Below are 72089 nucleotides of genomic sequence, written 5' to 3'. Positions count from 1 at the left end.
AATGTGTACTCCTCTATTCACTGGTCGTGCTGGAATTTACTTTCTTGTGAAGACAGGATTTGAGCAAATTGACACAAGTACAGTTTGTCACTACTCTGGACACTTGGTTAAATATCGAGTTCCCTAAATGGTGTGTGTTTTACTTTGATCTCTGCTCACACTTTGCTCATCCAGTTAGAAACACAGGGCTCCAGGCCATAGCGTTCCAGGCCTAAACAAGAAAATTTCCATTCCGTTTTGGGAGTTCATGCGTCTCTCATAATTACTTTTTCCACAAATGTGTGCTTCAGCAGAGGCCCTGTCCAAATGTGGAGAGGCCCATTTTCATTCACCCACTTTTAGACTTTCTAAGATTTTCAGTTACTAGAGGTTTGCCCAGACTTGCCATTGTCAAGGGACAGTGCACTTCACTTGAAATTGTGCAGTATTACTTCATGTGTCTCCGTGGAAATTCCACCAATGGGAAACTCTTGCTGTAGTCATCTCCAACTGTTTCTGTGTAAGAAAATATAACTACCAAAGGATGTGGTTTCAAGCAGAATGAGGAAAGGAGGGATTATCTTTATTTCAGTGCAGGTTGACCTTTCAAAGTAACAGTAATTCCTATCAAATAGGAGGAAAAATCTTTTGTAAAGAGACATGGACATGACACGCTCAACTTTATGTCACTTTTTTTAAAACGCCAAGGGCATTTGAGAAATTCTTGGCTGCTGAATTGTACCTTTTTGCAAATTTCTCTTAGGTAAGACACTCCAGCTTCTTTAAACCATGGTACAGTTCCTTCCATGCAAAAAACCAAAGCAAAAAACAAAATAAATTAAAACAAAACCCATCAAATTACATTTGAGAGCACACAATTGCTCAGCAGGCCCACTATTCAAGAAGCTAGAGGTAGAGAATCCTCAGCCTTCGGTCCATGGCCTGAAGTTTTGTCTCTATCATGGCCCCTCAATTCCCTGGCATGTCCACATTAACTCATGAATCTTTACTCATTTCCTCTTCAAATGCACAGGATCCAATATATTTGAACCATGTTCACCTGGGCTGTAATCAATCAAGGACACACCAGAGGAAGGGCAGCCACTCCCTTGCCTGGGGCCTTGGAGCTTATCACAATAGAAATGGACACCTGAACAAGGGGAGCCAAAACAAAGAGAGGCATATTCCTAAAGCCTGAAGCACAGAAGCTACCTATAGACCAGTAGTGGGATTTCACAAATTATGTAAGAATCTCTGTGCACATGGTTGTCATGGTCGCTCATGCCTATAATCCCAGCAATCTTGGGGCTGAGGTGGATGGATCCTTGTGAGTTCCAGTCCATCTTGGGCTACGAATTTATCTCAAGGCCTCTTTCAACAACTACATAAGATGCTGTTTCCAAAAAGAGGACAACATTAAACTAGACACACTTGGTCTAGGTCCCTGGGTTCACTACATGAGTTGTGGAGTCTAAATATTCCATGCCATGAGAAAATACCTGGGATTTTTAGTGAAAGGGGCATTTGCATCCCTTTTCTAAGGATTTCCCTTTCACCATGTTACATTTCAATTCTGGGAACAACTGCTGGTGATAAGGTATTGTGCTAATACCTCATGTTTAGTGTTCAGGGTTATGCTGGAATGGCTGCAGACCTCCTTGAACTAGCGATTGCAGACAAGTGCACCCCGAGGAAGCTGGATAGTTGAAGCAGGCACTCCAAATATTCATGCACTGCAAGGATTCACTTTCATTTTGGGTCTCATCTTCTGGTTGCTGGCTTTCAGTGCTAACTGATACTACCATGGTGGCAGTAATCCAGCAGATACTGCATGTATGGTTTGCAGGTTTGCTTCCCAAGCCACCAGAAACTTGGCAGAACCGAAATCATTGTGGCATTTTTTTCCTCTCTTGAAACATTTGGCTTTCTAAGTTTGATAATTGAAAAGACTGGGCTAGTCACTTTTGGACCCCATATACCACAAACAGAGCTAAAGACAGAGCCAATTACTTCCCTCCACTTGTCAAAATATGTCAAATTTGCTTGATCACCACAACTTCAAAGAAAATTCTGAGGCAACTTAGAGAGGTTAATCAAATACTGCATGATTGGAATGGCTGTGGTTGTATGAGGTGGAAAGCTGCAGAGTTGGGCTGAAACTGTTCACAGAAATCCACAGGCTTGTGGTTGCCAGGCAACCACACTGGGCTCAGATTGGCTGAACATCACTGTGAGGGGGATTTTCGGCTCTAGGTTTGAAAATTTAAAAGACTGGTGTAGTCAAGTTTGGAACCCTTAGACCTCAGACATACCAAAACGTTTTCCAATGACTTCCCTCCACTTCTCAAAATATGTCAAATATTCTTGATCACTACAACTGTAAAAAAAATTCTGAGGCAACATAGAGAGGCTAATCAAATACTGCATGATTGGAATGGCTGTGGTTGTATGAGGTGGAAAGCTGCAGAGTTGGGCTGAAACAGTTCACAGAAATCCACAAGCTTGTGGTTGCCAGGCAACCACAATGGGCTGTGATTGGCTGAGCACCATTGTGAGCTGGACTTTAGGCTCTAGGATACAAGTGTGCTGTAGCAGACCTGAGTCACAATGCTGGGTGTTGCCATGGAGACCTCAGTGGCACAGAGGACCTTGTAGGGCAAGATTTAAATAGAATGAATATTCTTGGTCTGGTATGCCTCAATATTCTCTCTGAAGGCTTCACTGCTCAGAATTTGTGGATGGAAATGCTAGCCAATCTACACATGGATGTACTTTCAATGGGATATGAAATATGCCAGGGCCTGGCAGATGATCTCTGCCATGTCCTATCCTTGAGCATACGCTTTTCCCTTGTCATGTCTGTCATTTGGCTGAGTCCTGTTCCCTAAGCTATTCAGTCCAGACTTGCTGGCATCATTCACCTGCAGTATAAGAGCTTTCTGTGAAATTTCTCAGCAGAAATCCTCTGCAAGTACATAGCTTTGGATATGAGAGACAGTGGTGGAAGTTGAATTTCAAGGGCAGATATTTGAAAACAATGAAACAAGCCCCGAATAAGATCTTTACATGTTTCCCAGATGAATATGTTTGGAAATACGGGGGAAGATGGAGATCAAGGCTGAGAAGAGTGCACACCCATTTCAAGGTACAAAAACCAGGGGAAAACATGGGAAAGCAAGAGAGCTGGTTAATCTGATGTAAAAATCTTTGATGATGAAAGGAAAATTATATTCTCATGATGATTTAATCAGGCTGTAGAAGTGAAGTTGTCATGTTGGTTGTCCTATGTGTGGCCTTCTGCATTGGGCAGTGGATGCAGGACAGGAGATCTTCAAATAAATCTGGTGGAACACAAAATACTGAAAAAAAACTTCAGCCTAAATCCTGTGTATTCCTTCCCTTTGAGAACATATATGGATAATGTACGAAGTTTCAAAAGAGAAAATGTCTATTGGGTCATGGTTTCAACAATGAAATGGTCACTTCACATAAATTTTGAATTTTGCTTTCACAGTTGCTCATGTACCGGGCCTGAGTAAAGCAGAATGCAGAGAAAGCCTCATCAATAGTTGTGCATTCCATAAGTGGTTTTAAAACCAGTGAAACCCTTTGGACTTACTGTTTGTTTTTAATGGGTTGATTGGTTTTTCAAATTGTTTGTTTTACTATTTTTAACTTTGTGAGTCAGGGAAGCCCTCACTCATAGTGATTTCGACCTCTCCAAAAGCTCTGAAGTTATTCATGTAACAGCTATTACATGCTATAAGTTTCTCCTATTAAAACTTGAAAGACTAACAGACTCTGCTACTTTTCATCTAAATTCAGTGTTGGGCTAACTTCAGGGTTGGACTTATTACAAGTCCTTTGAAATGTGTCCTCCTCTAGTCACTGGTCGTGCTGGAATTTACTTTCTTGTGAAGACAGGATTTGAGCAAATTGACACAAGTACAGTTTGCCACTACTCTGGACACCTGGTTAAATATCGAGTTCCCTAAATGGTGTGTTTTTTATTTGATCTCTGCTCACACTTTGCTCATCCAGTTAGAAACACAGACCTCCAGGCCATAGCGTTACAGGCCTAAACAACAAAATTTCCATTCCGTTTTGGGAGTTCATGCGTCTCTCATAATTACTTTTTCCACAAATGTGTGCTTCAGGAGAGGCCCTGTCCAAATGTGGAGAGGCCCATTTTCATTCACTCACTTTTATACTTTCTAAGACATTCAGTTACTAGAGGTTTGCCCAGACTTGCCAGTGTCAAGGGACACTGCACTTCACTTGAAGTTGTGCAGTATTACTTCATGTGTCTCCGTGGAAATTCCACCAATGGGAAACTCTTGCTGTAGTCATCTCCAAGTGTTTCTGTGTAAGAAAATATAACTAACAAAGGATGTGGTTTCAAGCAGAATGAGGAAAGGAGGGATTATCTTTATTTCAGTGCAGGTTGACCTTTCAAAGAAACAGTAATTCCTATCAAATAGGCGGTAAAATCTTTTGTAAAGAGACATGGAGATGACACGCTCAACTTTATCTCACTTTTTTTAAAACGCCAAGGGCATTTGAGAAATTCTTGGCTGCTGAATTGTACCTTTTTGCAAATTTCTCTTAGGTAAGACACTCCAGCTTCTTTAAACCATGGTACAGTTCCTTCCATGTAAAAAACCAAAGCAAAAAACAAAATAATTTAAAACAAAACCCATCAAATTACATTTGAGAGCACACAATTGCTCAGTAGGCCCACTATTCCAGAAGCTAGAGGTAGAGAATCCTCAGCCTTCGGCCCATGGCCTGAAGTTTTGTCTCTATCATGGCCCCTCAATTCCCTGGCATGTCCACATTAACTAATGAATCTTTACTCATTTCCTCTTCAAATGCACAGGATCCAATATATTTGAACCCTGTTCACCTGGGCTGTAATCATCCAAGGACACACCAGAGGAAGGCCAGCCACTCCCTTGCCGGGGGCCTTGGAGCTTATCACAATAGAAATGGACACCTGAACAAGGGGAGCCAAAACAAAGAGAGCCATATTCCTAAAGCCTGAAGCACAGAAGCTACCTATAGACCAGCAGTGGGATTTCACAAATTATGTAAGAATCTCTGTGCACATGCTTGAGATGGTCGCTCATGCCTATAATCCCAGCAATCTGGGGGCTGAGGTGGATGGATCCTTGGGAGTTCCAGTCCATCTTGGGCTACGAATTTATCTCAAGGCCTCTTTCAACAACTACATAAGATGCTGTTTCCAAAAAGAGGACAACAATAAACTAGACACACTTGGTCTAGGTCCCTGGGTTCACTACATGAGTTGTGGAGTCTAAATATTCCATGCCATGAGAAAATACCTGGGATTTTTAGTGAAAGGGGCATTTGCATCCCTTTTCTAAGGGTTTCGCTTTCACCATGTTACATTTCAATTCTGGGAAAACCTGCTGGTGATAAGGAATTGTGCTAATACCTCATGTTTAGTGTTCAGGGTTATGCTGGAATGGCTGCAGCCCTCCTTGAAATAGCGATTGCAGACAAGTGAACCCCGAGGAAGCTTGATAGTTGAAGCAGGCACTCCAAATATTCATGCACTGCAAGGATTCACTTTCATTTTGGGTCTCATCTTCTGGTTGCTGGCTTTCAGTGCTAACTGATACTACCATTGTGGCAGTAATCCAGCAGAGATTGCATGTATGGTTTGCAGGTTTGCTTCCCAAGCCACCAGAAACTTGGCAGAACCCAAATCATTGTGGCATTTTCTTTCCTCCCTTGAAACATTTGGCATTCTAAGTTTGATAATTCAATAGACTGGGCTAGTCACCTTTGGATCCCATATAGCACAAACAGAGCTAAAGACAGAGCCAATTACTTCCCTCCACTTGTCAAAATATGTCAAATTTGCTTGATCACCACAACTTCAAAGAAAATTCTGAGGCAACTTAGGGAGGTTAATCAAATACTGCATGATTGGAATGGCTGTGGTTGTATGAGGTGGAAAGCTGCAGAGTTGGGCTGAAACTGTTCACAGAAATCCACAGGCTTGTGGTTGCCAGGCAACCACACTGGGCTCAGATTGGCTGAACATCACAGTGAGGGGGATTTTTGGCTCTAGGTTTGAAAATTTAAAAGACTGGGGTAGTCAAGTTTGGAACCCATAGACCTCAGACATACCAAAAGGTTTTCCAATGACTTCCCTCCACTTCTCAAAATATGTCTAATTTTCTTGATCACTACAACTGTAAAAAAAAAATTCTGAGGCAACATAGAGAGGCTAATCAAATACTGCATGATTGGAATGGCTGTGGTTGTAAGAGGTGGAAAGCTGCAGAGTTGGGCTGAAACAGTTCACAGAAATCCACAAGCTTGTGGTTGCCAGGCAACCACAATGGGCTGTGATTGGCTGAGCACCACTGTGAGCTGGACTTTAGGCTCTAGGATACAAGTGTGCAGTAGGAGACCTGAGTCACAATGCTGGGCGTTGCCATGGAGACCTCAGTGGCACAGAGGACCTTGTAGGGCAAGATTTAAATAGGATGAATATTCTTGGCCTGGTATACCACAATATTCTCTCTGAAGGCTTCACTGCTCAGAATTTGTGGATGGAAATGCTAGCCAATCTACACATGGATGTACTTTCTATGGGATATGAAATATGCCAGGGCCTGGCAGATGATCTCTGCCATGTCCTATCCTTGAGCATACGCTTTTCCCTTGTCATGTCTGTCATTTGGCTGAGTCCTGTTCCCTAAGCTATTCAGTCAAGACTTGCTGGCATCATTCACCTGCAGTATAAGAGCTTTCTGTGAAATTTCTCAGCAGAAATCCTCTGCAAGTACATAGCTTTGGATATGAGAGACAGTGGTGGAAGTTAAATTTCAAGGGCAGATATTTGAAAACAATGAAACAAGCCCCGAATAAGATCTTTACATGTTTCCCAGATGAATATGTTTGGAAATATGGGGAAAGATGGAGATCAAGGCTGAGAAGAGTGCACACCCTTTTCAAGGTACAAAAACCAGGGAAAAACATGGGCAAGCAAGCGAGCTGGTTAATCTGATGTAAAAATCTTTGATGATGAAAGGAAAATTATATTCTCATGATGATTTAATCAGGCTGTAGAAGTGAAGTTCTCATGTGGGTTGTCCTATGTGTGGCCTTCTGCATTGGGCAGTGGATGCAGGACAGGAGATCTTCAAATAAATCTGGTGGAACACAAAATACTGAAAAAAAAATTCAGCCTAAATCCTGTGTATTCCTTCCCTTTGAGAACATATATGGATAATGTACGAAGTTTCAAAAGAGAAAATGTCTATTGGGTCATGGTTTCAACAATGAAATGGTCACTTCACATAACATTTTGAATTTTGCTTTCACAGTTGCTCATGTACCGGGCCTGAGTAAATCAGAATGCAGAGTAAGCCTCATCAATAGTTGTTCATTCCATAAGTGGTTTTAAAACCAGTGAAACCCTTTGGACTTAGTGTTTGTATTTAATTGGTTGATTGGTTTTTCAAATTGTTTGTTTTACTATTCTTAACTTTGTGAGTCAGGGAAGCCCTCACTCATAGTGATTTCGACCTCTCCAAAAGCTCTGAAGTTATTCATGTAACAGCTATTACATGCTATAAGTTTCTCCTATTAAAACTTGAAAGACTAACAGACTCTGCTACTTTTCATCTAAATTCAGTGTTGGGCTAACTTCAGGGTTGGACTTTTTACAAGTCCTTTGAAATGTGTCCTCCTCTAGTCACTGGTCATGCTGGAATTTACTTTCTTGTGAAGACAGGTTTTGAGCAAATAGAAACAAGTACAGTTTGCCACAACCCTGGACACCTGGTTAAATATCGAGTTCCCTAAATGCTGTGTGTTTTACTTTGATCTCTGCTCACACTTTGCTCATCCAGTTAGAAACACAGGCATCCAGGCCATAGAGTTCCAGGCCTAAACAAGAAAATTTCCATTGCGTTTTGGGAGTTCATGCATCTCTCATAATTTCTTTTTCCACAAATGTGTGCTTCAGGAGAGGCCCTGTCCAAATGTGGAGAGGCCCATTTTCATTCACTCACTTTTAGACTTTCTAAGATTTTCAGTTACTAGAGGTTTGCCCAGACTTGCCATTATCAAGGGACAGTGCACTTCACTTGAAGTTGTGCAGTATTACTTCATGTGTCTCCGTGGAAATTCCACCAGTGGGAAACTCTTGCTGTAGTCATCTCCAAGTGTTTCTGTGTAAGAAAATATAACTAACAAAGGATGTGGTTTCAAGCAGAATGAGGAAAGGAGGGATTATCTTTATTTCAGTGCAGGTTGACCTTTCAAAGAAACAGTAATTCCTATTAAATAGGAGGAAAAATCTTTTGTAAAGAGACATGGACATGACACGCTCAATTTTATGTCACATTTTTTAAAACGCCAAGGGCATTTGAGAAATTCTTGCCTGCTGAATTGTCCCTTTTTGCAAATTTCTCTTAGGTAAGACACTCCAGCTTCTTTAAACCATGGTACAGTTCCTTCCATGTAAAAAACCAAAGCAAAAAACAAAATAAATTAAAACAAAACCCATCAAATTACATTTGAGAGCACACAATTGCTCAGCAGGCCCACTATTCAAGGAGCTAGAGGTAGAGAATCCTCAGCCTTCGGCCCATGGCCTGATGTTTTATCTCTATCATGGCCCCTCAATTCCCTGGCATGTCCACATTAACTCATGGATCTTTACTCATTTCCTCTTCAAATGCACAGGATCCAATATATTTGATCCCTGTTCACCTTGGCTGTAATCATCCAAGGAAACACCAGAGGAAGGGCAGCCACTCCCTTGCCTGGGGCTTTGGAGCTTATCACAATAGAAATGGACACCTGAACAAGGGGAGCCAAAACAACGAGAGGCATATTCCTAAAGCCTGAAGCACAGAAGCTACCTATAGACCAGTAGTGGGATTTCACAAATTATGTAAGAATCTCTGTGCACATGCTTGGCATGGTCGCTCATGCCTATAATCCCAGCAATCTGGGGGCTGAGGTGGATGGATCCTTGGGAGTTCCAGTCCATCTTGGGCTACGAATTTATCTCAAGGCCTCTTTCAACAACTACATAAGATGCTGTTTCCAAAAAGAGGACAACATTAAACTAGACACACTTGGTCTAGGTCCCTGGGTTCACTACATGAGTTGTGGAGTCTAAATATTCCATGCCATGAGAAAATACCTGGGATTTTTAGTGAAAGGGGCATTTGCATCCCTTTTCTAAGGGTTTCCCTTTCACCAAGTTACAGTTGAATTCTGGGAAAACCTGCTGGTGATAAGGTATTGTGCTAATACCTCATGTTTAGTGTTCAGGGTTATGCTGGAATGGCTGCAGACCTCCTTGAAATAGCGATTGCAGACAAGTGAACCCCGAGGAGGCTGGATAGTTGAAGCAGGCACTCCAAATATTCATGCACTGCAAGGATTCACTTTCATTTTGGGTCTCATCCTCTGGTTGCTGGCTGTCAGTGCTAACTGATACTACCATGGTGGCAGTAATCCAGCAGAGACTGCATGTATGGTTTGGAGGTTTGCTTCCCAAGCCACCAGAAACTTGGCAGAACCCAAATCATTGTGGCATTTTCTTTCCTCCCTTGAAACATTTGGCTTTCTAAGTTTGATAATTGAATAGACTGGGCTAGTCAGCTTTGGACCCCATATACCACAAACAGAGCTAAAGACAGAGCCAATTACTTCCCTCCACTTGTCAAAATATGTCAAATTTGCTTGATCACCACAACTTCAAAGAAAATTCTGAGGCAACTTAGAGAGGTTAATCAAATACTGCATGCTTGGAATGGCTGTGGTAGTATGAGGTGGAAAGCTGCAGAGTTGGGCTGAAACTGTTCACAGAAATCCACAGGCTTGTGGTTGCCAGGCAACCACACTGGGCTCAGATTGGCTGAACATCACTGTGAGGGGGATTTTAGCCTCTAGGTTTGAAAATTTAAAAGACTGGGGTAGTCAAGTTTGGAACCCATAGACCTCAGACATACCAAAAGGTTTTCCAATGACTTCCGTCCACTTCTCAAAATATGTCAAATTTTCTTGATCACTACAACTGTAAAAAAAAAATTCTGAGGCAACATAGAGAGGCTAATCAAATACTGCATGATTGGAATGGCTGTGGTTGTATGAGGTGGAAAGCTGCAGAGTTGGGCTGAAACAGTTCACAGAAATCCACAAGCTTGTGGTTGCCAGGCAACCACAATGGGCTGTGATTGGCTGAGCACCATTGTGAGCTGGACTTTAGGCTCTAGGATACAAGTGTGCAGTAGGAGACCTGAGTCACAATGCTGGGCGTTGCCATGGAGACCTCAGTGGCACAGAGGACCTTGTAGGGCAAGATTTAAATAGGATGAATATTCTTGGCCTGGTATGCCACAATATTCTCTCTGAAGGCTTCACTGCTCAGAATTTGTGGATGGAAATGCTAGCCAATCTACACATGGATATACTTTCAATGGGATATGAAATATGCCAGGGCCTGGCAGATGATATCTGCCATGTCCTATCCTTGAGCATACGCTTTTCCCTTGTCATGTCTGTCATTTGGCTGAGTCCTGTTCCCTAAGCTATTCAGTCAAGACTTGCTGGCATCATTGACCTGCAGTATAAGAGCTTTCTGTGAAATTTCTCAGCAGAAATCCTCTGCAAGTACATATCTTTGGATATGAGAGACAGTGGTGGAAGTTGAATTTCAAGGGCAGATATTTGAAAACAATGAAACAAGCCCCGAATAAGATCTTTACATGTTTCCCAGATGAATATGTTTGGAAATACGGGGGAAGATGGAGATCAAGGCTGAGAAGAGTGCACACCCATTTCAAGGTACAAAAACCAGGAAAAACATGGGCAAGCAAGCGAGCTGGTTAATCTGATGTAAAAATCTTTGATGATGAAAGGAAAATTATATTCTCATGATGATTTAATCAGGCTGTAGAAGTGAAGTTCTCATGTGGGTTGTCCTATGTGTGGCTTTCTGCATTGGGCAGTGGATGCAGGACATGAGATCTTCAAATAAATCTGGTGGAACACAAAATACTGAAAAAAAACTTCAGCCTAAATCCTGTGTATTCTTTCCCTTTGAGAACATATATGGATAATGTACGAAGTTTCAAAAGAGAAAATGTCTATTGGGTCATGGTTTCAACAATGAAATGGTCACTTCACATAACATTTTGAATTTTGCTTTCACAGTTGCTCATGTACCGGGCCTGAGTAAAGCAGAATGCAGAGTAAGCCTCATCAATAGTTGTGCATTCCATAAGTGGTTTTAAAACCAGTGAAACCCTTTGGACTTAGTGTTTGTATTTAATTGGTTGATTGGTTTTTCAAATTGTTTGTTTTACTATTTTTAACTTTGTGAGTCAGGGAAGCCCTCACTCATAGTGATTTCGACCTCTCCAAAAGCTCTGAAGTTATTCATGTAACAGCTATTACATGCTATAAGTTTCTCCTATTAAAACTTGAAAGACTAACAGACTCTGCTACTTTTCATCTAAATTCAGTGTTGGGCTAACTTCAGGGTTGGACTTTTTACAAGTCCTTTGAAATGTGTCCTCCTCTAGTCACTGGTCGTGCTGGAATTTACTTTCTTGTGAAGACAGGATTTGAGCAAATTGACACAAGTACAGTTTGCCACTACTCTGGACACCTGGTTAAATATCGAGTTCCCTAAATGGTGTGTGTTTTATTTGATCTCTGCTCACACTTTGCTCATCCAGTTAGAAACACAGGGCTCCAGGCCATAGCGTTACAGGCCTAAACAAGAAAATTTCCATTCCGTTTTGGGAGTTCATGCGTCTCTCATAATTACTTTTTCCACAAATGTGTGCTTCAGGAGAGGCCCTGTCCAAATGTGGAGAGGCCCATTTTCATTCACTCACTTTTAGACTTTCTAAGATTTTCAGTGACTAGAGGTTTGCCCAGACTTGCCATTGTCAAGGGACAGTGCACTTCACTTGAAGTTGTGCAGTATTACTTCATGTGTCTCCGTGGAAATTCCACCAATGGGAAACTCTTGCTGTAGTCATCTCCAAGTGTTTCTGTGTAAGAAAATATAACTAACAAAGGATGTGGTTTCAAGCAGAATGAGGAAAGGAGGGATTATCTTTATTTCAGTGCAGGTTGACCTTTCAAAGAAACAGTAATTCCTATCAAATAGGAGGAAAAATCTTTTGTAAAGAGACATGGACATGACACGCTCAACTTTATGTCACTTTTTTTAAAAAGCCAAGGGCATTTGAGAAATTCTTGGCTGCTGAATTGTCCCTTTTTGCAAATTTCTCTTAGGTAAGACACTCCAGTTTCTTTAAACCATTATACAGTTCCTTCCATGTAAAAAACCAAAGCAAAAAACAAAATAAATTAAAACAAAACCCATCAAATTACATTTGAGAGCACACAATTGCTCAGCAGGCCCACTATTCAAGAAGCTAGAGGTAGAGAATCCTCAGCCTTCGGCCCATGGCCTGAAGTTTTGTCTCTATCATGGCCCCTCAATTCCCTGGCATGTCCACATTAACTCATGAATCTTTACTCATTTCCTCTTCAAATGCACAGGATCCAATATATTTGAACCCTGTTCACCTGGGCTGTAATCATCCAAGGACACACCAGAGGAAGGGCAGCCACTCCCTTGCCTGGGGCCTTGGAGCTTATCACAATAGAAATGGACACCTGAACAAGGGGAGCCAAAACAAAGAGAGGCATATTCCTAAAGCCTGAAGCATAGAAGCTACCTATAGACCAGCAGTGGGATTTCACAAATTATGTAAGAATCTCTGTGCACATGCTTGGCATGGTCGCTCATGCCTATAATCCCAGCAATCTGGGGGCTGAGGTGGATGGATCCTTGGGAGTTCCAGTCCATCTTGGGCTACGAATTTATCTCAAGGCCTCTTTCAACAACTACATAAGATGCTGTTTCCAAAAAGAGGACAACATTAAACTAGACACACTTGGTATAGGTCCCTGGGTTCACTACATGAGTTGTGGAGTCTAAATATTCCATGCCATGAGAAAATACCTGGGATTTTTAGTGAAAGGGGCATTTGCATCCCTTTTCTAAGGGTTTCCCTTTCACCATGTTACATTTGAATTCTGGGAAAGCCTGCTGGTGATAAGGTTTTGTGCTAATACCTCATGTTTAGTGTTCAGGGTTATGCTGGAATGGCTGCAGCCCTCCTTGAAATAGCGATTGCAGACAAGCGAACCCCGAGCAAGCTGGATAGTTGAAGCAGGCACACTAAATATTCATGCACTGCAAGGATTCACTTTCATTTTGGGTCTCATCTTCTGGTTGCTGGCTTTCAGTGCTAACTGATACTACCATGGTGGCAGTAATCCAGCAGAGACTGCATATATGGTTTCCAGGTTTGCTTCCCAAGCCACCAGAAACTTGGCAGAACCCAAATCATTGTGGCATTTTCTTTCCTCCCTTGAAACATTTGGCTTTCTAAGTTTGATAATTGAATAGACTGGACTAGTCACCTTTGGACCCCATATACCACAAACAGAGCTAAAGACAGAGCCAATTACTTCCCTCCACTTGTCAAAATATGTCAAATTTGCTTGATCACCACAACTTCAAAGAAAATTCTGAGGCAACTTAGATAGGTTAATCAAATACTGCATGCTTGGAATGGCTGTGGTAGTATGAGGTGGAAAGCTGCAGAGTTGGGCTGAAACTGTTCACAGAAATCCACAGGCTTGTGGTTGCCAGGCAACCACACTGGGCTGAGATTGGCTGAACATCACTGTGAGGGGGATTTTAGGCTCTAGGTTTGAAAATTTAAAAGACTGGGGTAGTCAAGTTTGGAACCCATAGACCTCAGACATACCAAAAGGTTTTCCAATGACTTCCGTCCACTTCTCAAAATATGTCAAATTTTCTTGATCACTACAACTGTAAAACAAAAATTCTGAGGCAACATAGAGAGGCTAATCAAATACTGCATGATTGGAATGGCTGTGGTTGTATGAGGTGGAAAGCTGCAGAGTTGGGCTGAAACAGTTCACAGAAATCCACAAGCTTGTGGTTGCCAGGCAACCACAATGGGGTGTGATTGGCTGAGCACCATTGTGAGCTGGACTTTAGGCTCTAGGATACAAGTGTGCAGTAGGAGACCGGAGTCACAATGCTGGGCGTTGCCATGGAGACCTCAGTGGCACAGAGGACCTTGTAGGGCAAGATTTAAATAGGATGAATATTCTTGGCCTGGTATGCCACAATATTCTCTCTGAAGGCTTCACTGCTCAGAATTTGTGGATGGAAATGCTAGCCAATCTACACATGGATGTACTTTCAATGGGATATGAAATATGCCAGGGCCTGGCAGATGATATCTGCCATGTCCTATCCTTGAGCATACGCTTTTCCCTTGTCATGTCTGTCATTTGGCTGAGTCCTGTTCCCTAAGCTATTCAGTCAAGACTTGCTGGCATCATTGACCTGCAGTATAAGAGCTTTCTGTGAAATTTCTCAGCAGAAATCCTCTGCAAGTACATATCTTTGGATATGAGAGACAGTGATGGAAGTTGAATTTCAAGGGCAGATATTTGAAAACAATGAAACAAGCCCCGAATAAGATCTTTACATGTTTCCCAGATGAATATGTTTGGAAATACGGGGGAAGATGGAGATCAAGGCTGAGAAGAGTGCACACCCATTTCAAGGTACAAAAACCAGGAAAAACATGGGCAAGCAAGCGAGCTGGTTAATCTGATGTAAAAATCTTTGATGATGAAAGGAAAATTATATTCTCATGATGATTTAATCAGGCTGTAGAAGTGAAGTTCTCATGTGGGTTGTCCTATGTGTGGCTTTCTGCATTGGGCAGTGGATGCAGGACATGAGAACTTCAAATAAATCTGGTGGAACACAAAATACTGAAAAAAAACTTCAGCCTAAATCCTGTGTATTCCTTCCCTTTGAGAACATATATGGATAATGTACGAAGTTTCAAAAGAGAAAATGTCTATTGGGTCATGGTTTCAACAATGAAATGGTCACTTCACATAACATTTTGAATTTTGCTTTCACAGTTGCTCATGTACCGGGCCTGAGTAAAGCAGAATGCAGAGTAAGCCTCATCAATAGTTGTGCATTCCATAAGTGGTTTTAAAACCAGTGAAACCCTTTGGACTTAGTGTTTGTATTTAATTGGTTGATTGGTTTTTCAAATTGTTTGTTTTAGTATTCTTAACTTTGTGAGTCAGGGAAGCCCTCACTCATAGTGATTTCGACCTCTCCAAAATCTCTGAAGTTATTCATGTAACAGCTATTACATGCTATAAGTTTCTCCTATTAAAACTTGAAAGACTAACAGACTCAGCTTCTTTTCATCTAAATTCAGTGTTGGGCTAACTTCAGGGTTGGACTTTTTACAAGTCCTTTGAAATGTGTCCTCCTCTAGTCACTGGTCGTGCTGGAATTTACTTTCTTGTGAAGACAGGATTTGAGCGAATTGACACAAGTACAGTTTGCCACTACTCTGGACACCTGGTTAAATATCGAGTTCCCTAAATGCTGTGTGTTTTACTTTGATCTCTGCTCACACTTTGCTCATCCAGTTAGAAACACAGGGCTCCAGGCCATAGCGTTCCAGGCCTAAACAAGAAAATTTCCATTCCGTTTTGGGAGTTCATGCGCCTCTCATAATTACTTTTTCCACAAATGTGTGCTTCAGGAGAGGCCCTGTCCAAATGTGGAGAGGCCCATTTTCATTCACTCACTTTTAGACTTTCTAAGATTTTCAGTGACTAGAGGTTTGCCCAGACTTGCCATTGTCAAGGGACAGTGCACTTCACTTGAAGTTGTGCAGTATTACTTCATGTGTCTCCGTGGAAATTCCACCAATGGGAAACTCTTGCTGTAGTCATCTCCAAGTGTTTCTGTGTAAGAAAATATAACTAACAAAGGATGTGGTTTCAAGCAGAATGAGGAAAGGAGGGATTATCTTTATTTCAGTGCAGGTTGACCTTTCAAAGAAACAGTAATTCCTATCAAATAGGAGGAAAAATCTTTTGTAAAGAGACATGGACATGACACGCTCAACTTTATGTCACTTTTTTTAAAAAGCCAAGGGCATTTGAGAAATTCTTGGCTGCTGAATTGTCCCTTTTTGCAAATTTCTCTTAGGTAAGACACTCCAGTTTCTTTAAACCATTATACAGTTCCTTCCATGTAAAAAACCAAAGCAAAAAAACAAAATAAATTAAAACAAAACCCATCAAATTACATTTGAGAGCACACAATTGCTCAGCAGGCCCACTATTCAAGAAGCTAGAGGTAGAGAATCCTCAGCCTTCGGCCCATGGCCTGAAGTTTTGTCTCTATCATGGCCCCTCAATTCCCTGGCATGTCCACATTAACTCATGAATCTTTACTCATTTCCTCTTCAAATGCACAGGATCCAATATATTTGAACCCTGTTCACCTGGGCTGTAATCATCCAAGGACACACCAGAGGAAGGGCAGCCACTCCCTTGCCTGGGGCCTTGGAGCTTATCACAATAGAAATGGACACCTGAACAAGGGGAGCCAAAACAAAGAGAGGCATATTCCTAAAGCCTGAAGCATAGAAGCTACCTATAGACCAGCAGTGGGATTTCACAAATTATGTAAGAATCTCTGTGCACATGCTTGGCATGGTCGCTCATGCCTATAATCCCAGCAATCTGGGGGCTGAGGTGGATGGATCCTTGGGAGTTCCAGTCCATCTTGGGCTACGAATTTATCTCAAGGCCTCTTTCAACAACTACATAAGATGCTGTTTCCAAAAAGAGGACAACATTAAACTAGACACACTTGGTCTAGGTCCCTGGGTTCACTACATGAGTTGTGGAGTCTAAATATTCCATGCCATGAGAAAATACCTGGGATTTTTAGTGAAAGGGGCATTTGCATCCCTTTTCTAAGGGTTTCCCTTTCACCATGTTACATTTGAATTCTGGGAAAGCCTGCTGGTGATAAGGTTTTGTGCTAATACCTCATGTTTAGTGTTCAGGGTTATGCTGGAATGGCTGCAGCCCTCCTTGAAATAGCGATTGCAGACAAGCGAACCCCGAGCAAGCTGGATAGTTGAAGCAGGCACTCTAAATATTCATGCACTGCAAGGATTCACTTTCATTTTGGGTCTCATCTTCTGGTTGCTGGCTTTCAGTGCTAACTGATACTACCATGGTGGCAGTAATCCAGCAGAGACTGCATATATGGTTTCCAGGTTTGCTTCCCAAGCCACCAGAAACTTGGCAGAACCCAAATCATTGTGGCATTTTCTTTCCTCCCTTGAAACATTTGGCTTTCTAAGTTTGATAATTGAATAGACTGGACTAGTCACCTTTGGACCCCATATACCACAAACAGAGCTAAAGACAGAGCCAATTACTTCCCTCCACTTGTCAAAATATGTCAAATTTGCTTGATCACCACAACTTCAAAGAAAATTCTGAGGCAACTTAGATAGGTTAATCAAATACTGCATGCTTGGAATGGCTGTGGTAGTATGAGGTGGAAAGCTGCAGAGTTGGGCTGAAACTGTTCACAGAAATCCACAGGCTTGTGGTTGCCAGGCAACCACACTGGGCTGAGATTGGCTGAACATCACTGTGAGGGGGATTTTAGGCTCTAGGTTTGAAAATTTAAAAGACTGGTGTAGTCAAGTTTGGAACCCATAGACCTCAGACATACCAAAAGGTTTTCCAATGACTTCCGTCCACTTCTCAAAATATGTCAAATTTTCTTGATCACTACAACTGTAAAACAAAAATTCTGAGGCAACATAGAGAGGCTAATCAAATACTGCATGATTGGAATGACTGTGGTTGTATGAGGTGGAAAGCTGCAGAGTTGGGCTGAAACAGTTCACAGAAATCCACAAGCTTGTGGTTGCCAGGCAACCACAATGGGCTCTGATTGGCTGAGCACCATTGTGAGCTGGACTTTAGGCTCTAGGATACAAGAGTGCAGTAGGAGACCGGAGTCACAATGCTGGGCGTTGCCATGGAGACCTCAGTGGCACAGAGGACCTTGTAGGGCAAGATTTAAATAGGATGAATATTCTTGGCCTGGTATGCCACAATATTCTCTCCTAGGCTTCACTGCTCAGAATTTGTGGATGGAAATGCTAGCCAATCTACACATGGATGTACTTTCAATGGGATATGAAATATGCCAGGGCCTGGCAGATGATATCTGCCATGTCCTATCCTTGAGCATACGCTTTTCCCTTGTCATGTCTGTCATTTGGCTGAGTCCTGTTCCCTAAGCTATTCAGTCAAGACTTGCTGGCATCATTGACCTGCAGTATAAGAGCTTTCTGTGAAATTTCTCAGCAGAAATCCTCTGCAAGTACACAGCTTTGGATAGGAGAGACAGTGATGGAAGTTGAATTTCAAGGGCAGATATTTGAAAACAATGAAACAAGCCCCGAATAAGATCTTTACATGTTTCCCAGATGAATATGTTTGGAAATACGGGGGAAGATGGAGATCAAGGCTGAGAAGAGTGCACACCCATTTCAAGGTACAAAAACCAGGAAAAACATGGGCAAGCAAGCGAGCTGGTTAATCTGACGTAAAAATCTTTGATGATGAAAGGAAAATTATATTCTCATGATGATTTAATCAGGCTGTAGAAGTGAAGTTCTCATGTGGGTTGTCCTATGTGTGGCTTTCTGCATTGGGCAGTGGATGCAGGACATGAGATCTTCAAATAAATCTGGTGGAACACAAAATACTGAAAAAAAACTTCAGCCTAAATCCTGTGTATTCTTTCCCTTTGAGAACATATATGGATAATGTACGAAGTTTCAAAAGAGAAAATGTCTATTGGGTCATGGTTTCAACAATGAAATGGTCACTTCACATAACATTTTGAATTTTGCTTTCACAGTTGCTCATGTACCGGGCCTGAGTAAAGCAGAATGCAGAGTAAGCCTCATCAATAGTTGTGCATTCCATAAGTGGTTTTAAAACCAGTGAAACCCTTTGGACTTAGTGTTTGTATTTAATTGGTTGATTGGTTTTTCAAATTGTTTGTTTTAGTATTCTTAACTTTGTGAGTCAGGGAAGCCCTCACTCATAGTGATTTCGACCTCTCCAAAAGCTCTGAAGTTATTCATGTAACAGCTATTACATGCTATAAGTTTCTCCTATTAAAACTTGAAAGACTAACAGACTCAGCTTCTTTTCATCTAAATTCAGTGTTGGGCTAACTTCAGGGTTGGACTTTTTACAAGTCCTTTGAAATGTGTCCTCCTCTAGTCACTGGTCGTGCTGGAATTTACTTTCTTGTGAAGACAGGATTTGAGCGAATTGACACAAGTACAGTTTGCCACTACTCTGGACACCTGGTTAAATATCGAGTTCCCTAAATGCTGTGTGTTTTACTTTGATCTCTGCTCACACTTTGCTCATCCAGTTAGAAACACAGGGCTCCAGGCCATAGCGTTCCAGGCCTAAACAAGAAAATTTCCATTCCGTTTTGGGAGTTCATGCGTCTCTCATAATTACTTTTTCCACAAATGTGTGCTTCAGGAGAGGCCCTGTCCAAATGTGGAGAGGCCCATTTTCATTCACTCACTTTTAGACTTTCTAAGATTTTCAGTGACTAGAGGTTTGCCCAGACTTGCCATTGTCAAGGGACAGTGCACTTCACTTGAAGTTGTGCAGTATTACTTCATGTGTCTCCGTGGAAATTCCACCAATGGGAAACTCTTGCTGTAGTCATCTCCAAGTGTTTCTGTGTAAGAAAATATAACTAACAAAGGATGTGGTTTCAAGCAGAATGAGGAAAGGAGGGATTATCTTTATTTCAGTGCAGGTTGACCTTTCAAAGAAACAGTAATTCCTATCAAATAGGAGGAAAAATCTTTTGTAAAGAGACATGGACATGACACGCTCAACTTTATGTCACTTTTTTTAAAAAGCCAAGGGCATTTGAGAAATTCTTGGCTGCTGAATTGTCCCTTTTTGCAAATTTCTCTTAGGTAAGACACTCCAGTTTCTTTAAACCATTATACAGTTCCTTCCATGTAAAAAACCAAAGCAAAAAACAAAATAAATTAAAACAAAACCCATCAAATTACATTTGAGAGCACACAATTGCTCAGCAGGCCCACTATTCAAGAAGCTAGAGGTAGAGAATCCTCAGCCTTCGGCCCATGGCCTGAAGTTTTGTCTCTATCATGGCCCCTCAATTCCCTGGCATGTCCACATTAACTCATGAATCTTTACTCATTTCCTCTTCAAATGCACAGGATCCAATATATTTGAACCCTGTTCACCTGGGCTGTAATCATCCAAGGACACACCAGAGGAAGGGCAGCCACTCCCTTGCCTGGGGCCTTGGAGCTTATCACAATAGAAATGGACACCTGAACAAGGGGAGCCAAAACAAAGAGAGGCATATTCCTAAAGCCTGAAGCATAGAAGCTACCTATAGACCAGCAGTGGGATTTCACAAATTATGTAAGAATCTCTGTGCACATGCTTGGCATGGTCGCTCATGCCTATAATCCCAGCAATCTGGGGGCTGAGGTGGATGGATCCTTGGGAGTTCCAGTCCATCTTGGGCTACGAATTTATCTCAAGGCCTCTTTCAACAACTACATAAGATGCTGTTTCCAAAAAGAGGACAACATTAAACTAGACACACTTGGTCTAGGTCCCTGGGTTCACTACATGAGTTGTGGAGTCTAAATATTCCATGCCATGAGAAAATACCTGGGATTTTTAGTGAAAGGGGCATTTGCATCCCTTTTCTAAGGGTTTCCCTTTCACCATGTTACATTTGAATTCTGGGAAAGCCTGCTGGTGATAAGGTTTTGTGCTAATACCTCATGTTTAGTGTTCAGGGTTATGCTGGAATGGCTGCAGCCCTCCTTGAAATAGCGATTGCAGACAAGCGAACCCCGAGCAAGCTGGATAGTTGAAGCAGGCACTCTAAATATTCATGCACTGCAAGGATTCACTTTCATTTTGGGTCTCATCTTCTGGTTGCTGGCTTTCAGTGCTAACTGATACTACCATGGTGGCAGTAATCCAGCAGAGACTGCATATATGGTTTCCAGGTTTGCTTCCCAAGCCACCAGAAACTTGGCAGAACCCAAATCATTGTGGCATTTTCTTTCCTCCCTTGAAACATTTGGCTTTCTAAGTTTGATAATTGAATAGACTGGACTAGTCACCTTTGGACCCCATATACCACAAACAGAGCTAAAGACAGAGCCAATTACTTCCCTCCACTTGTCAAAATATGTCAAATTTGCTTGATCACCACAACTTCAAAGAAAATTCTGAGGCAACTTAGATAGGTTAATCAAATACTGCATGCTTGGAATGGCTGTGGTAGTATGAGGTGGAAAGCTGCAGAGTTGGGCTGAAACTGTTCACAGAAATCCACAGGCTTGTGGTTGCCAGGCAACCACACTGGGCTGAGATTGGCTGAACATCACTGTGAGGGGGATTTTAGGCTCTAGGTTTGAAAATTTAAAAGACTGGTGTAGTCAAGTTTGGAACCCATAGACCTCAGACATACCAAAAGGTTTTCCAATGACTTCCGTCCACTTCTCAAAATATGTCAAATTTTCTTGATCACTACAACTGTAAAACAAAAATTCTGAGGCAACATAGAGAGGCTAATCAAATACTGCATGATTGGAATGGCTGTGGTTGTATGAGGTGGAAAGCTGCAGAGTTGGGCTGAAACAGTTCACAGAAATCCACAAGCTTGTGGTTGCCAGGCAACCACAATGGGCTCTGATTGGCTGAGCACCATTGTGAGCTGGACTTTAGGCTCTAGGATACAAGTGTGCAGTAGGAGACCGGAGTCACAATGCTGGGCGTTGCCATGGAGACCTCAGTGGCACAGAGGACCTTGTAGGGCAAGATTTAAATAGGATGAATATTCTTGGCCTGGTATGCCACAATATTCTCTCTGAAGGCTTCACTGCTCAGAATTTGTGGATGGAAATGCTAGCCAATCTACACATGGATGTACTTTCAATGGGATATGAAATATGCCAGGGCCTGGCAGATGATATCTGCCATGTCCTATCCTTGAGCATACGCTTTTCCCTTGTCATGTCTGTCATTTGGCTGAGTCCTGTTCCCTAAGCTATTCAGTCAAGACTTGCTGGCATCATTGACCTGCAGTATAAGAGCTTTCTGTGAAATTTCTCAGCAGAAATCCTCTGCAAGTACATATCTTTGGATATGAGAGACAGTGATGGAAGTTGAATTTCAAGGGCAGATATTTGAAAACAATGAAACAAGCCCCGAATAAGATCTTTACATGTTTCCCAGATGAATATGTTTGGAAATACGAGGGAAGATGGAGATCAAGGCTGAGAAGAGTGCACACCCATTTCAAGGTACAAAAACCAGGAAAAACATGGGCAAGCAAGCGAGCTGGTTAATCTGATGTAAAAATCTTTGATGATGAAAGGAAAATTATATTCTCATGATGATTTAATCAGGCTGTAGAAGTGAAGTTCTCATGTGGGTTGTCCTATGTGTGGCTTTCTGCATTGGGCAGTGGATGCAGGACATGAGATCTTCAAATAAATCTGGTGGAACACAAAATACTGAAAAAAAACTTCAGCCTAAATCCTGTGTATTCCTTCCCTTTGAGAACATATATGGATAATGTACGAAGTTTCAAAAGAGAAAATGTCTATTGGGTCATGGTTTCAACAATGAAATGGTCACTTCACATAACATTTTGAATTTTGCTTTCACAGTTGCTCATGTACCGGGCCTGAGTAAAGCAGAATGCAGAGTAAGCCTCATCAATAGTTGTGCATTCCATAAGTGGTTTTAAAACCAGTGAAACCCTTTGGACTTAGTGTTTGTATTTAATTGGTTGATTGGTTTTTCAAATTGTTTGTTTTAGTATTCTTAACTTTGTGAGTCAGGGAAGCCCTCACTCATAGTGATTTCGACCTCTCCAAAAGCTCTGAAGTTATTCATGTAACAGCTATTACATGCTATAAGTTTCTCCTATTAAAACTTGAAAGACTAACAGACTCAGCTTCTTTTCATCTAAATTCAGTGTTGGGCTAACTTCAGGGTTGGACTTTTTACAAGTCCTTTGAAATGTGTCCTCCTCTAGTCACTGGTCGTGCTGGAATTTACTTTCTTGTGAAGACAGGATTTGAGCCAATTGACACAAGTACAGTTTGCCACTACTCTGGACACCTGGTTAAATATCGAGTTCCCTAAATGCTGTGTGTTTTACTTTGATCTCTGCTCACACTTTGCTCATCCAGTTAGAAACACAGGGCTCCAGGCCATAGCGTTCCAGGCCTAAACAAGAAAATTTCCATTGCGTTTTGGGAGTTCATGCGTCTCTCATTATTACTTTTTCCACAAATGTGTGCTTCAGGAGAGGCCCTGTCCAAATGTGGAGAGGCCCATTTTCATTCACTCACTTTTAGACTTTCTAAGATTTTCAGTGACTAGAGGTTTGCCCAGACTTGCCATTGTCAAGGGACAGTGCACTTCACTTGAAGTTGTGCAGTATTACTTCATGTGTCTCCGTGGAAATTCCACCAATGGGAAACTCTTGCTGTAGTCATCTCCAAGTGTTTCTGTGTAAGAAAATATAACTAACAAAGGATGTGGTTTCAAGCAGAATGAGGAAAGGAGGGATTATCTTTATTTCAGTGCAGGTTGACCTTTCAAAGAAACAGTAATTCCTATCAAATAGGAGGAAAAATCTTTTGTAAAGAGACATGGACATGACACGCTCAACTTTATGTCACTTTTTTTAAAAAGCCAAGGGCATTTGAGAAATTCTTGGCTGCTGAATTGTCCCTTTTTGCAAATTTCTCTTAGGTAAGACACTCCAGTTTCTTTAAACCATTATACAGTTCCTTCCATGTAAAAAACCAAAGCAAAAAACAAAATAAATTAAAACAAACCCCATCAAATTACATTTGAGAGCACACAATTGCTCAGCAGGCCCACTATTCCAGAAGCTAGAGGTAGAGAATCCTCAGCCTTTGGCCCATGGCCTGAAGTTTTGTCTCTATCATGGCCCCTCAATTCCCTGGCATGTCCACATTAACTCATGAATCTTTACTCATTTCCTCTTCAAATGCACAGGATCCAATATATTTGAACCCTGTTCACCTGGGCTGTAATCATCCAAGGACACACCAGAGGAAGGGCAGCCACTCCCTTGCCTGGGGCCTTGGAGCTTATCACAATAGAAATGGACACCTGAACAAGGGGAGCCAAAACAAAGAGAGGCATATTCCTAAAGCCTGAAGCATAGAAGCTACCTATAGACCAGCAGTGGGATTTCACAAATTATGTAAGAATCTCTGTGCACATGCTTGGCATGGTCGCTCATGCCTATAATCCCAGCAATCTGGGGGCTGAGGTGGATGGATCCTTGGGAGTTCCAGTCCATCTTGGGCTACGAATTTATCTCAAGGCCTCTTTCAACAACTACATAAGATGCTGTTTCCAAAAAGAGGACAACATTAAACTAGACACACTTGGTCTAGGTCCCTGGGTTCACTACATGAGTTGTGGAGTCTAAATATTCCATGCCATGAGAAAATACCTGGGATTTTTAGTGAAAGGGGCATTTGCATCCCTTTTCTAAGGGTTTCCCTTTCACCATGTTACATTTGAATTCTGGGAAAACCTGCTGGTGATAAGGTATTGTGCTAATACCTCATGTTTAGTGTTCAGGGTTATGCTGGAATGGCTGCAGCCCTCCTTGAAATAGCGATTGCAGACAAGTGAACCCCGAGGAAGCTGGATAGTTGAAGCAGGCACTCCAAATATTCATGCACTGCAAGGATTCACTTTCATTTTGGGTCTCATCTTCTGGTTGCTGGCTTTCAGTGCTAACTGATACTACCATGGTGGCAGTAATTCAGCAGAGACTGCATGTATGGTTTGCAGGTTTCCTTCCCAAGCCACCAGAAACTTGGCAGAACCCAAATCATTGTGGCATTTTCTTTCCTCCCTTGAAACATTTGGCTTTCTAAGTTTGATAATTGAATAGACTGGGCTAGTCACCTTTGGACCCCATATACCACAAACAGAGCTAAAGACAGAGCCAATTACTTCCCTCCACTTGTCAAAATATGTCAAATTTGCTTGATCACCACAACTTCAAAGAAAATTCTGAGGCAACTTAGAGAGGTTAATCAAATACTGCATGATTGGAATGGCTGTGGTTGTATGAGGTGGAAAGCTGCAGAGTTTGGCTGAAACTGTTCTCAGAAATCCACAGGCTTGTGGTTGCCAGGCAACCACACTGGGCTCAGATTGGCTGAACATCACTGTGAGGGGGATTTTATGCTCTAGGTTTGAAAATTTAAAAGACTGGGGTAGTCAAATTTGGAACCCATAGACCTCAGACATACCAAAAGGTTTTCCAATGACTTCCCTCCACTTCTCAAAATATGTCAAATTTTCTTGATCACTACAACTGTAAAAAAAAAATTCTGAGGCAACATAGAGAGGCTAATCAAATACTGCATGATTGGAATGGCTGTGGTTGTATGAGGTGGAAAGCTGCAGAGTTGGGCTGAAACAGTTCACAGAAATCCACAAGCTTGTGGTTGCCAGGCAACCACAATGGGCTGTGATTGGCTGAGCACCATTGTGAGCTGGACGTTAGGCTCCAGGATACAAGTGTACAGTAGGAGTCCTGAGTCACAATGCTGGGCACTGCCATGGAGACCTCAGTGGCACAGAGGACCTTGTAGGGCAAGATTTAAATAGGATGAATATTCTTGGCCTGGTATGCCACAATATTCTCTCTGAAGGCTTCATTGCTCAGAATTTGTGGATGGAAATGCTGCCCAATGTACATGGATGTACTTTCAATGGGATATGAAATATGCCAGGGCCTGGCATATGATCTCTGCCATGTCCTACCCTTGAGCATACGCTTTTCCCTTGTCATGTCTGTCATTTGGCCGAGTCCTGTTCCCTAAGCTATTCAGTCAAGACTTGCTGGCCTCATTGACCTGCAGTATAAGAGCTTTCTGTGAAATTTCTCAGCAGAAATCCTCTGCAAGTAAATAGCTTTGGATATGAGAGACAGTGGTGGAAGTTGAATTTCAAGGGCAGATATTTGAAAACAATGAAACAAGCCCCGAATAAGATCTTTACATCTTTCCCAGATGAATATGTTTGGAAATACGGGGGAAGATGGAGATCAAGGCTGAGAAGAGTGCACACCCATTTCAAGGTACAAAAACCAGGGAAAAACATGGGAAAGCAAGAGAGCTGGTTAATCTGACGTAAAAATCTTTGATGATGAAAGGAAAATTATATTCTCATGATGATTTAATCAGGCTGTAGAAGTGAAGTTCTCATGTGGGTTGTCCTATGTGTGGCCTTCTGCATTGGGCAGTGGATGCAGGACAGGAGATCTTCAAATAAATCTGGTGGAACACAAAATACTGAAAAAAAACTTCAGCCTAAATCCTGTGTATTCCTTCCCTTTGAGAACATATATGGATAATGTACAAAGTTTGAAAAGAGAAAATGTCTATTGGGTCATGGTTTCAACAATGAAATGGTCACTTCACATAACATTTTGAATTTTGCTTTCACAGTTGCTCATGTACCGGGCCTGAGTAAAGCAGAATGCAGAGTAAGCCTCATCAATAGTTGTGCATTCCATAAGTGGTTTTAAAACCAGTGAAACCCTTTGGACTTAGTGTTTGTATTTAATTGGTTGATTGGTTTTTCAAATTGTTTGTTTTAGTATTCTTAACTTTGTGAGTCAGGGAAGCCCTCACTCATAGTGATTTCGACCTCTCCAAAAGTTCTGAAGTTATTCATGTAACAGCTATTAAATGCTATAAGTTTCTCCTATTAAAACTTGAAAGACTAACAGACTCAGCTTCTTTTCATCTAAATTCAGTGTTGGGCTAACTTCAGGGTTGGACTTTTTACAAGTCCTTTGAAATGTGTCCTCCTCTAGTCACTGGTCGTGCTGGAATTTACTTTCTTGTGAAGACAGGATTTGAGCGAATTGACACAAGTACAGTTTGCCACTACTCTGGACACCTGGTTAAATATCGAGTTCCCTAAATGCTGTGTGTTTTACTTTGATCTCTGCTCACACTTTGCTCATCCAGTTAGAAACACAGGGCTCCAGGCCATAGCGTTCCAGGCCTAAACAAGAAAATTTCCATTGCGTTTTGGGAGTTCATGCGTCTCTCATTATTACTTTTTCCACAAATGTGTGCTTCAGGAGAGGCCCTGTCCAAATGTGGAGAGGCCCATTTTCATTCACTCACTTTTAGACTTTCTAAGATTTTCAGTGACTAGAGGTTTGCCCAGACTTGCCATTGTCAAGGGACAGTGCACTTCACTTGAAGTTGTGCAGTATTACTTCATGTGTCTCCGTGGAAATTCCACCAATGGGAAACTCTTGCTGTAGTCATCTCCAAGTGTTTCTGTGTAAGAAAATATAACTAACAAAGGATGTGGTTTCAAGCAGAATGAGGAAAGGAGGGATTATCTTTATTTCAGTGCAGGTTGACCTTTCAAAGAAACAGTAATTCCTATCAAATAGGAGGAAAAATCTTTTGTAAAGAGACATGGACATGACACGCTCAACTTTATGTCACTTTTTTTAAAAAGCCAAGGGCATTTGAGAAATTCTTGGCTGCTGAATTGTCCCTTTTTGCAAATTTCTCTTAGGTAAGACACTCCAGTTTCTTTAAACCATTATACAGTTCCTTCCATGTAAAAAACCAAAGCAAAAAACAAAATAAATTCAAACAAAACCCATCAAATTACATTTGAGAGCACACAATTGCTCAGCAGGCCCACTATTCCAGAAGCTAGAGGTAGAGAATCCTCAGCCTTTGGCCCATGGCCTGAAGTTTTGTCTCTATCATGGCCCCTCAATTCCCTGGCATGTCCACATTAACTCATGAATCTTTACTCATTTCCTCTTCAAATGCACAGGATCCAATATATTTGAACCCTGTTCACCTGGGCTGTAATCATCCAAGGACACACCAGAGGAAGGGCAGCCACTCCCTTGCCTGGGGCCTTGGAGCTTATCACAATAGAAATGGACACCTGAACAAGGGGAGCCAAAACAAAGAGAGGCATATTCCTAAAGCCTGAAGCATAGAAGCTACCTATAGACCAGCAGTGGGATTTCACAAATTATGTAAGAATCTCTGTGCACATGCTTGGCATGGTCGCTCATGCCTATAATCCCAGCAATCTGGGGGCTGAGGTGGATGGATCCTTGGGAGTTCCAGTCCATCTTGGGCTACGAATTTATCTCAAGGCCTCTTTCAACAACTACATAAGATGCTGTTTCCAAAAAGAGGACAACATTAAACTAGACACACTTGGTCTAGGTCCCTGGGTTCACTACATGAGTTGTGGAGTCTAAATATTCCATGCCATGAGAAAATACCTGGGATTTTTAGTGAAAGGGGCATTTGCATCCCTTTTCTAAGGGTTTCCCTTTCACCATGTTACATTTGAATTCTGGGAAAACCTGCTGGTGATAAGGTATTGTGCTAATACCTCATGTTTAGTGTTCAGGGTTATGCTGGAATGGCTGCAGCCCTCCTTGAAATAGCGATTGCAGACAAGTGAACCCCGAGGAAGCTGGATAGTTGAAGCAGGCACTCCAAATATTCATGCACTGCAAGGATTCACTTTCATTTTGGGTCTCATCTTCTGGTTGCTGGCTTTCAGTGCTAACTGATACTACCATGGTGGCAGTAATTCAGCAGAGACTGCATGTATGGTTTGCAGGTTTCCTTCCCAAGCCACCAGAAACTTGGCAGAACCCAAATCATTGTGGCATTTTCTTTCCTCCCTTGAAACATTTGGCTTTCTAAGTTTGATAATTGAATAGACTGGGCTAGTCACCTTTGGACCCCATATACCACAAACAGAGCTAAAGACAGACCCAATTACTTCCCTCCACTTGTCAAAATATGTCAAATTTGCTTGATCACCACAACTTCAAAGAAAATTCTGAGGCAACTTAGAGAGGTTAATCAAATACTGCATGATTGGAATGGCTGTGGTTGTATGAGGTGGAAAGCTGCAGAGTTTGGCTGAAACTGTTCTCAGAAATCCACAGGCTTGTGGTTGCCAGGCAACCACACTGGGCTCAGATTGGCTGAACATCACTGTGAGGGGGATTTTATGCTCTAGGTTTGAAAATTTAAAAGACTGGGGTAGTCAAATTTGGAACCCATAGACCTCAGACATACCAAAAGGTTTTCCAATGACTTCCCTCCACTTCTCAAAATATGTCAAATTTTCTTGATCACTACAACTGTAAAAAAAAAATTCTGAGGCAACATAGAGAGGCTAATCAAATACTGCATGATTGGAATGGCTGTGGTTGTATGAGGTGGAAAGCTGCAGAGTTGGGCTGAAACAGTTCACAGAAATCCACAAGCTTGTGGTTGCCAGGCAACCACAATGGGCTGTGATTGGCTGAGCACCATTGTGAGCTGGACGTTAGGCTCCAGGATACAAGTGTACAGTAGGAGACCTGAGTCACAATGCTGGGCACTGCCATGGAGACCTCAGTGGCACAGAGGACCTTGTAGGGCAAGATTTAAATAGGATGAATATTCTTGGCCTGGTATGCCACAATATTCTCTCTAAAGGCTTCATTGCTCAGAATTTGTGGATGGAAATGCTGCCCAATGTACATGGATGTACTTTCAATGGGATATGAAATATGCCAGGGCCTGGCATATGATCTCTGCCATGTCCTCCCCTTGAGCATACGCTTTTCCCTTGTCATGTCTGTCATTTGGCCGAGTCCTGTTCCCTAAGCTATTCAGTCAAGACTTGCTGGCCTCATTGACCTGCAGTATAAGAGCTTTCTGTGAAATTTCTCAGCAGAAATCCTCTGCAAGTAAATAGCTTTGGATATGAGAGACAGTGGTGGAAGTTGAATTTCAAGGGCAGATATTTGAAAACAATGAAACAAGCCCCGAATAAGATCTTTACATCTTTCCCAGATGAATATGTTTGGAAATACGGGGGAAGATGGAGATCAAGGCTGAGAAGAGTGCACACCCATTTCAAGGTACAAAAACCAGGGAAAAACATGGGAAAGCAAGAGAGCTGGTTAATCTGACGTAAAAATCTTTGATGATGAAAGGAAAATTATATTCTCATGATGATTTAATCAGGCTGTAGAAGTGAAGTTCTCATGTGGGTTGTCCTATGTGTGGCCTTCTGCATTGGGCAGTGGATGCAGGACAGGAGATCTTCAAATAAATCTGGTGGAACACAAAATACTGAAAAAAAAACTTCAGCCTAAATCCTGTGTATTCCTTCCCTTTGAGAACATATATGGATAATGTACGAAGTTTCAAAAGAGAAAATGTCTATTGGGTCATGGTTTCAACAATGAAATGGTCACTTCACATAACATTTTGAATTTTGCTTTCACAGTTGCTCATGTACCGGGCCTGAGTAAAGCAGAATGCAGAGTAAGCCTCATCAATAGTTGTGCATTCCATAAGTGGTTTTAAAACCAGTGAAACCCTTTGGACTTAGTGTTTGTATTTAATTGGTTGATTGGTTTTTCAAATTGTTTGTTTTAGTATTCTTAACTTTGTGAGTCAGGGAAGCCCTCACTCATAGTTATTTCGACCTCTCCAAAAGCTCTGAAGTTATTCATGTAACAGCTATTACATGCTGTAAGTTTCGCCTATTAAAACTTGAAAGACTAACAGACTCTGATACTTTTCATCTAAATTCAGTGTTGGCCTAACTTCAGGGTTGGACTTTTTACAAGTCCTTTGAAATGTGTCCTCCTCTAGTCACTGGTCGTGCTGGAATTTACTTTCTTGTGAAGACAGGATTTGAGCGAATTGACACAAGTACAGTTTGCCACTACTCTGGACACCTGGTTAAATATCGAGTTCCCTAAATGCTGTGTGTTTTACTTTGATCTCTGCTCACACTTTGCTCATCCAGTTAGAAACACAGGGCTCCAGGCCATAGCGTTCCAGGCCTAAACAAGAAAATTTCCATTCCGTTTTGGGAGTTCATGCGTCTCTCATAATTCCTTTTTCCACAAATGTGTGCTTCAGGAGAGGCCCTGTCCAAATGTGGAGAGGCCCATTTTCATTCACTCACTTTTAGACTTTCTAAGATTTTCAGTTACTAGAGGTTTGCCCAGACTTGCCATTGTCAAGGGACAGTGCACTTCCCTTGAAGTTGTGCAGTATTACTTCATGTGTCTCCGTGGAAATTCCACCAATGGGAAACTCTTGCTGTAGTCATCACCAAGTGTTTCTGTGTAAGAAAATATAACTAACAAAGGATGTGGTTTCAAGCAGAATGAGGAAAGGAGGGATTATCTTTATTTCAGTGCAGGTTGACCTTTCAAAGAAACAGTAATTCCTATCAAATAGGAGGAAAAATCTTTTGTAAAGAGACATGGACATGACACGCTCAACTTTATGTCACTTTTTTTAAAACGCCAAGGGCATTTGAGAAATTCTTGGCTGCTGAATTGTCCCTTTTTGCAAATTTCTCTTAGGTAAGACACTCCAGTTTATTTAAACCATTATACAGTTCCTTCCATGTAAAAAACCAAAGCAAAAAACAAAATAAATTAAAACAAAACCCATCAAATTACATTTGAGAGCACACAATTGCTCAGCAGGCCCACTATTCAAGAAGCTAGAGGTAGAGAATCCTCAGCCTTCGGCCCATGGCCTGAAGTTTTGTCTCTATCATGGCCCCTCAATTCCCTGGCATGTCCACATTAACTCATGAATCTTTACTCATTTCCTCTTCAAATGCACAGGATCCAATATATTTGAACCCTGTTCACCTGGGCTGTAATCATCCAAGGACACACCAGAGGAAGGGCAGCCACTCCCTTGCCTGGGGCCTTGGAGCTGATCACAATAGAAATGGACACCTGAACAAGGGGAGCCAAAACAAAGAGAGGCATATTCCTAAAGCCTGAAGCATAGAAGCTACCTATAGACCAGCAGTGGGATTTCACAAATTATGTAAGAATCTCTGTGCACATGCTTGGCATGGTCGCTCATGCCTATAATCCCAGCAATCTGGGGGCTGAGGTGGATGGATCCTTGGGAGTTCCAGTCCATCTTGGGCTACGAATTTATCTCAAGGCCTCTTTCAACAACTACATAAGATGCTGTTTCCAAAAAGAGGACAACATTAAACTAGACACACTTGGTCTCGGTACCTGGGTTCACTACATGAGTTGTGGAGTCTAAATATTCCATGCCATGAGAAAATACCTGGGATTTTTAGTGAAAGGGGCATTTGCATCCCTTTTCTAAGGGTTTCCCTTTCACCATGTTACATTTGAATTCTGGGAAAACCTGCTGGTGATAAGGTATTGTGATAATACCTCATGTATAGTGTTCAGGGTTATGCTGGAATGGTTGCAGCCCTCCTTGAAATAGCGATTGCAGACAAGTGAACCCCGAGGAAGCTGGATAGTTGAAGCAGGCACTCCAAATATTCATGCACTGCAAGGATTCACTTTCATTTTGGGTCTCATCTTCTGGTTGCTGGCTTTCAGTGCTAACTGATACTACCATGGTGGCAGTAATCCAGCAGAGACTGCATGTATGGTTTGCAGGTTTCCTTCCCAAGCCACCAGAAACTTGGCAGAACCCAAATCATTGTGGCATTTTCTTTCCTCCCTTGAAACATTTGGCTTTCTAAGTTTGATAATTGAATAGACTGGGCTAGTCAACTTTGGACCCCATATACCACAAACAGAGCTAAAGACAGAGACAATTACTTCCCTCCACTTGTCAAAATATGTCACATTTGCTTGATCACCACAACTTCAAAGAAAATTCTGAGGCAACTTTGAGAGGTTAATCAAATACTGCATGATTGGAATGGCTGTGGTTGTATGAGGTGGAAAGCTGCAGAGTTGGGCTGAAACTGTTCACAGAAATCCACAGGCTTGTGGTTGCCAGGCAACCACACTGGGCTCAGATTGGCTGAACATCACTGTGAGAGGGATTTTAGGCTCTAGGTTTGAAAATTTAAAAGACTGGGGTAGTCAAGTTTGGAACCCATAGACCTCAGACATACCAAAAGGTTTTCCAATGACTTCCCTCCACTTCTCAAAATATGTCAAATTTTCTTGATCACTACAAGTGTAAAAAAAAAAATTCTGAGGCAACATAGAGAGGCTAATCAAATACTGCATGATTGGAATGGCTGTGGTTGTATGAGGTGGAAAGCTGCAGAGTTGGGCTGAAACAGTTCACAGAAATCCACAAGCATGTGGTTGCCAGGCAACCACAATGGGCTGTGATTGGCTGAGCACCATTGTGAGCTGGACTTTAGGCTCTAGGTACAAGTGTGCAGTAGGAGTCCTGAGTCACAATGCTGGGCGTTGCCATGGAGACCTCAGTGGCACAGAGGACCTTGTAGGGCAAGATTTAAATAGGATGAATATTCTTGGCCTGGTATGCCACAATATTCTCTCTGAAGGCTTCATTGCTCAGAATTTGTGGATGGAAATGCTGGCCAATGTACATGGATGTACTTTCAATGGGATATGAAATATGCCAGGGCCTGGCATATGATCTCTGCCATGTCCTACCCTTGAGCATACGCTTTTCCCTTGTCATGTCTGTCATTTGGCCGAGTCCTGTTCCCTAAGCTATTCAGTCAAGACTTGCTGGCCTCATTGACATGCAGTATAAGAGCTTTCTGTGAAATTTCTCAGCAGAAATCCTCTGCAAGTACATAGCTTTGGATATGAGAGACAGTGGTGGAAGTTGAATTTCAAGGGCAGATATTTGAAAACAATGAAACAAGCCCCGAATAAGATCTTTACATGTTTACCAGATGAATATGTTTGGAAATACGGGGGAAGATGGAGATCAAGGCTGAGAAGAGTGCACACCCATTTCAAGGTGCAAAAACCAGGGAAAAACATCGGCAAAGCAAGCGCGCTGGTTAATCTGATGTAAAAATCTTTGATGATGAAAGGAAAATTATATTCTCATGATGATTTAATCAGGCTGTAGAAGTGAAGTTCTCATGTGGGTTGTCCTATGTGTGGCCTTCTGCATTGGGCAGTGGATGCAGGACAGGAGATCTTCAAATAAATCTGGTGGAACACAAAATACTGAAAAAAAAATTCAGCCTAAATCCTGTGTATTCCTTCCCTTTGAGAACATATATGGATAATGTACGAAGTTTCAAAAGAGAAAATGTCTATTGGGTCATGGTTTCAACAATGAAATGGTCACTTCACGTAACATTTTGAATTTTGCTTTCACAGTTGCTCATGTACCGGGCCTGAGTAAAGTAGAATGCAGAGTAAGCCTCATCAATAGTTGTGCATTCCATAAGTTGTTTTAAAACCAGTGAAACCCTTTGGACTTAGTGTTTGTATTTAATTGGTTGATTGGTTTTTCAAATTGTTTGTTTTACTATTCTTAACTTTGTGAGTCAGGGAAGCCCTCACTCATAGTGATTTCGACCTCTCCAAAAGCTCTGAAGTTATTCATGTAACAGCTATTACATGCTATAAGTTTCTCCTATTAAAACTTGAAAGACTAACAGACTCAGATTCTTTTCATCTAAATTCAGTGTTGGGCTAACTTCAGGGTTGGACTTTTTACAAGCCTTTTGAAATGTGTCCTCCTCTAGTCACTGGTCGTGCTGGAATTTACTTTCTTGTGAAGACAGGATTTGAGCAAATTGACACAAGTACAGTTTGCCACTACTCTGGACACCTGGTTAAATATCGAGTTCCCTAAATGCTGTGTGTTTTACTTTGATCTCTGCTCACACTTTGCTCATCCAGTTAGAAACACAAGGCTCGAGGCCATAGCGTTCCAGGCCTAAACAAGAAAATTTCCATTCCATTTTGGGAGTTCATGCGTCTCTCATAATTACTTTTTCCGCAAATGTGTGCTTCAGGAGAGGCCCTGTCCAAATGTGGAGAGGCCCATTTTCATTCACTCACTTTTAGACTTTCTAAGATTTTCAGTGACGAGAGGTTTGCCCAGACTAGCCATTGTCAAGGGACAGTGCACTTCACATGAAGTTGTGCAGTATTACTTCATGTGTCTCCGTGGAAATTCCACCAATGGGAAACTCTTGCTGTAGTCATCTCCAAGTGTTTCTGTGTAAGAAAATATAACTAACAAAGGATGTGGTTTCAAGCAGAATGAGGAAAGGAGGGATTATCTTTATTTCAGTGCAGGTTGACCTTTCAAAGAAACAGTAATTCCTATCAAATAGGAGGAAAAATCTTTTGTAAAGAGACATGGACATGACACGCTCAACTTTATGTCACTTTTTTTAAAACTCCAAGGGCATTTGAGAAATTCTTGGCTGCTGAATTGTCCCTTTTTGCAAATTTCTCTTAGGTAAGACACTCCAGCTCCTTTAAACCATGGTACAGTTCCTTCCATGTAAAAAACCAAAGCAAAAAACAAAATAAATTAAAACAAAACCCATCAAATTACATTTGAGAGCACACAATTGCTCAGCAGGCCCACTATTCCAGAAGCTAGAGGTAGAGAATCCTCAGCCTTCAACCCATGGCCTGAAGTTTTGTCTCTATCATGGCCCCTCAATTCCCTGGCATGTCCACATTAATTCATGAATCTTTACTCATTTCCTCTTCAAATGCACAGGATCCAATATATTTGAACCCTGTTCACCTGGGCTGTAATCATCCAAGGACACACCAGAGGAAGGGCAGCCACTCCCTTGCCTGGGGCCTTGGAGCTTATCACAATAGAAATGGACACCTGAACAAGGTGAGGCAAAACAAAGAGAGGCATATTCCTAAAGCCTGAAGCACAGAAGCTACCTATAGACCAGCAGTGGGATTTCACAAATTATGTAAGAATCTCTGTCCACATGCTTGGCATGGTCGCTCATGCCTATAATCCCAGCAATCTGGGGGCTGAGGTGGATGGATCCTTGGGAGTTCCAGTCCATCTTGGGCTACGAATTTATCTCAAGGCCTCTTTCAACAAATACATAAGATGCTGTTTCCAAAAAGAGGACAACATTAAACTAGACACACTTGGTCTAGGTCCCTGGGTTCACTACATGAGTTGTGGAGTCTAAATATTCCATGCCATGAGAAAATACCTGGGATTTTTAGTGAAAGGGGCATTTGCATCCCTTTTCTAAGGGTTTCCCTTTCACCATGTTACATTTGAATTCTGGGAAAACCTGCTGGTGATAAGGTATTGTGCTAATACCTCATGTTTAGTGTTCAGGGTTATGCTGGAATGGCTGCAGCCCTCCTTGAAATAGCGATTGCAGACAAGTGAACCCCGAGGAAGCTGGATAGTTGAAGCAGGCACTCCAAATATTCATGCACTGCAAGGATTCACTTTCATTTTGGGTCTCATCTTCTGGTTGCTGGTTTTCAGTGCTAACTGATACTACCATGGTGGCAGTAATCCAGCAGAGACTGCATGTATGGTTTGCAGGTTTGCTTCCCAAGCCGCCAGAAACTTGGCAGAACCCAAATCATTGTGGCATTTTCTTTCCTCCCTTGAAACATTTGGCTTTCTAAGTTTGATAATTGAATAGACTGGGCTAGTCACCTTTGGACCCCATATACCACAAACAGAGCTAAAGACAGAGCCAATTACTTCCCTCCACTTGTCAAAATATGTCACATTTGCTTGATCACCACAACTTCAAAGAAAATTCTGAGGCAACTTTGAGAGGTTAATCAAATACTGCATGATTGGAATGGCTGTGGTTGTATGAGGTGGAAAGCTGCAGAGTTGGGCTGAAACTGTTCACAGAAATCCACAGGCTTGTGGTTTCCAGGCAACCACACTGGGCTCAGATTGGCTGAACATCACTGTGAGAGGGATTTTAGGCTCTAGGTTTGAAAATTTAAAAGACTGGTGTAGTCAAGTTTGGAACCCATAGACCTCAGACATACCAAAAGGTTTTCCAATGACTTCCCTCCACTTCTCAAAATATGTCAAATTTTCTTGATCACTACAACTGTAAAAAAAAAAATTCTGAGGCAACATAGAGAGGCTAATCAAATACTGCATGATTGGAATGGCTGTGGTTGTATGAGGTGGAAAGCTGCAGAGTTGGGCTGAAACAGTTCACAGAAATCCACAAGCATGTGGTTGCCAGGCAACCACAATGGGCTGTGATTGGCTGAGCACCATTGTGAGCTGGACTTTAGGCTCTAGGATACAAGTGTGCAGTAGGAGTCCTGAGTCACAATGCTGGGCGTTGCCATGGAGACCTCAGTGGCACAGAGGTCCTTGTAGGGCAAGATTTAAATAGGATGAATATTCTTGGACTGGTATGCCACAATATTCTCTCTGAAGGCTTCATTGCTCAGAATTTGTGGATGGAAATGCTGGCCAATGTACATGGATGTACTTTCAATGGGATATGAAATATGCCAGGGCCTGGCATATGATCTCTGCCATGTCCTACCCTTGAGCATAAGCTTTTCCCTTGTCATGTCTGTCATTTGGCCGAGTCCTGTTCCCTAAGCTATTCAGTCAAGACTTGCTGGCATCATTGACCTGCAGTATAAGAGCTTTCTGTGAAATTTCTCAGCAGAAATCCTCTGCAAGTACATAGGTTTGGATATGAGAGACAGTGGTGGAAGTTGAATTTCAAGGGCAGATATTTGAAAACAATGAAACAAGCCCCGAATAAGATCTTTACATGTTTCCCAGATGAATATGTTTGGAAATACAGGGGAAGATGGAGATCAAGACTGAGAAGAGTGCACACCCATTTCAAGGTGCAAAAACCAGGGAAAAACATCGGCAAGCAAGCGTGCTGGTTAATCTGATGTAAAAATCTTTGATGATGAAAGGAAAATTATATTCTCATGATGATTTAATCAGGCTGTAGAAGTGAAGTTCTCATGTGGGTTGTCCTATGTGTGGCCTTCTGCATTGGGCAGTGGATGCAGGACAGGAGATCTTCAAATAAATCTGGTGGAACACAAAATACTGAAAAAAAATTCAGCCTAAATCCTGTGTATTCCTTCCCTTTGAGAACATATATGGATAATGTACGAAGTTTCAAAAGAGAAAATGTCTATTGGGTCATGGTTTCAACAATGAAATGGTCACTTCACATAACATTTTGAATTTTGCTTTCACAGTTGCTCATGTACCGGGCCTGAGTAAAGCAGAATGCAGAGTAAGCCTCATCAATAGTTGTGCATTCCATAAGTTGTTTTAAAACCAGTGAAACCCTTTGGACTTAGTGTTTGTATTTAATTGGTTGATTGGTTTTTCAAATTGTTTGTTTTACTATTCTTAACTTTGTGAGTCAGGGAAGCCCTCACTCATAGTGATTTCGACCTCTCCAAAAGCTCTGAAGTTATTCATGTAACAGCTATTACATGCTATAAGTTTCTCCTATTAAAACTTGAAAGACTAACAGACTCAGATTCTTTTCATCTAAATTCAGTGTTGGGCTAACTTCAGGGTTGGACTTTTTACAAGCCCTTTGAAATGTGTCTTCCTCTAGTCACTGGTCGTGCTGGAATTTACTTTCTTGTGAAGACAGGATTTGAGCAAATTGACACAAGTACAGTTTGCCACTACTCTGGACACCTGGTTAAATATCGAGTTCCCTAAATGCTGTGTGTTTTACTTTGATCTCTGCTCACACTTTGCTCATCCAGTTAGAAACACAAGGCTCGAGGCCATAGCGTTCCAGGCCTAAACAAGAAAATTTCCATTCCATTTTGGGAGTTCATGCGTCTCTCATAATTACTTTTTCCACAAATGTGTGCTTCAGGAGAAGCCCTGTCCAAATGTGGAGAGGCCCATTTTCATTCACTCACTTTTAGACTTTCTAAGATTTTCAGTGACTAGAGGTTTGCCCAGACTTGCCATTGTCAAGGGACAGTGCACTTCACTTGAAGTTGTGCAGTATTACTTCATGTGTCTCCGTGGAAATTCCACCAATGGGAAACTCTTGCTGTAGTCATCTCCAAGTGTTTCTGTGTAAGAAAATATAACTAACAAAGGACGTGGTTTCAAGCAGAATGAGGAAAGGAGGGATTATCTTTATTTCAGTGCAGGTTGACCTTTCAAAGAAACTGTAATTCCTTTCAAATAGGAGGAAAAATCTTTTGTAAAGAGACATGGACATGACACGCTCAACTTTATGTCACTTTTTTTAAAACGCCAAGGGCATTTGAGAAATTCTTGGCTGCTGAATTGTCCCTTTTTGCAAATTTCTCTTAGGTAAGACACTCCAGCTCCTTTAAACCATGGTACAGTTCCTTCCATGTAAAAAACCAAAGCAAAAAACAAAATAAATTAAAACAAAACCCATCAAATTACATTTGAGAGCACACAATTGCTCAGCAGGCCCACTATTCCAGAAGCTAGAGGTAGAGAATCCTCAGCCTTTGGCCCATGGCCTGAAGTTTTGTCTCTATCATGGCCCCTCAATTCCCTGGCATGTCCACATTAACTCATGAAACTTTACTCATTTCCTCTTCAAATGCACAGGATCCAATATATTAGAACCCTGTTCACCTGGGCTGTAATCATCCAAGGACACACCAGAGGAAGGGCAGCCACTCCCTTGCCTGGGGCCTTGGAGCTTATCACAATAGAAATGGACACCTGAACAAGGGGAGGCAAAACAAAGAGAGGCATATTCCTAAAGCCTGAAGCACAGAAGCTACCTATAGACCAGCAGTGGGATTTCACAAATTATGTAAGAATCTCTGTCCACATGCTTGGCATGGTCGCTCATGCCTATAATCCCAGCAATCTGGGGGCTGAGGTGGATGGATCCTTGGGAGTTCCAGTCCATCTTGGGCTACGAATTTATCTCAAGGCCTCTTTCAACAACTACATAAGATGCTGTTTCCAAAAAGAGGACAAAATTAAACTAGACACACTTGGTCTAGGTCCCTGGGTTCACTACATGAGTTGTGGAGTCTAAATATTCCATGCCATGAGAAAATACCTGGGATTTTTAGTGAAAGGGGCATTTGCATCCCTTTTCTAAGGGTTTCCCTTTCACCATGTTACATTTGAATTCTGGGAAAACCTGCTGGTGATAAGGTATTGTGCTAATACCTCATGTTTAGTGTTCAGCGTTATGCTGGAATGGCTGCAGCCCTCCTTGAAATAGCGATTGCAGACAAGTGAACCCCAAGGAAGCTGGATAGTTGAAGCAGGCACTCCAAATATTCATGCACTGCAAGGATTCACTTTCATTTTGGGTCTCATCTTCTGGTTGCTGGTTTTCAGTGCTAACTGATACTACCATGGTGGCAGTAATCCAGCAGAGACTGCATGTATGGTTTGCAGGTTTGCTTCCCAAGCCACCAGAAACTTGGCAGAACCCAAATCATTGTGGCATTTTCTTTCCTCCCTTGAAACATTTGGCTTTCTAAGTTTGATAATTGGATAGACTGGGCTAGTCTCCTTTGGACCCCATATACCACAAACAGAGCTAAAGACAGAGCCAATTACTTCCCTCCACTTGTCAAAATATGTCAAATTTGCTTGATCACCACAACTTCAAAGAAAATTCTGAGGCAACTTAGAGAGGTTAATCAATACTGCATGATTGGAATGGCTGTGGTTGTATGAGTTTGAAAGCTGCAGAATTGGGCTGAAACTGTTCACAGAAATCCACAGGCTTGTGGTTGCCAGGCAACCACACTGGGCTCAGATTGGCTGAACATCAAAGTGAGGGGGATTTTAGGCTCTAGGTTTGAAAATTTAAAAGACTGGGGTAGTCAAGTTTGGAACCCATAGACCTCAGACATACCAAAAGGTTTTCCAATGACTTCCCTCCACTTCTCAAAATATGTCAAATTTTCTTGATCACTACAACTGTAAAAAAAAAATTCTGAGGCAACATAGAGAGGCTAATCAAATACTGCATGATTGGAATGGCTGTGGTTGTATGAGGTGGAAAGCTGCAGAGTTGGGCTGAAACAGTTCACAGAAATCCACAAGCTTGTGGTTGCCAGGCAACCACAATGGGCTGTGATTGGCTGAGCACCATTGTGAGCTGGACTTTAGGCTCTAGGATACAAGTGTGCAGTAGGAGACCTGAGTCACAATGCTGGGCGTTGCCATGGAGACCTCAGTGGCACGTAGGACCTTGTAGGTCAAGATTTAAATAGGATGAATATTCTTGGCCTGGTATGCCACAATATTCTCTCTGAAGGCTTCACTGCTCAGAATTTGTGGATGGAAATGCTAGCCAATCTACACATGGATGTACTTTCAATGGGATATGAAATATGCCAGGGCCTGGCAGATGATCTCTGCCATGTCCTATCCTTGAGCATACGCTTTTCCCTTGTCATGTCTGTCATTTGGCTGAGTCCTGTTCCCTAAACTATTCAGTCAAGACTTGCTGGCCTCATTGACCTGCAGTATAAGAGCTTTCTGTGAAATTTCTCAGCAGAAATCCTCTGCAAGTACATAGCTTTGGATATGAGAGACAGTGGTGGAAGTTGAATTTCAAGGGCAGATATTTGAAAACAATGAAACAAGCCCCGAATAAGATCTTTACATGTTTACCAGATGAATATGTTTGGAAATACGGGGGAAGATGGAGATCAAGGCTGAGAAGAGTGCACACCCATTTCAAGGTACAAAAACCAGGGAAAAACATGGGCAAGCAAGAGAGCTGGTTAATCTGATGTAAAAATCTTTGATGATGAAAGGAAAATTATATTCTCATGATGATTTAATCAGGCTGTAGAAGTGAAGTTCTCATGTGGGTTGTCCTATGTGTGGCCTTCTGCATTGGGCAGTGGATGCAGGACAGGAGATCTTCAAATAAATCTGGTGGAACACAAAATACTGAAAAAAAACTTCAGCCTAAATCCTGTGTATTCCTTCCCTTTGAGAACATATATGGATAATGTACAAAGTTTCAAAAGAGAAAATGTCTATTGGGTCATGGTTTCAACAATGAAATGGTCACTTCACATAACATTTTGAATTTTGCTTTCACAGTTGCTCATGTACCGGGCCTGAGTAAAGCAGAATGCAGAGTAAGCCTCATCAATAGGTGTGCATTCCATAAGTGGTTTTAAAACCAGTGAAACCCTTTGGACTTAGTGTTTGTATTTAATTGGTTGATTGGTTTTTCAAATTGTTTGTTTTAGTATTCTTAACTTTGTGAGTCAGGGAAGCCCTCACTCATAGTGATTTCGACCTCTCCAAAAGCTCTGAAGTTATTCATGTAACAGCTATTACATGCTATAAGTTTCTCCTATTAAAACTTGAAAGACTAACAGACTCAGCTTCTTTTCATCTAAATTCAGTGTTGGGCTAACTTCAGGGTTGGACTTTTTACAAGTCCTTTGAAATGTGTCCTCCTCTAGTCACTGGTCGTGCTGGAATTTGCTTTCTTGTGAAGACAGGATTTGAGCGAATTGACACAAGTACAGTTTGCCACTACTCTGGACACCTGGTTAAATATCGAGTTCCCTAATGCTGTGTGTTTTACTTTGATCTCTGCTCACACTTTGCTCATCCAGTTAGAAACACAGGGTTCCAGGCCATAGCGTTCCAGGCCTAAACAAGAAAATTTCCATTCCGTTTTGGGAGTTCATGCGTCTCTCATAATTACTTTTTCCACAAATGTGTGCTTCAGGAGAGGCCCTGTCCAAATGTGGAGAGGCCCATTTTCATTCACTCACTTTTAGACTTTCTAAGATTTTCAGTTACTAGCGGTTTGCCCAGACTTGCCATTGTCAAGGGACAGTGCACTTCCCTTGAAGTTGTGCAGTATTACTTCATGTGTCTCCGTGGAAATTCCACCAATGGGAAACTCTTGCTGTAGTCATCTCCAAGTGTTTCTGTGTAAGAAAATATAACTAACAAAGGATGTGGTTTCAAGCAGAATGAGGAAAGGAGGGATTATCTTTATTTCAGTGCAGGTTGACCTTTCAAAGAAACAGTAATTCCTATCAAATAGGAGGTAAAATCTTTTGTAAAGAGACATGGACATGACACGCTCAACTTTATGTCACATTTTTAAAACGCCAAGGGCATTTGAGAAATTCTTGGCTGCTGAATTGTCCCTTTTTGCAAATTTCTCTTAGGTAAGACACTCCAGCTCCTTTAAACCATGGTACAGTTCCTTCCATGTAAAAAACCAAAGCAAAAAACAAAATAAATTAAAACAAAACCCATCAAATTACATTTGAGAGCACACAATTGCTCAGCAGGCCCACTATTCCAGAAGCTAGAGGTAGAGAATCCTCAGCCTTCGGCCCATGGCCTGAAGTTTTGTCTCTATCATGGCCCCTCAATTCCCTGGCATGTCCACATTAACTCATGAATCTTTACTCATTTCCTCTTCAAATGCACAGGATCCAATATGTTTGAACCATGTTCACCTGGGCTGTAATCATCCAAGGACACACCAGAGGAAGGGCAGCAACTCCCTTGCCTGGGGCCTTGGAGCTTATCACAATAGAAATGGACACCTGAACAAGGGGAGCCAAAACAAAGAGAGGCATATTCCTAAAGCCTGAAGCACAGAAGCTACCTATAGACTAGCAGTGGGATTTCACAAATTATGTAAGAATCTCTGTGCACATGCTTGGCATGGTCGCTCATGCCTATAATCCCAGCAATCTGGGGGCTGAAGTGGATGGATCCTTGGGAGTTCCAGTCCATCTTGGGCTACGAATTTATCTCAAGGCCTCTTTCAACAACTACATAAGATGCTGTTTCCAAAAAGAGGAAAACATTAAACTAGACACACTTGGTCTAGGTCCCTGGGTTCAATACATGAGTTGTGGAGTCTAAATATTCCATGCCATGAGAAAATACCTGGGATTTTTAGTGAAAGGGGCATTTGCATCCCTTTTCTAAGGGTTTCCCTTTCACCATGTTACATTTGAATTCTGGGAAAACCTGCTGGTGATAAGGTATTGTGCTAATACCTCATGTTTAGTGTTCAGGGTTATGCTGGAATGGCTGCAGCCCTCCTTGAAATAGCGATTGCAGACAAGTGAGCCCCGAGGAAGCTGGATAGTTGAAGCAGGCACTCCAAATATTCATGCACTGCAAGGATTCACTTTCATTTTGGGTCTCATCTTCTGGTTGCTGGTTTTCAGTGCTAACTGATACTACCATGGTGGCAGTAATCCAGCAGAGACTGCATGTATGGTTTGCAGGTTTGCTTCCCAAGCCGCCAGAAACTTGGCAGAACCCAAATCATTGTGGCCTTTTCTTTCCTCCCTTGAAACATTTGGCTTTCTAAGTTTGATAATTGAATAGACTGGGCTAGTCACCTTTGGACCCCATATACCACAAACAGAGCTAAAGACAGAGCCAATTACTTCCCTCCACTTGTCAAAATATGTCAAATTTGCTTGATCACCGCAACTTCAAAGAAAATTCTGAGGCAACTTAGAGAGGTTAATCAAATACTGCATGATTGGAATGGCTGTGGTTGTATGAGGTGGAAAGCTGCAGAGTTGGGCTGAAACTGTTCACAGAAATCCACAGGCTTGTGGTTGCCAGGCAACCACACTGGGCTCAGATTGGCTGAACATCACTGTGAGAGGGATTTTAGGCTCTAGGTTTGAAAATTTAAAAGACTGGGGTAGTCAAGTTTGGAACCCATAGACCTCAGACATACCAAAAGTTTTCCAATGACTTCCCTCAACTTCTCAAAATATGTCAAATTTTCTTGATCACTACAAGTGTAAAAAAAAAAAATTCTGAGGCAACATAGAAGGGCTAATCAAATACTGCATGATTGGAATGGCTGTGGTAGTATGAGGTGGAAAGCTGCAGAGTTGGGCTGAAACAGTTCACAGAAATCCACAAGCTTGTGGTTGCCAGGCAACCACAAAGGGCTGTGATTGGCTGAGCACCAATGTGAGCTGGACTTTAGGCTCTAGGATACAAGTGTGCAGTAGGAGACCTGAGTCACAATGCTGGGCGTTGCCATGGAGACCTCAGTGGCACAGAGGAACTTGTAGGGCAAGATTTAAATAGGATGAATATTCTTGGCCTGGTATGCCAAAATATTCTCTCTGAAGGCTTCACTGCTCAGAATTTGTGGATGGAAATGCTAACCAATCTACACATGGATGTACTTTCAATGGGATATGAAATATGCCAGGGCCTGGCAGATGATCTCTGCCATGTCCTATCCTTGAGCATACGCTTTCCCTTGTCATGTCTGTCATTTGGCTGAGTCCTGTTCCCTAAGCTATTCAGTCAAGACTTGCTGGCATCATTGACCTGCAGTATAAGAGCTTTCTGTGAAATTTCTCAGCAGAAATCCTCTGCAAGTACATAGCTTTGGATATGAGAGACAGTGGTAGAAGTTGAATTTCAAGGGCAGATATTTGAAAACAATGAAACAAGCCTCGAATAAGATCTTTACATGTTTCCCAGATGAATATGTTTGGAAATACGGGGGAAGATGGAGATCAAGGCTGAGAAGAGTGCACACCCATTTCAAGGTACAAAAACCAGGGAAAAACATGGGCAAGCAAGAGAGGTGGTTAATCTGATGTAAAAATCTTTGATGATGAAAGGAAAATTATATTCTCATGATGATTTAATCAGGCTGTAGAAGTGAAGTTCTCATGTGGGTTGTCCTATGTGTGGCCTTGTGCATTGGGTAGTGGATGCAGGACAGGAGATCTTCAAATAAATCTGGTGGAACACAAAATACTGAAAAAAAATTCAGCCTAAATCCTGTGTATTCCTTCCCTTTGAGAACATATATGGATAATGTACGAAGTTTCAAAAGAGAAAATGTCTATTGGGTCATGGTTTCAACAATGAAATGGTCACTTCACATAACATTTTGAATTTTGCTTTCACAGTTGCTCATGTACAGGGCCTGAGTAAAGCAGAATGCAGATTAAGCCTCATCAATAGTTGTGCATTCCATAAGTGGTTTTAAAACCAGTGAAACCCTTTGGACTTAGTGTTTGTATTTAATTGGTTGATTGGTTTTTCAAATTGTTTGTTTTACTATTCTTAACTTTGTGAGTCAGGGAAGCCCTCACTCATAGTGATTTCGACCTCTCCAAAAGCTCTGAAGTTATTCATGTAACAGCTATTACATGCTATAAGTTTCTCCTATTAAAACTTGAAAGACTAACAGACTCAGCTTCTTTTCATCTAAATTCAGTGTTGGGCTAACTTCAGGGTTGGACTTTTTACAAGCCCTTTGAAATGTGTCCTCCTCTAGTCACTGGTCGTGCTGGAATTTACTTTCTTGTGAAGACAGGATTTGAGCAAATTGACACAAGTACAGTTTGCCACTACTCTGGACACCTGGTTAAATATCGAGTTCCCTAAATGCTGTGTGTTTTACTTTGATCTCTGCTCACACTTTGCTCATCCAGTTAGAAACACAGGGCTGCAGGCCATAGCGTTCCAGGCCTAAACAAGAAAATTTCCATTCCGTTTTGGGAGTTCATGCGTCTCTCATAATTACTTTTTCCACAAATGTGTGCTTCAGGAGAGGCCCTGTCCAAATGTGGAGAGGCCCATTTTCATTTTTTCACTTTTAGTCTTTCTAAGATTTTCAGTTACTAGAGGTTTGCCCAGACTTGCCATTGTCAAGGGACAGTGCACTTCACTTGAAGTTGTGCAGTATTACTTCATGTGTCTCCGTGGAAATTCCACCAATGGGAAACTCTTGCTGTAGTCATCTCCAAGTGTTTCTGTGGAAGAAAATATAACTAACAAAGGATGTGGTTTCAAGCAGAATGAGGAAAGGAGGGATTATCTTTATTTCAGTGCAGGTTGACCTTTCAAAGAAACAGTAATTCCTATCAAATAGGAGGAAAAATCTTTTGTAAAGAGACATGGACATGACACGCTCAACTTTATGTCACTTTCTTTAAAACGCCAAGGGCATTTGAGAAATTCTTGGCTGCTGAATTGTCCCTTTTTGCAAATTTCTCTTAGGTAAGACACTCCAGCTTCTTTAAACCATGGTACAGTTCCTTCCATGTAAAAAACCAAAGCAAAAAACAAAATAAATTCAAACAAAACCCATCAAATTGCATTTGAGAGCACACAATTGCTCAGCAGGCCCACTATTCAAGAAGCTAGAGGTAGAGCATCCTCAGCCTTCGGCCCATGGCCTGAAGTTTTGTCTCTATCATGGCCCCTCAATTCCCTGGCATGTCCACATTAACTCATGAATCTTTACTCATTTCCTCTTCAAATGCACAGGATCCAATATATTTGAACCCTCTTCACCCGGGCTGTAATCATCCAAGGACACACCAGAGGAAGGGCAGCCACTCCCTTGCCTGGGGCCTTGGAGCTTATCACAATAGAAATGGACACCTGAACAAGGGGAGCCAAAACAAAGAGAGGCATATTCCTAAAGCCTGAAGCACAGAAGCTAACTATAGACCAGCAGTGGGATTTCACAAATTATGTAAGAATCTCTGTGCACATGCTTGGCATGGTCGCTCATGCCTATAATCCCAGCAATCTGGGGGCTGAGGTGGATGGATCCTTGGGAGTTCCAGTCCATCTTGGGCTACGAATTTATCTCAAGGCCTCTTTCAACAACTACATAAGATGCTGTTTCCAAAAAGAGGACAACATTAAACTAGACACACTTGGTCTCGGTCCCTGGGTTCACTACATGAGTTGTGGAGTCTAAATATTCCATGCCATGAGAAAATACCTGGGATTTTAGTGAAAGGGGCATTTGCATCCCTTTTCTAAGGGTTTCCCTTTCACCATGTTACATTTGAATTCTGGGAAAACCTGCTGGTGATAAGGTATTGTGCTAATACCTCATGTTTAGTGTCCAGGGTTATGCTGGAATGGCTGCAGCCCTCCTTGAAATAGCGATTGCAGACAAGTGAACCCCGAGGAAGCTGGATAGTTGAAGCAGGCACTCCAAATATTCATGCACTGCAAGGATTCACTTTCGTTTTGGGTCTCATCTTCTGGTTGCTGGCTTTCAGTGCTAACTGATACTACCATGGTGGCAGTAATCCAGCAGAGACTGCATGTATGGTTTGCAGGTTTGCTTCCCAAGCCACCAGAAACTTGGCAGAACCCAAATCATTGTGGCATTTTCTTTCCTCCCTTGAAACATTTGGCTTTCTAAGTTTGATAATTGAATAGACTGGGCTAGTCATCTTTGGACCCCATATGCCACAAACAGAGCTAAAGACAGAGCCAATTACTTCCCTCCACTTGTCAAAATATGTCAAATTTGCTTGATCACCACAACTTCAAAGAAAATTCTGAGGCAACTTAGAGAGGTTAATCAAATACTGCATGATTGGAATGGCTGTGGTTGTATGAGGTGGAAAGCTGCAGAGTTGGGCTGAAACTGTTCACAGAAATCCACAGGTTTGTGGTTGCCAGGCAACCACACTGGGCTCAGATTGGCTGAACATCACAGTGAGGGGGATTTTAGGCTCTAGGTTTGAAAATTTAAAAGACTGGGGTAGTCAAGTTTGGAACCCATAGACCTCAGACATACCAAAAGGTTTTCCAATGACTTCCCTCCACTTCTCAAAATATGTCAAATTTTCTTGATCACTACAACTGTAAAAAAAAAAATTCTGAGGCAACATAGAGAGGCTAATCAAATACTGCATGATTGGAATGGCTGTGGTTGTATGAGGTGGAAAGCTGCAGAGTTGGGCTGAAACAGTTCACAGAAATCCACAAGCTTGTGGTTGCCAGGCAACCCCAATGGGCTGTGATTGGCTGAGCACCATTGTGAGCTGCACTTTAGGCTCTAGGATACAAGTGTGCAGTAGGAGACCTGAGTCACAATGCTGGGCGTTGCCCTGGAGACCTCAGTGGCACAGAGGACCTTGTAGGGCAAGATTTAAATAGGATGAATATTCTTGGCCTGCTATGCCACAATATTCTCTCTGAAGGCTTCACTGCTGAGAATTTGTGGATGGAAATGCTAACCAATCTACACATGGATGTATTTTCAATGGGATATGAAATATGCCCGGGCCTGGCAGATGATCAATGCCATGTCCTATCCTTGAGCATAGGCTTTTCCCTTGTAATGTCTGTCATTTGGCTGAGTCCTGTTCCCTAAGCTATTCAGTCAAGACTTGCTGGCATCATTCACCTGCAGTATAAGAGCTTTCTGTGAAATTTCTCAGCAGAAATCCTCTGCAAGTACATAGCTTTGGATATGAGACACAGTGGTGGAAGTTGAATTTCAAGGGCAGATATTTGAAAACAATGAAACAAGCCCCGAATAAGATCATTACATGTTTCCCAGATGAATATGTTTGGAAATACGGGGGAAGATGGAGATCAAGGCTGAGAAGAGTGCACACCCACTTCAAGGTACAAAAACCAGGGAAAAACATGGGCAAGCAAGCGAGCTGGTTAATCTGATGTAAAAATCTTTGATGATGAAAGGAAAATTATATTCTCATGATGATTTAATCAGGCTGTAGAAGTGAAATTCTCATGTGGGTTGTCCTATGTGTGGCCTTCTGCATTGGGCAGTGGATGCAGGACAGGAGATCTTCAAATAAATCTGGTGGAACACAAAATACTGAAAAAAAATTCAGCCTAAATCCTGTGTATTCCTTCCCTTTGAGAACATATATGGATAATGTATGAAGTTGCAAAAGAGAAAATGTCTATTGGGTCATGGTTTCAACAATGAAATGGTCACTTCACATAACATTTTGAATTTTGCTTTCACAGTTGCTCATGTACCGGGACTGAGTAAAGCAGAATGCAGAGTAAGCCTCATCAATAGTTGTGCATTCCATAAGTGGTTTTAAAACCAGTGAAACCCTTTGGACTTAGTGTTTGTATTTAATTGGTTGATTGGTTTTTCAAATTGTTTGTTTTACTATTCTTAACTTTGTGAGTCAGGGAAGCCCTCACTCATAGTGATTTCCACCTCTCCAAAAGCTCTGAAGTTATTCATGTAACAGCTATTACATGCTATAAGTTTCTCCTATTAAAACTTGAAAGACTAACAGACTCAGCTTCTTTTCATCTAAATTCAGTGTTGGGCTAACTTCAGGGTTGGACTTTTTACAAGTCCTTTGAAATGTGTCCTCCTCTAGTCACTGGTCGTGCTGGAATTTACTTTCTTGTGAAGACAGGATTTGAGCAAATTGACACAAGTACAGTTTGCCACTACTCTGGACACCTGGTTAAATATCGAGTTCCCTAAATGCTGTGTGTTTTACTTTGATCTCTGCTCACACTTTGCTCATCCAGTTAGAAACACAGGGCTCCAGGCCATAGCATTCCAGGCCTAAACAAGAAAATTTCCATTCCGTTTTGGGAGTTCATGCGTCTCTCATAATTCCTTTTTCCACAAATGTGTGCTTCAGGAAAGGCCCTGTCCAAATGTGGAGAGGCCCATTTTCTTTCACTCACTTTTAGACTTTCTAAGATTTTCAGTTACTTGAGGTTTGCCCAGGCTTGCCATTGTCAAGGGACAGTGCACTTCACTTGAAGTTGTGCAGTATTACTTCATGTGTCTCCGTGGAAATTCCACCAATGGGAATCTCTTGCTGTAGTCATCACCAAGTGTTTCCGTGTAAGAAAATATAACTAACAAAGGATGTGGTTTCAAGCAGAATGAGGAAAGGAGGGATTATCTTTATTTCAGTGCAGGTTGACCTTTCAAAGAAACAGTAATTCCTATCAAATAGGAGGAAAATCCTTTGTAAAGAGACATGGACATGACACGCTCAACTTTATGCCACTTTTTTTTAAAACGCCAAGGGCATTTGAGAAATTCTTGGCTGCTGAATTGTCCCTTTTTGCAAATTTCTCTTAGGTAAGACACTCCAGCTTTTTTAAACCATGGTACAGTTCCTTCCATGTAAAAAACCAAGGCAAAAAACAAAATAAATTCAAACAAAACCCATCAAATTACATTTGAGAGCACACAATTGCTCAGCAGGCCCACTATTCCAGAAGCTAGAGGTAGAGAATCCTCAGCCTTCGGCCCATGGCCTGAAGTTTTGTCTCTATCATGGCCCCTCAATTCCCTGGCATGTCCACATTAACTCATGAATCTTTATTCATTTCCTCTTCAAATGCACAGGATTAAATATATTTGAACCCTGTTCACCTGGGCTGTAATCATCCAAGGACACACCAGAGGAAGGGCAGCCACTCCCTTGCCTGGGGCCTTGGAGCTTATCACAATAGAAATGGACAACTGAACAAGGGGAGCCAAAACAAAGAGAGGCATATTCCTAAAGCCTGAAGCACAGAAGCTACCTATAGACCAGCAGTGGGATTTCACAAATTATGTAAGAATCTCTGTGCACATGCTTGGCATGGTCGCTCATGCCTATAATCCCAGCAATCTGGGGGCTGAGGTGGATGGATTCTTGGGAGTTCCAGTCCATCTTGGGCTACGAATTTATCTCAAGGCCTCTTTCAAAAACTACATAAGATGCTTTTTCCAAAAAGAGGACAACATTAAACTAGACACACATGGTCTAGGCACCTGGGTTCACTACATGAGTTGTGGAGTCTAAATATTCCATGCCATGAGAAAATACCTGGGATTTTTAGTGAAAGGGGCATTTGCATCCCTTTTCTAAGGGTTTCCCTTTCACCATGTTACATTTGAATTCAGGGAAAACCTGGTGGTGATAAGGTATTGTGCTAATACCTCATGTTTAGTGTTCAGGGTTATGCGGGAATGCATGCAGACCTACTTGAAATAGCGATTGCAGACAAGTGAACCCCGAGGAAGCTGGATAGTTGAAGCAGGCACTCCAAATATTCATGCACTGCAAGGATTCACTTTCATTTTGGGTCTCATCAGTTGCTGGCTTTCAGTGCTAACTGATACTACCATGGTGGCAGTAATCCAGAAGAGACTGCATGTATGGTTTGCAGGTTTGCTTCCCAAGCCACCAGAAACTTGGCAGAACCCAAATCATTGTGGCATTTTCTTTCCTCCCTTGAAACATTTGGCTTTCTAAGTTTGATAATTGAATAGACTGGGCTAGTCACGTTTGGACCCCATATACCACAAACAGAGCTAAAGACAGAGCCAATTACTTCCCTCCACTTGTCAAAATATGTCAAATTTGCTTGATCACCACAACTTCAAAGAAAATTCTGAGGAAACTTAGAGAGGTTAATCAAATACTGCATGATTGGAATGGCTGTGGTTGTATGAGGTGGAAAGCTGCAGAGTTGGCTGAAACTGTTCACAGAAATCCACAGGCTTGTGGTTTCCAGGCAACCACACTGGGCTCAGATTGGCTGAACATCACTGTGAGGGGGATTTTAGGCTCTAGGTTTGAAAATTTAAAAGACTGGGGTAGTCAAGTTTGGAACCCATAGACCTCAGACATACCAAAAGGTTTTCCAATGACTTCCCTCCACTTCTCAAAATATGTCAAATTTTCTTGATCACTACAAGTGTAAAAAAAATTCTGAGGCAACATAGAGAGGCTAATCAAATACTGCATGATTGTAATGGCTGTGGTTGTATGAGGTTGAAAGCTGCAGAGTTGGGCTGAAACAGTTCACAGAAATCCACAAGCTTGTGGTTGCCAGGCAACCACAAAGGGCTTTGATTTGCTGAGCACCATTGTGAGCTGGACTTTAGGCTCTAGGATACAAGTGTGCAGTAGGAGACCTGAGTCACAATGCTGGGCGTTGCCATGGAGACCTCAGTGGCACAGAGGATCTTGTAGGGCAAGATTTAAATAGGATGAATATTCTTGGCCTGGTATGCCACAATATTCTCTCTGAAGGCTTCACTGCTCAGAATTTGTGGATGGAAATGCTAGCCAATCTACACATGGATGTACTTTCAATGGGATATGAAATATGCCAGGGCCTGGCAGATGATCTCTGCCATGTCCTATCCTTGAGCATACGCTTTTCCCTTGTCATGTCTGTCATTTGGCTGAGTCCTCTTCCCTAAGCTATTCAGTCAAGACTTGCTGGCATCATTCACCTGCAGTATAAGAGCTTTCTGTGAAATTTCTCAGCAGAAATCCTCTGCAAGTACATAGCTTTGGATATGAGAGACAGTGGTGGAAGTTGAATTTCAAGGGCAGATATTTGAAAACAATGAAACAAGCTCCGCATAAGATCTTTGCATGTTTCCCAGATGAATATGTTTGGAAATACGGGGGAAGATGGAGATCAAGGCTGAGAAGAGTGCACACCCATTTCAAGGTACAAAAACCAGGGAAAAACATGGGCAAGCAAGCGAGCTGGTTAATCTGATGTAAAAATCTTTGATGATGAAAGGAAAATTATATTCTCATGATGATTTAATCAGGCTGTAGAAGTGAAGTTCTCATGTGGGTTGTCCTATGTGTGGCCTTCTGCATTGGGCAGTAGATGCAGGACAGGAGATCTTCAAATAAATCTGGTGGAACACAAAATACTGAAAAAAAAATTCAGCCTAAATCCTGTGTATTCCTTCCCTTTGAGAACATATATGGATAATGTACGAAGTTTCAAAAGAGAAAATGTCTATTGGGTCATGGTTTTAACAATGAAATGGTCACTTCACATAACATTTTGAATTTTGCTTTCACAGTTGCTCATGTACCGGGCCTGAGTAAAGCAGAATGCAGAGTAAGCCTCATCAATAGTTGTGCATTCCATAAGTGGTTTTAAAACCAGTGAAACCCTTTGGACTTAGTGTTTGTATTTAATTGGTTGATTGGTTTTTCAAATTGTTTGTTTTACTATTTTTAACTTTGTGAGTCAGGGAAGCCCTCACTCATAGTGATTTCGACCTCTCCAAAAGCTCTGAAGTTATTCATGTAACAGCTATTACATGCTATAAGTTTCTCCTATTAAAACTTGAAAGACTAACAGACTCTGCTACTTTTCATCTAAATTCAGTGTTGGGCTAACTTCAGGGTTGGACTTTTTACAAGTCCTTTGAAATGTGTCCTCCTCTAGTCACTGGTCGTGCTGGAATTTACTTTCTTGTGAAGACAGGATTTGAGCAAATTGACACAAGTACAGTTTGCCACTACTCTGGACACCTGGTTAAATATCGAGTTCGCTAAATGCTGTGTGTTTTACTTTGATCTCTGCTCACACTTTGCTCATCCAGTTAGAAACACAGGGCTCCAGGCCATAGCGTTCCAGGCCTAAACAAGAAAATTTCCATTCCGTTTTGGGAGTTCATGCGTCTCTCATAATTACTTTTTCCACAAATGTGTGCTTCAGGAGAGGCCCTGTCCAAATGTGGAGAGGCCCATTTTCATTCACTCACTTTTAGACTTTCTAAGATTTTCAGTTACTAGAGGTTTGCCCAGACTTGCCATTGTCAAGGGACAGTGCACTTCACTTGAAGTTGTGCAGTATTACTTCATGTGTCTCCATGGAAATTCCACCAATGGGAAACTCTTGCTGTAGTCATCTCCACGTGTTTCTGTGTAAGAAAATATAACTAACAAAGGATGTGGTTTCAAGCAGAATGAGGAAAGGAGGGATTATCTTTATTTCAGTGCAGGTTGACCTTTCAAAGAAACAGTAATTCCTATCAAATAGGAGGTAAAATCTTTTGTAAAGAGACATGGACATGACACGCTCAAATTTATGTCACATTTTTAAAACGCCAAGGGCATTTGAGAAATTCTTGGCTGCTGAATTGTCCCTTTTTGCAAATTTCTCTTAGGTAAGACACTCCAGCTTCTTTAAACCATGGTACAGTTCCTTCCATGTAAAAAACCAAAGCAAAAAACAAAATGAATTAAAACAAAACCCATCAAATTACATTTGAGAGCACACAATTGCTCAGCAGGCCCACTATTCCAGAAGCTAGAGGTAGAGAATCCTCAGCCTTCGGCCCATGGCCTGAAGTTTTGTCTCTATCATGGCCCCTCAATTCCCTGGCATGTCCACATTAACTCATGGATCTTTACTCATTTCCTCTTCAAATGCACAGGATCCAATATATTTGAACCCTGTTCACCTGGGCTGTAATCATCCAAGGACACACCAGAGGAAGTGCAGCCACTCCCTTGCCTGGGGCCTTGGAGCTTATCACAATAGAAATGGACACCTGAACAAGGGGAGCCAAAACAAAGTGAGGCATATTCCTAAAGCCTGAAGCACAGAAGCTACCTATAGACCAGTAGTGGGATTTCACAAATTATGTAAGAATCTCTGTGCACATGCTTGGCATGGTCGCTCATGCCTATAATCCCAGCAATCTGGGGGCTGAGGTGGATGGATACTTGGGAGTTCCAGTCCATCTTGGGCTACAAATTTATCTCAAGGCCTCTTTCAACAACTACATAAGATGCTGTTTCCAAAAAGAGGACAACATTAAACTAGACACACTTGGTCTAGGTCCCTGTGTTCACTACATGAGTTGTGGAGTCTAAATATTCCATGCCATGAGAAAATACCTGGGATTTTTAGTGAAAGGGGCATTTGCATCCCTTTTCTAAGGGTTTCCCTTTCACCATGTTACATTTGAATTCTGGGAAAACCTGCTGGTGATAAGGTATTGTGCTAATACCTCATGTTTAGTGTTCAGGGTTATGCTGGAATGGCTGCAGCCCTCCTTGAAATAGCGATTGCAGACAAGTGAACCCCGAGGAAGCTGAATAGTTGAAGCAGGCACTCCAAATATTCATGCACTGCAAGGATTCACTTTCATTTTGGGTCTCATCTTCTGGTTGCTGGCTTTTAGTGCTAACTGATACTACCATGGTGGCAGTAATCCAGCAGAGACTGCATGTATGGTTTGCAGGTTTGCTTCCCAAGCCACCAGAAACTTGGCAGAACCCAAATCATTGTGGCATTTTCCTTCCTCCCTTGAAACATTTGGCTTTCTAAGTTTGATAATAGAATAGACTGGGCTAGTCAGGTTTGGACCCCCCATACCACAAACAGAGCTAAAGACAGAGCCAATTACTTCCCTCCACTTGTCAAAATATGTCAAATTTGCTTGATCACCACAACTTCAAAGAAAATTCTGAGGCAACTTAGAGAGGGTAATCAAATACTGCATGATTGGAATGGCTGTGGTTGTATGAGGTGGAAAGCTGCAGAGTTGGGCTGAAACAGTTCACAGAAATCCACAAGCTTGTGGTTGCCAGGCAACCACAATGGGGTGTGATTGGGTGAGCACCATTGTGAGCTGGACTTTAGGCTCTAGGATACAAGTGTGCAGTAGGAGACCTGAGTCACAATGCTGGGCATTGCCATGGAGACCTCAGTGGCACAGAGGACCTTGTAGGGCAAGATGTAAATAGGATGAATATTCTTGGCCTGGTATGCCACAATATTCTCTCTGAAGGCTTCACTGCTCAGAATTTGTGTATGGAAATGCTAGCCAATCTACACATGGATGTACTTTCAATGGGATATGAAATATGCCCGGGCCTGGCAGATGATCAATGCCATGTCCTATCCTTGAGCATACGCTTTTCCCTTGTCATGTCTGTCATTTGGCTGAGTCCTGTTCCCTAAGCTATTCAGTCAAGACTTGCTGGCATCATTCACCTGCAGTATAAGAGCTTTCTGTGAAATTTCTCAGCAGAAATCCTCTGCAAGTACATAGCTTTGGATATGAGAGACAGTGGTGGAAGTTGAATTTCAAGGGCAGATATTTGAAAACAATGAAACAAGCCCCGAATAAGATCTTTACATGTTTCCCAGATGAATATGTTTGGAAATACGGGGGAAGATGGAGATCAAGGCTGAGAAGAGTGCACACCCATTTCAAGGTACAAAAACCAGGGAAAAACCTGGGAAAGCAAGAGAGCTGGTTAATCTGATGTAAAAATCTTTGATGATGAAAGGAAAATTATATTCTCATGATGATTTAATCAGGCTGTAGAAGTGAAGTTCTCATGTTGGTTGTCCTATGTGTGGCCTTCTGCATTGGGCAGTGGATGCAGGACAGGAGATCTTCAAACAAATCTGGTGGAACACAAAATACTGAAAAAAAAATTCAGCCTAAATTCTGTGTATTCCTTCTCTTTGAGAACATATATGGATAATGTACGAAGTTTCAAAAGAGAAAATGTCTATTGGGTCATGGTTTCAACAATGAAATGGTCACTTCACATAACATTTTGAATTTTGCTTTCACAGTTGCTCATGTACCGGGCCTGAGTAAAGCAGAATGCAGAGTAAGCCTCATCAATAGTTGTGCATTCCATAAGTGGTTTTAAAACCAGTGAAACCCTTTTGACTTAGTGTTTGTATTTTATTGGTTGATTGGTTTTTCCAATTGTTTGTTTTACTATTTTTAACTTTGTGAGTCAGGGAAGCCCTCACTCTTAGTGATTTCGACCTCTCCAAAAGCTCTGAAGTTATTCATGTAATAGCTATTACATGCTATAGGTTACTCATATTAAAATTTGAAAGACTAACAGACTCTGCTACTTTTCATCTAAATTCAGTGTTGGGCTAACTTCAGGGTTGGACGTTTTACAAGTGCTTTGAAATGTGTCCTCCTCTAGTCACTGGTCGTGCTGGAATTTATTTTCTTGTGAAGACAGGATTTGAGCAAATTGACACAAGTACAGTTTGCCACTACTCTGGACACCTGGTTAAATATGGAGTTCCCTAAATGGTGTGTGTTTTACTTTGATCTCTGCTCACACTTTGCTCATCCAGTTAGAAACACAGGGCTCCAGGCCATAGCGTTCCAGGCCTAAACAAGAAAATTTCCATTCCGTTTTGGGAGTTCATGCGTCTCGCATAATGACTTTTTCCACAAATGTGTGCTTCAGGAGAGGCCCTGTCCAAATGTGGAGAGGCCCATTTTCATTCACTCACTTTTAGACTTTCTAAGATTTTCAGTTACTAGAGGTTTGCCCAGACTTGCCATTGTCAAGGGACAGTGCACTTCACTTGAAGTTGTGCAGTATTACTTCATGTGTCTCCGTGGAAATTCCACCAATGGGAAACTCATGCCGTAGTCATCTCCAAGTGTTTCTGTGTAAGAAAATATAACTAACAAAGGATGTGGTTTCAAGCAGAATGAGGAAAGGGGGGATTATCTTTATTTCAGTGCAGGTTGACCTTTCAAAGAAACAGTAATTCCTATCAAATAGGAGGAAAAATCTTTTGTAAAGAGACATGGACATGACACGCTCAACTTTATGTCACTTTTTTCAAAACGCCAAGGGCATTTGAGAAATTCTTGGCTGCTGAATTGTCCCTTTTTGCAAATTTCTCTTAGGTAAGACACTCCAGCTTCTTTAAACCATGGTACAGTTCCTTCCATGTAAAAAACCAAAGCAAAAAACAAAATAAATTAAAACAAAACCCATCAAATTACATTTGAGAGCACACAATTGCTCAGCAGGCCCACTATTCCAAAAGCTAGAGGTAGAGAATCCTCAGGCTTCGGCCCATGGCCTGAAGTTTTGTCTCTATCATGGCCCCTCAATTCCCTGGCATGTCCACAGTAACTCATGGATCTTTACTCATTTCCTCTTCAAATGCACATGATCCAATATATTTGAACCCTGTTCACCTGGGCTGTAATCATCCAAGGACACACCAGAAGAAGGGCAGCCACTCCCTTGCCTGGGGCCTTGGAGCTTATCACAATAGAAATGTACACCTGAACAAGGGGAGCCAAAACAAAGAGAGGCATATTCCTAAAGCCTGAAGCACAGAAGCTACTTATAGACCAGTAGTGGGATTTCACAAATTATGTAAGAATCTCTGTGCACATGCTTGGCATGGTCGCTCATGCCTATAATCCCAGCAATCTGGGGGCTGAGGTGGATGGATCCTTGGGAGTTCCAGTCCATCTTGGGCTACGAATTTATCTCAAGGCCTCTTTCACCAACTACATAAGATGCTGTTTCCAAAAAGAGGACAACATTAAACTAGACACACTTGGTCTCGGTCCCTGGGTTCACTACATGAGTTGTAGAGTCTAAATATTCCATGCCATGAGAAAATACCTGGGATTTTTAGTGAAAGGGGCATTTGCATCCCTTTTCTAAGGGATTCCCATTCACCATGTTACAGCTGAATTCTGGGAAAACCTGCTGGTGATAAGGTATTGTGCTAATACCTCATGTTTAGTGTTCAGGGTTATGCTGGAATGGCTGCAGACCTCCTTGAAATAGCGATTGCAGACAAGTGAACCCCGAGGAAGCTGGATAGTTGAAGCAGGCACTCCAAATATTCATGCACTGCAAGGATTCACTTTCATTTTGGGTCTCATCTTCTGGTTGCTGGCTTTTAGTGCTAACTGATACTACCATGGTGGCAGTAATCCAGCAGAGACTGCATGTATGGTTTGCAGGTTTGCTTCCCAAGTCACCAGAAACTTGGCAGAACCCAAATCATTGTGGCATTTTCTTTCCTCCCTTGAAACATTTGGCTTTCTTAGTTTGATAATTGAATAGACTGGGCTAGTCACGTTTAGACCCCATATACCACAAACAGAGCTAAAGACAGAGCCAATTACTTCCCTCCACTTGTCAAAATATGTCAAATTTGCTTGATCACCACAACTTCAAAGAAAATTCTGAGGCAACTTAGAGAGGTTAATCAAATACTGCATGATTGGAATGGCTGTGGTTGTATGAGGTGGAAAGCTGCAGAGTTGGCCTGAAACTGTTCACAGAAATCCACAGGCTTGTGGTTGCCAGGCAAGCACACTGGGCTGAGATTGGCTGAACATCACTGTGAGGGGGATTTTAGGCTCTAGGTTTGAAAATTTAAAAGACTGGGGTAGTCAAGTTTGGAACCCATAGACCTCAGACATAACAAAAGGTTTTCCAATGACTACCCTCCACTTCTCAAAATATGTCAAATTTTCTTGATCACTACAACTGTAAAAAAAATTCGGAGGCAACATAGAGAGTAATCAAATACTGCATGATTGGAATGGCTGTGGTTGTATGAGGTGGAAAGCTGCAGAGTTGGGCTGAAACAGTTCACAGACATCAACAAGCTTGTGGTTGCCAGGCAACCACAATGGGCTGTGATTGGCTGAGCACCATTGTGAGCTGGACTTTAGGCTCTAGGATACAAGTGTGCAGTAGGAGACCTGAGTCACAATGCTGGGCGTTGCCATGGAGACCTCAGTGGCACAGAGGACCTTGTAGGGCAAGATTTAAATAGGATGAATATTCTTGGCCTGGTATGCCACAATATTCTCTCTGAAGGCTTCACTGCTCAGAATTTGTGTATGGAAATGCTAGCCAATCTACACATGGATGTACTTTCAATGGGATATGAAATATGCCAGGGCCTGGCAGATGATCTCTGCCATGTCCTATCCTTGAGCATACGCTTTTCCCTTGTCATGTCTGTCATTTGGCTGAGTCCTGTTCCCTAAGCTATTCAGTCAAGACTTGCTGGCATCATTCACCTGCAGTATAAGAGCTTTCTGTGAAATTTCTCAGCAGAAATCCTCTGCAAGTACATAGCTTTGGATATGAGAGACAGTGGTGGAAGTTGAATTTCAAGGGCAGATATTTGAAAACAATGAAACAAGCCCCGAATAAGATCTTTACATGTTTCCCAGATGAATATGTTTGGAAATACGGGGGAAGATGGAGATCAATGCTGAGAAGAGTGCACACCCATTTCAAGGTACAAAAACCAGGGAAAAACATGGGAAAGCAAGAGAGCTGGTTAATCTGATGTAAAAATCTTTGATGATGAAAGGAAAATTATATTCTCATGATGATTTAATCAGGCTGTAGAAGTGAAGTTCTCATGAGGGTTGTCCTATGTGTGGCCTTCTGCATTGGGCAGTGGATGCAGGACAGGAGATCTTCAAACAAATCTGGTGGAACATAAAATACTGAAAAAAAAATTCAGCCTAAATCCTGTGTATTCCTTCCCTTTGAGAACATATATGGATAATGTACGAAGTTTCAAAAGAGAAAATGTCTATTGGGTCATGGTTTCAACAATGAAATGGTGACTTCACATAACAATTTGAATTTTGATTTCACAGTTGCTCATGTACCCGGCCTGAGTAAAGCAGAATGCAGAGTAAGCCTCATCAATAGTTGTGCATTCCATAAGTGGTTTTAAAACCAGTGAAACCCTTTGGACTTAGTGTTTGTATTTAATTGGTTGATTGGTTTTTCAAATTGTTTGTTTTACTATTTTTAACTTTGTGAGTCAGGGAAGCCCTCACTCATAGTGATTTCGACCTCTCCAAAAGCTCTGAAGTTATTCATGTAACAGCTATTACATGCTATAAGTTTCTCCTATTAAAACTTGAAAGACTAACAGACTCTGCTACTTTCCATCTAAATTCAGTGTTGGGCTAACTTCAGGGTTGGACTTTTTACAAGTCCTTTGAAATGTGTCCTCCTCTAGTCACTGGTCGTGCTGGAATTTACTTTCTTGTGAAGACAGGATTTGAGCAAATTGACACAAGTACAGTTTGCCACTACTCTGGACACCTGGTTAAATATCGAGTTCCCTAAATGCTGTGTGTTTTACTTTGATCTCTGCTCACACTTTGCTCATCCAGTTAGAAACACAGGGCTCCAGGCCATAGCGTTCCAGGCCTAAACAAGAAAATTTCCATTCCGTTTTGGGAGTTCATGCGTCTCTCATAATTACTTTTTCCACAAATGTGTGCTTCAGGAGAGGCCCTGTCCAAATGTGGAGAGGCCCATTTTCATTCACTCACTTTTAGACTTTCTAAGATTTTCAGTGACTAGAGGTTTGCCCAGACTTGCCATTGTCAAGGGACAGTGCACTTCACTTGAAGTTGTGCAGTATTACTTCATGTGTCTCCGTGGAAATTCCACCAATGGGAAACTCTTGCTGTAGTCATCTCCAAGTGTTTCTGTGGAAGAAAATATAACTAACAAAGGATGTGGTTTCAAGCAGAATGACGAAAGGAGGGATTATCTTTATTTCAGTGCAGGTTTACCTTTCAAAGAAACAGTAATTCCTATCAAATAGGAGGAAAAATCTTTTGTAAAGAGACATGGACATGACACGCTCAACTTTATGTCACTTTTTTTAAAACGCCAAGGGCATTTTGAAATTCTTGGCTGCTGAATTGTCCCTTTTTGCAAATTTCTCTTAGGTAAGACACTCCAACTTCTTTAAACCATGGTACAGTTCCTTCCATGTAAAAAACCAAAGCAAAAAACAAAATAAATTAAAACAAAACCCATCAAATTATATTTGAGAGCACACAATTGCTCAGCAGGCCCACTATTCAAGAAACTAGAGGTAGAGAATCCTCAGGCTTCGGCCCATGGCCTGAAGTTTTGTCTCTATCATGGCCCCTCTATTCCCTGGCATGTCCACATTAAGTCATGAATCTTTACTCATTTCCTCTTCAAATGCACAGGATCCAATATATTTGAACCCTGTTCACCTGGGCTGTAATCATCCAAGGACACACCAGAAGAAGGGCAGCCACTCCCTTGCCTGGGGCCTTGGAGCTTATCACAATAGAAATGGACACCTGAACAAGGGGAGCCAAAACAAAGAGAGGCATATTCCTAAAGCCTGAAGCACAGAAGCTACTTATAGACCAGTAGTGGGATTTCACAAATTATGTAAGAATCTCTGTGCACATGCTTGGCATGGTCGCTCATGCCTATAATCCTAGCAATCTGGGGGCTGAGGTGGATGGATCCTTGGGAGTTCCAGTCCATCTTGGGCTACGAATTTATCTCAAGGCCTCTTTCAACAACTACATAAGATGCTGTTTCCAAAAAGAGGACAACATTAAACTAGACACACTTGGTCTCGGTCCCTGGGTTCACTACATGAGTTGTAGAGTCTAAATATTCCATGCCATGAGAAAATACCTGGGATTTTTAGTGAAAGGGGCATTTGCATCCCTTTTCTAAGGGATTTCCATTCACCATGTTACAGCTGAATTCTGGGAAAACCTGCTTGTGATAAGGTATTGTGCTAATACCTCATGTTTAGTTTTCAGGGTTATGCTGGAATGGCTGCAGCCCTCCTTGAAATAGCGATTGCAGACAAGTGAACCCCGAGGAAGCTGGATAGTTGAAGCAGGCACTCCAAATATTCATGCACTGCAAGGATTCACTTTCATTTTGGGTCTCATCTTCTGGTTGCTGGCTTTTAGTGCTAACTGATACTACCATGGTGGCAGTAATCCAGCAGAGACTGCATGTATGGTTTGCAGGTTTGCTTCCCAAGTCACCAGAAACTTGGCAGAACCCAAATCATTGTGGCATTTTCTTTCCTCCCTTGAAACATTTGGCTTTCTAAGTTTGATAATTGAATAGACTGGGCTAGTCACCTTTGGAACCCATATACCACAAACAGAGCTAAAGACAGAGCCAATTACTTCCCTCCACTTGTCAAAATATGTCAAATTTGCTTGATCACCACAACTTCAAAGAAAATTCTGAGGCAACTTAGAGAGGTTAATCAAATACTGCATGATTGGAATGGCTGTGGTTGTATGAGGTGGAAAGCTGCAGAGTTGGGCTGAAACTGTTCACAGAAATCCACAGGCTTGTGGTTGCCAGGCAAGCACACTGGGCTGAGATTGGCTGAACATCACTGTGAGGGGGATTTTAGGCTCTAGGTTTGAAAATTTAAAAGACTGGGGTAGTCAAGTTTGGAACCCATAGACCTCAGACATAACAAAAGGTTTTCCAATGACTTCCCTCCACTTCTCAAAATATGTCAAATTTTCTTGATCACTACAACTGTAAAAAAAATTCTGAGGCAACATAGAGAGGCTAATCAAATACTGCATGATTGGAATGTCTGTGGTTGTATGAGGTGGAAAGCTGCAGAGTTGGGCTGAAACAGTTCACAGAAATCAACAAGCTTGTGGTTGCCAGGCAACCACAATGGGCTGTGATTGGCTGAGCACCATTGTGAGCTGGACTTTAGGCTCTAGGATACAAGTGTGCAGTAGGAGACCTGAGTCACAATGCTGGGCGTTGCCATGGAGACCTCAGTGGCACAGAGGACCTTGTAGGGCAAGATTTAAATAGGATGAATATTCTTGGCCTGGTATGCCACAATATTCTCTCTGAAGGCTTCACTGCTCAGAATTTGTGGATGGAAATGCTAGCCAATCTACACATGGAAGTACTTTCAATGGGATATGAAATATGACAGGGCCTGGCAGATGATCTCTGCCATGTCCTATCCTTGAGCATACGGTTTTCCCTTGTCATGTCTGTCATTTGGCTGAGTCCTGTTCCCTAAGCTATTCAGTCAAGACTTGCTGGCATCATTCACCTGCAGTATAAGAGCTTTCTGTGAAATTTCTCAGCAGAAATCCTCTGCAAGTACATAGCTTTGGATATGAGACACAGTGGTGGAAGTTGAATTTCAAGGGCAGATATTTGAAAACAATGAAACAAGCCCCGAATAAGATCTTTACATGTTTCCCAGATGAATATGTTTGGAAATACGGGGGAAGATGGAGATCAAGGCTGAGAAGAGTGCACACCCATTTCAAGGTACAAAAACCAGGGAAAAACCTGGGAAAGCAAGAGAGCTGGTTAATCTGATGTAAAAATCTTTAATGATGAAAGGAAAATTATATTCTCATGATGATTTAATCAAGCTGTAGAAGTGAAGTTCTCATGTTGGTTGTCCTATGTGTGCCCTTCTGCATTGGGCAGTGGATGCAGGACAGGAGATCTTCAAACAAATCTGGTGGAACACAAAATACTGAAAAAAAAATTCAGCCTAAATCCTGTGTATTCCTTTCCTTTGAGAACATATATGGATAATGTACGAAGTTTCAAAAGAGAAAATGTCTATTGGGTCATGGTTTCAACAATGAAATGGTCACTTCACATAACATTTTGAATTTTGCTTTCACAGTTGCTCATGTACCGGGCCTGAGTAAAGCAGAATGCAGAGTAAGCCTCATCAATAGTTGTGCATTCCATAAGTGGTTTTAAAACCAGTGAAACCCTTTTGACTTAGTGTTTGTATTTTATTGGTTGATTGGTTTTTCCAATTGTTTGTTTTACTATTTTTAACTTTGTGAGTCAGGGAAGCCCTCACTCATAGTGATTTCGACCTCTCCAAAAGCTCTGAAGTTATTCATGTAATAGCTATTACATGCTATAGGTTACTCCTATTAAAATTTGAAAGACTAACAGACTCTGCTACTTTTCATCTAAATTCAGTGTTGGGCTAACTTCAGGGTTGGACGTTTTACAAGTGCTTTGAAATGTGTCCTCCTCTAGTCACTGGTCGTGCTGGAATTTACTTTCTTGTGAAGACAGGATTTGAGCAAATTGACACAAGTACAGTTTGCCACTACTCTGGACACCTGGTTAAATATGGAGTTCCCTAAATGGTGTGTGTTTTACTTTGATCTCTGCTCACACTTTGCTCATCCAGTTAGAAACACAGGGCTCCAGGCCATAGCGTTCCAGGCCTAAACAAGAAAATTTCCATTCCGTTTTGGGAGTTCATGCGTCTCGCATAATTACTTTTTCCACAAATGTGTGCTTCAGGAGAGGCCCTGTCCAAATGTGGAGAGGCCCATTTTCATTCACTCACTTTTAGACTTTCTAAGATTTTCAGTTACTAGAGGTTTGCCCAGACTTGCCATTGTCAAGGGACAGTGCACTTCACTTGAAGTTGTGCAGTATTACTTCATGTGTCTCCGTGGAAATTCCACCAATGGGAAACTCATGCCGTAGTCATCTCCAAGTGTTTCTGTGGAAGAAAATATAACTAACAAAGGATGTGGTTTCAAGCAGAATGAGGAAAGGGGGGATTATCTTTATTTCAGTGCAGGTTGACCTTTCAAAGAAACAGTAATTCCTATCAAATAGGAGGAAAAATCTTTTGTAAAGAGACATGGACATGACACGCTCAACTTTATGTCACTTTTTTCAAAACGCCAAGGGCATTTGAGAAATTCTTGGCTGCTGAATTGTCCCTTTTTGCAAATTTCTCTTAGGTAAGACACTCCAGCTTCTTTAAGCCATGGTACAGTTCCTTCCATGTAAAAAACCAAAGCAAAAAACAAAATAAATTAAAACAAAACCCATCAAATTACATTTGAGAGCACACAATTGCTCAGCAGGCCCACTATTCCAGAAGCTAGAGGTAGAGAATCCTCAGCCTTCGGCCCATGGCCTGAAGTTTTGTCTCTATCATGGCCCCTCAATTCCCTGGCACGTCCACAGTAACTCATGGATCTTTACTCATTTCCTCTTCAAATGCACAGGATCCAATATATTTGAACCCTGTTCACCTGGGCTGTAATCATCCAAGGACACACCAGAAGAAGGGCAGCCACTCCCTTGCCTGGGGCCTTGGAGCTTATCACAATAGAAATGGACACCTGAACAAGGGGAGCCAAAACAAAGAGAGGCATATTCCTAAAGCCTGAAGCACAGAAGCTACTTATAGACCAGTAGTGGGATTTCACAAATTATGTAAGAATCTCTGTGCACATGCTTGGCATGGTCGCTCATGCCTATAATTCCAGCAATCTGGGGGCTGAGGTGGATGGATCCTTGGGAGTTCCAGTCCATCTTGGGCTACGAATTTATCTCAAGGCCTCTTTCAACAACTACATAAGATGCTGTTTCCAAAAAGAGGACAACATTAAACTAGACACACTTGGTCTCGGTCCCTGGGTTCACTACATGAGTTGTAGAGTCTAAATATTCCATGCCATGAGAAAATACCTGGGATTTTTAGTGAAAGGGGCATTTGCATCCCTTTTCTAAGGGATTCCCATTCACCATGTTACAGCTGAATTCTGGGAAAACCTGCTGGTGATAAGGTATTGTGCTAATACCTCATGTTTAGTTTTCAGGGTTATGCTGGAATGGCTGCAGCCCTCCTTGAAATAGCGATTGCAGACAAGTGAACCCCGAGGAAGCTGGATAGTTGAAGCAGGCACTCCAAATATTCATGCACTGCAAGGATTCACTTTCATTTTGGGTCTCATCTTCTGGTTGCTGGCTTTTAGTGCTAACTGATACTACCATGGTGGCAGTAATCCAGCAGAGACTGCATGTATGGTTTGCAGGTTTGCTTCCCAAGTGACCAGAAACTTGGCAGAACCCAAATCATTGTGGCATTTTCTTTCCTCCCTTGAAACATTTGGCTTTCTTAGTTTGATAATTGAATAGACTGGGCTAGTCACGTTTGGACCCCATATACCACAAACAGAGCTAAAGACAGAGCCAATTACTTCCCTCCACTTGTCAAAATCTGTCAAATTTGCTTGATCACCACAACTTCAAAGAAAATTCTGAGGCAACTTAGAGAGGTTAATCAAATACTGCATGATTGGAATGGCTGTGGTTGTATGAGGTGGAAAGCTGCAGAGTTGGGCTGAAACTGTTCACAGAAATCCACAGGCTTGTGGTTGCCAGGCAAGCACACTGGGCTGAGATTGGCTGAACATCACTATGAGGGGGATTTTAGGCTCTAGGTTTGAAAATTTAAAAGACTGGGGTAGTCAAGTTTGGAACCCATAGACCTCAGACATAACAAAAGGTTTTCCAATGACTTCCCTCCACTTCTCAAAATATGTCAAATTTTCTTGATCACTACAACTGTAAAAAAAATTCGGAGGCAACATAGAGAGTAATCAAATACTGCATGATTGGAATGGCTGTGGTTGTATGAGGTGGAAAGCTGCAGAGTTGGGCTGAAACAGTTCACAGAAATCAACAAGCTTGTGGTTGCCAGGCAACCACAATGGGCTCTGATTGGCTGAGCACCATTGTGAGCTGGACTTTAGGCTCTAGGATACAAGTGTGCAGTAGGAGACCTGAGTCACAATGCTGGGCGTTGCCATGGAGACCTCAGTGGCACAGAGGACCTTGTAGGGCAAGATTTAAATAGGATGAATATTCTTGGCCTGGTATGCCACAATATTCTCTCTGAAGGCTTCACTGCTCAGAATTTGTGTATGGAAATGCTAGCCAATCTACACATGGATGTACTTTCAATGGGATATGAAATATGCCAGGGCCTGGCAGATGATCTCTGCCATGTCCTATCCTTGAGCATACGCTTTTCCCTTGTCATGTCTGTCATTTGGCTGAGTCCTGTTCCCTAAGCTATTCAGTCAAGACTTGCTGGCATCATTCACCTGCAGTACAAGAGCTTTCTGTGAAATTTTCAGCAGAAATCCTCTGCAAGTACATAGCTTTGGATATGAGAGACAGTGGTGGAAGTTGAATTTCAAGGGCAGATATTTGAAAACAATGAAACAAGCCCCGAATAAGATCTTTACATGTTTCCCAGATGAATATGTTTGGAAATACGGAGGAAGATGGAGATCAAGGCTGAGAAGAGTGCACACCCATTTCAAGGTACAAAATCCAGGGAAAAACATGGGAAAGCAAGAGAGCTGGTTAATCTGATGTAAAAATCTTTCATGATGAAAGGAAAATTATATTCTCATGATGATTTAATCAGGCTGTAGAAGTGAAGTTCTCATGTGGGTTGTCCTATGTGTGGCCTTCTGCATTGGGCAGTGGATGCAGGACAGGAGATCTTCAAACAAATCTGGTGGAACATAAAATACTGAAAAAAAAATTCAGCCTAAATCCTGTGTATTCCTTCCCTTTGAGAACATATATGGATAATGTACGAAGTTTCAAAAGAGAAAATGTCTATTGGGTCATGGTTTCAACAATGAAATGGTCACTTCACATAACAATTTGAATTTTGGTTTCACAGTTGCTCATGTACCCGGCCTGAGTAAAGCAGAATGCAGAGTAAGCCTCATCAATAGTTGTGCATTCCATAAGTGGTTTTAAAACCAGTGAAACCCTTTGGACTTAGTGTTTGTATTTAATTGGTTGATTGGTTTTTCAAATTGTTTGTTTTACTATTTTTAACTTTGTGAGTCAGGGAAGCCCTCACTCATAGTGATTTCGACCTCTCCAAAAGCTCTGAAGTTATTCATGTAACAGCTATTACATGCTATAAGTTTCTCCTATTAAAACTTGAAAGACTAACAGACTCTGCTACTTTTCATCTAAATTCAGTGTTGGGCTAACTTCAGGGTTGGACTTTTTACAAGTCCTTTGAAATGTGTCCTCCTCTAGTCACTGGTCGTGCTGGAATTTACTTTCTTGTGAAGACAGGATTTGAGCAAATTGACACAAGTACAGTTTGCCACTACTCTGGACACCAGGTTAAATATCGAGTTCCCTAAATGCTGTGTGTTTTACTTTGATCTCTGCTCACACTTTGCTCATCCAGTTAGAAACACAGGGCTCCAGGCCATAGCGTTCCAGGCCTAAACAAGAAAATTTCCGTTCCGTTTTGGGAGTTCATGCGTCTCTCATAATTACTTTTTCCACAAATGTGTGCTTCAGGAGAGGCCCTGTCCAAATGTGGAGAGGCCCATTTTCATTCACTCACTTTTAGACTTTCTAAGATTTTCAGTGACTAGAGGTTTGCCCAGACTTGCCATTGTCAAGGGACAGTGCACTTCACTTGAAGTTGTGCAGTATTACTTCATGTGTCTCCGTGGAAATTCCACCAATGGGAAACTCTTGCTGTAGTCATCTCCAAGTGTTTCTGTGGAAGAAAATATAACTAACAAAGGATGTGGTTTCAAGCAGAATGACGAAAGGAGGGATTATCTTTATTTCAGTGCAGGTTTACCTTTCAAAGAAACAGTAATTCCTATCAAATAGCAGGAAAAATCTTTTGTAAAGAGACATGGACATGACACGCTCAACTTTATGTCACTTATTTTAAAACGCCAAGGGCATTTGAGAAATTCTTGGCTGCTGAATTGTCCCTTTTTGCAAATTTCTCTTAGGTAAGACACTCTAACTTCTTTAAACCATGGTACAGTTCCTTCCATGTAAAAAACCAAAGCAAAAAACAAAATAAATTAAAGAAAACCCATCAAATTATATTTGAGAGCACACAATCGCTCAGCAGGCCCACTATTCAAGAAACTAGAGGTAGAGAATCCTCAGGCTTCGGCCCATGGCCTGAAGTTTTGTCTCTATCATGGCCCCTCAATTCCCTGGCATGTCCACATTAACTCATGAATCTTTACTCATTTCCTCTTCAAATGCACAGGATCCAATATATTTGAACCCTGTTCACCTGGGCTGTAATCATCCAAGGACACACCAGAAGAAGGGCAGCCACTCCCTTGCCTGGGGCCTTGGAGCTTATCACAATAGAAATGGACACCTGAACAAGGGGAGCCAAAACAAAGAGAGGCATATTCCTAAAGCCTGAAGCACAGAAGCTACATATAGACCAGTAGTGGGATTTCACAAATTATGTAAGAATCTCTGTGCACATGCTTGGCATGGTCGCTCATGCCTATAATCCTAGCAATCTGGGGGCTGAGGTGGATGGATCCTTGGGAGTTCCAGTCCATCTTGGGCTACGAATTTATCTCAAGGCCTCTCTCAACAACTACATAAGATGCTGTTTCCAAAAAGAGGACAACATTAAACTAGACACACTTGGTCTCGGTCCCTGGGTTCACTACATGAGTTGTAGAGTCTAAATATTCCATGCCATGAGAAAATACCTGGGATTTTTAGTGAAAGGGGCATTTGCATCCCTTTTCTAAGGGATTCCCATTCACCATGTTACAGCTGAATTCTGGGAAAACCTGCTGGTGATAAGGTATTGTGCTAATAGCTCATGTTTAGTGTTCAGGGTTATGCTGGAATGGCTGCAGCCCTCCTTGAAATAGCGATTGCAGACAAGTGAACCCCGAGGAAGCTGGATAGTAGAAGCAGGCACTCCAAATATTCATGTACTGCAAGGATTCACTTTCATTTTGGGTCTCATATTCTGGTTGCTGGCTTTTAGTGCTAACTGATACTACCATGGTGGCCGTAATCCAGCAGAGACTGCATGTACGGTTTGCAGGTTTGCTTCCCAAGCCACCAGAAACTTGGCAGAACCCAAATCATTGTGGCATTTTCTTTCCTCCCTTGAAACATTTGGCTTTCTAAGTTTGATAATTGAATAGACTGGGCTAGTCACGTTTGGACCCCATATACCACAAACAGAGCTAAAGACAGAGCCAATTACTTCCCTCCACTTGTCAAAATCTGTCAAATTTGCTTGATCACCACAACTTCAAAGAAAATTCTGAGGCAACTTAGAGAGGTTAATCAAATACTGCATGATTGGAATGGCTGTGGTTGTATGAGGTGGAAAGCTGCAGAGTTGGGCTGAAACTGTTCACAGAAATCCACAGGCTTGTGGTTGCCAGGCAACCACACTGGGCTGAGATTGGCTGAACATCACTGTGAAGGGCATTTTAGGCTCTAGGTTTGAAAATTTAAAAGACTGGCGTAGTCAAGTTTGGAACCCATAGACCTCAGACATACCAAAAGGTTTTCCAATGACTTCCCTCCACTTCTCAAAATCTGTCAAATTTTCTTGATCACTACAACTGTAAAAAAAATTCTGAGGCAACATAGAGAGTAATCAAACACTGAATGATTGGAATGGCTGTGGTTGTATGAGGTGGAAAGCTGCAGAGTTGGGCTGAAACAGTTCACAGAAATCCACAAGCTTGTGGTTGCCAGGCAACCCCAATGGGCTGTGATTGGCTGAGCACCATTGTGAGCTGGACTTTAGGCTCTAGGATACAAGTGTGCAGTAGGAGACCTGAGTCACAATGCTGGGCGTTGCCATGGAGACCTCAGTGGCACAGAGGACCTTGTAGGGCAAGATTTAAATAGGATGAATATTCTTGGCCTGGTATGCCACAATATTCTGTCTGATGGCTTCACTGCTCAGAATTTGTGGATGGAAATGCTAGCCAATCTACACATGGATGTACTTTCAATGGGATATGAAATATGCCAGGGCCTGGCAGATGATCTCTGCCATGTCCTATCCTTGAGCATACGCTTTTCCCTTGTCATGTCTGTCATTTGGCTGAGTCCTGTTCCCTAAGCTATTCAGTCAAGACTTGCTGGCATCATTCACCTGCAGTATCAGAGCTTTCTGTGAAATTTCTCAGCAGAAATCCTCTGCAAGTACATAGCTTTGGATATGAGAGACAGTGGTGGAAGTTGAATTTCAAGGGCAGATATTTGAAAACAATGAAACAAGCCCCGAATAAGATCTTTACATGTTTCCCAGATGAATATGTTTGGAAATACGGGGGAAGATGGAGATCAAGGCTGAAAAGAGTGCACACCCATTTCAAGGTACAAAAACCAG

This window comes from Cavia porcellus, unplaced genomic scaffold, assembly GCF_034190915.1.
Source record: "Cavia porcellus strain 051 isolate PalLab524CR breed Dunkin Hartley unplaced genomic scaffold, mCavPor4.1 scaffold_3, whole genome shotgun sequence".
NCBI lineage: Eukaryota > Metazoa > Chordata > Mammalia > Rodentia > Caviidae > Cavia > Cavia porcellus.
This window is presented reverse-complemented; position numbering follows the sequence as displayed.